The sequence below is a fragment of the Ambystoma mexicanum genome, chromosome 8 (genome assembly GCF_040938575.1).
Source record: "Ambystoma mexicanum isolate Mex_15411 chromosome 8, UKY_AmexF1_1, whole genome shotgun sequence".
Classification (NCBI taxonomy): domain Eukaryota; kingdom Metazoa; phylum Chordata; class Amphibia; order Caudata; family Ambystomatidae; genus Ambystoma; species Ambystoma mexicanum.
Window position 1 is genome coordinate 222,702,728 of NC_090929.1, and position 72,089 is coordinate 222,774,816.

Consider the following 72,089-nt stretch of genomic DNA (forward strand, 5'->3'; position numbering starts at 1 on the left):
GGATTGACTCCCTTCTATATCTTGGCTTCCTGATTACTTCTAAAAACATTAAAACCATTATTTGCACCAGGCCAACAAGTTAGCGAACCAGTTATGCAGAGTGGATTTGAGGTACGGTAAATTCTGCCTCTTGCCTGCAATTCAGTTTTATGAACTTAAAAAAGTTCCAAAGGTTCTTTACGGGATAGAGGTTTATGACCTGTCAATATTGGACTACTTGTCCTTTTTGAAACCATGATTTGGAGGAGAGTCCTTTGCCTCCTAACTTCCATTCCTCATGCGATTGTGCGTTATAAGCTGGGTCTAACATCTTTAAAAGCTAGGGCCCATGGGCGATATTTGGCATTATACAGAACATTTTGGGCCCTGCTGATAACTCACTTTACCGTGATTTTAAATTGATTTCCCAAATAGTGGGTTCTCGTGTATTTAGCGACCTTAAGGCGCTCTCAGTGGATCTCATGTCAGGGAGCGGTTGTAGCCCCCCTGATTTAATTGAGAACCCATGTAAGGTAAAGAAAGCGGTGTATGAAGCTGATTGGGTGAATACAGTGGAAGAATTTCATCAATACCCTTCAATGATTCATTTAAGGGACGACCACAAAAAGCGGGGCACATTAGCCCCTTTCCTTTCAATTTAACCTGGTAAAGCGATAAGTACTTTATTCATGGGTTTTCGTTTGAATAATGTTCATACAAAGGAGGTTCTTGCAAAATATGGTGTCGTAAAAGAAGAGTCTTTCTCTTGTAGATTTTGTTGTCATAATGGACCAAGGGAAACGTTAAAATATGTGTTGCTTCACTGCAACTCCTTGCAGGTAAGACAGAAGACTTTTGGAAAGTATGAGGTCAGATACTACATGGACTTACTATTTGTCGGGGTCTGCAACTTCTGTTGTGAATTCTGTAGTAACCTTTTTGAAAATGTTGAATATGGATGCTGAGTTAAGATGACTGTTCTTATTTTTGTCTTTTCTTTTTCTGTTTCCTTATTTTTCGTTTATTTTATTTTTTTGTCTTTTGGTATTTTTTTGCAATAATTTTAAATCGTTTTGAAGTATAATGTAAAAAGACTTCAGTACTTGATGATCTTTATCTTGTTTGATTTTCCTTTCTTTTTAGGTTATTGATATACTTTACTGTTAAAGGTTAAAATCTGTTTTATTTTAAGCAATACAAACAGGGGAATAAAATCCTGGGGTATGATTTTGAGCCATAACTGTGCAAAGTGGTCATGTATAGACAGGCTATTTTTAGGGCAATAGTGATAGCATGGTGATCATATCATTAAGGCCCTCAACATGCGACTGAAGAAGATAAATGCACTTTAGTTTGTATCTTGATAGTAGTGCATCAGAATGTGTTTGCGTTCAATCTCCCAGTATTACTTTCAATATGCAGAATACCAGATCGTTAATGCAATGGGCCAGAACTGTGTCAAGAGTAACCACTGATGGCTGTTCCACTTGACTGGTTGTTCATTGATTCATGTATGAGCTGTATATCTTTTGGCAGGGAAACTTTATAGAGGAGATGGCCCATTTGGTGTCACAATTCATGAGGCTCGGGAAGGATCATTCCTCGTCACCGTTTTTGAATACTAGATTCTTGTTGGCCAAAGTACATTGGCTGCATCTACCACATGGGTGGCTTTCCTGTGTGGATCTGAACTAAGCTTTACACAGTAACCTACAGCATGGGAAGAAGCTAAATTACATTTCCAAGTCTAGCACCATGGTCATCTTCAAAAGCAAACATTGTTTACTGAACAAAGGTGTTATTCTATATGAAAAATAACAGCCTATTGAAGCACGAAAGGGGAGTGTAGAGGAGAGGGATCTTGGTAGCACATGGTGATCTGGGATAGCGCCCAGGGGACCACGTATTCTTTTTTGCTCTTTTTCTTTTAGGTGCAGACATGTTTTTCTTTGAGCACATAATTACTTGCTTCATCCAACCCTATTTTAGCACACATCTGGTGATAGGGCAATGCCAAGTTCAGCAGAATAAGGAGAAAGAGGTCCACATATAGTGGGGAGTCACTGCCGTCCATCAGATACCCTGCCGTGGGCAAGGTCTAAATGATGTAACAAGTTGGGAAAGTTACTACAATTATTGTGAAATGTACCAATATCTCTATGCGGAGGGACGCATGGATGGGGACACAGTAGAGCATTAATTAATGTGCTAAATGAATAGTTGCTTGATCATGAATGTGTTATGTACTATATCTGTGTTCACAGTGCACAGTGACAACACATATCGCACACAGTGACTCCCCAAAGTTAGGAAGCAGAGAGTGAAGTCTTTTAGGGCATGCAACAGTTCCCACATGTCTGGATTCTAAGTAGAGAGAATGTTTAGTTCTCACTACTGTGCTGATTACTGGTGATGCATCACCTTTTCTCAGCTTTTAGCCAATATCTGAAAGTGGCCGCGAGAAGCTAGCACAGGTTAATGGGAGACACGTGTCTGGGCTAGATGCACTGTCTTGGCTAGATTCAGTGTCTGTGCTAGATTCAGTGTCTGGGCTAGATTCCGTGTCTTGGCTAGATTCAGTGCCTGTGCTAGATTCAGTGTCTTCGCTAGATTCAGTGTCTGTGCTAGATTCAGTGTCTGTGCTAGATTCAGTGTCTGGGCTAGATTCCGTGTCTTGGCTAGATTCAGTGCCTGTGCTAGATTCAGTGTCTTTGCTAGATTCAGTGTCTGTGCTGGATTCAGTGTCTGGGCTAGATTCAGTGTCTGTTCTAGATTCAGTGTCTGGGCTAGATTCAGTGTCTGGGCTAGATTCAGCGTCTGTTCTAGATTCAGTGTCTGGGCTAGATTCAGTGTCTGGGCTAGATTCAATGTCTGGGCTATATTCAGTGTCTGTGCTAGATTCAGTGTCTGGGCTAGATTCCGTGTCTTGGCTAGATTCAGTGCCTGTGCTAGATTCAGTGTCTTCGCTAGATTCAGTGTCTGTGCTGGATTCAATGTCTGGGCTAGATTCAGTGTCTGTGCTAGATTCAGTGTCTGGGCTAGATTCCGTGTCTTGGCTAGATTCAGTGCCTGTGCTAGATTCAGTGTCTGGGCTAGATTCTGTGTCTTGGCTAGATTCAGTGTCTGTGCTAGATTCAGTGTCTGGGCTAGATTCCGTGTCTTGGCTAGATTCAGTGCCTGTTCTAGATTCAGTGTCTTCGCTAGATTCAGTGTCTGTGCTGGATTCAGTGTCTGGGCTAGATTCAGTGTCTGTTCTAGATTCAGTGTCTGGGCTAGATTCCGTGTCTTGGCTAGATTCAGTGCCTGTGCTAGATTCAGTGTCTTCGCTAGATTCAGTGTCTGTGCTGGATTCAGTGTCTGGGCTAGATTCAATGTCTGGGCTAGATTCACCGCTTGTTCCACGTTGGGCCCTGTAAGTCACACAAAGTAGATGTGTAACCGTATGCCCTGCATTATATGAGAAACAATGTCGTTACTGGTATTTTTATGCTGGCAGTGATTAAATGTTGTGCATATTTTTATTAGCACTGAAAATAGCTCAGCATGTCATTATATCTTGAGTCTGCCTGTGTTTATGTGGTGGTTCCATTTTCATCTGCAATACTAGCAGCTCAGCCTTGCTCTGTGTCTTGGATCAGCTTGTGTTCATTTGTTGTGTCTATTTCAATTTGCGCAAAAACGAGACACGCATTGATTGTAACGTTGTCAATAACGTTGCATAAAAGCATTTTTGGGGACTATTGCTTTATTTTTTGTAACTTTGCCTGACTTGGACTTCATAGAGCAAAGGCAATCCCTGCTGTGCGTTGGATTCACCCTGACTCTCTGAAGTCAATGGGCCTGATTCACAGAGTGTTTTCCTATGGGATTGCCCCGTTAGAATGTGCAATAACTAAGATATGACATTGTTCGCCGTAGCTCCTCCTACTGGTTCACTAGAAGTCACTATACATATCAGTCAAACACACAAAAGGAAGGGAGAATATGGACAATCTCAGGTGTTTATTGAAATATAGAGCATCTCTCACTGGTATGAGGCCAGGCGAATATCTACTGTCATGGATCCATGAACGAAAGAAAAACAGAACATAGTGTAAATGTACATAGCTATGGAGTGTGTTATTCTGAGTTTGGAACTTATGAAATCAATTGTCCGTGTTTACACCAAAGTGTACTACTATTTCCTTTCATTGAGGGAAGTCTCTGAAATGTTTGAATAGTTGTGTCCCTTTCCCCTTCTTAGTCCCTGAAAGGACACGTTATTCCTTTAAATTGAATTCCTGTTTAGAGGCAAAACGTGGTATCTCGCATTTGGAGAGTTTAGGGGTTACCAGAGGCTAGCATTTTAGCATTGTTCTGCTGATGAATACTACACATCTAGCTTCATAAAGTGGGGAGATCTGGATGGACACCAGAGGGAGTTACATGCCGAACCCAGGTGGGAGCACAGGGCCATGGTTCGTTTTACTATGGGGTTGTCAGAGGGCCCCCTTAAATGATCTCTTTACAAGTCTAAAAGGGTGCCTTCTCTCCCACTATGTTCTCTTTAAATTACTAGCATGTACTGGAAATTCCTGTATGGAAATTCACAAGAGGAGTTGCCCACAGATGAGGTAATCCCTTAGTGCTAAAGGGTGAAAAGTGCAATAATACAGTATTGTATTCGTTCAGCATCCTTAGAAAAGCAAGGAACACAGCAGATGACCATGAGGTTTAATGGCAAAATCTAAGAACGGCGCATCTGGTGTACTAGAAGACACAGTGAAACCTAAAGCGCTACTTCCCGTGCACTGCCATTCCTGGAGCATGAGCAGAGTTTCTTTATTCCTGATGAAAATCCTCAAACCATCTGAAATGTAGTGCCAGAGTTTAACATAATTTAATTGAAGGGAATACCAACATAAAGGACACAATAAGTCTCACATTCAGCCATTATAAATATTGCTAGACTGCGAGCAAATGCTTCTTAAAAAACAAGCAAGTAATTATACATAAAAAAGTGTTATTATACGGTATTCTCGTGCATTCAATAGTGAACCATCACATCTACATTCTTTGTAGGCTGACCTATTATGCACGATTGACACAAACAGTTAACTTAAATTGAGGGATGTTTGAATATGGGGCTTCTGTGTTCATCATTATGGGTGGGCAAAAATCGAGAAATGTGCTTCTCAGAGAGATCCAAGAGGTTCGTGGGAAAGGTGCACTTTTTCCCAATGTCCTCCTAGGCCCTAACTTACTCTGCATAGTAGTGTATTAGTAATTTATCAATTTTGCAACCAAAAAGATGGCAAAATAGCAAAATTGCAAATACTTTGCATGGAAGGTGCAGATGTCACAAGCTGTGGTTTTTCCACGTGGAATCCTTTTTTTTTCCCACGGAAGAACGAAAGAGAAATATAAAACATAATTCACCAATTTATCTTCACCTCCAGAAATGTCTCCAACCCCTGCGGTCAATTTCCAACAGCTCAGTGGGAACTCACATTCTAATTGATAGACTAAGTTAAGTCTTTTCCTAGTGTCTTTGATGGAATGGCAGCTAAGAGCTGCAGGAATAGATCTGCATACTTATAGAGTGGGCGAAGAACAGAGCTAAATCCTGCCACCATCAATATTACTGCTGGATTAGACACACAAACATGATTTTTTGGAAGGGGCAAAGAAAACCAAAATTTCCATCCTTTCAGGTTAAAAAGTCAAATTCATGCTAATGATTAATTTCACTAAGCCACAATCATAAGGACCAAAAAAAGGTTATGCAATCCAGCGGTGCTGGGTATATTCTGGGGTTATATCTATTACTTTGTTGTATTTATTTTGTTATGGTGGTATTTGGTGGTATTTTATAATCCTTGGCAATATACTGTGGTAACTTGTTGGGGTATTTTCATAGTGGTGAGACTCATTTCAGAACACTGCCTAATAATTATTTTGACCCAGGTCACTAACAACAAACAAAATACTGAACTTGATACACTATGGATGGATGTCTCATGCCCCCCTGTGGTACCTTATGTACAATATCACACTATGCCCTTTTGGCTGAGTTTCAACAATTGTAAAGCATGCAATTGAAATTCTCAGATTCATTCAATCTCTCTAGATAAACAGCACACTGTGGCTACTTTACTTTGAGATATTTCTTACCACGCATCTGTCTCTTTATGCATGACAAATAAAAGGGACTGAATAGGCAATATATGTTATGAAACTAAAAGTTACTTTGGAATCTGTTTTTTTATCGTAAAATAGAAATATGCAAGTTACACAGAATGACACTTACACCCACATTGTATTTCACAGTACAAATACATTTCTTCTTGCGATAGCTTTCAGCGCTTTATCTGTGCCAAGTCTTCCCAACTGTCTTTGGCATCGTGTGACGTGGCAAGAGAGATACACTTTAAAAAACACATTAAGACAGCTCCTAAAATGAATTAAATTACTTAACTTTGACTACCTGATCTCATTCACAACAGCAGCCCCTCACTTTACTTCACATTTACCTAGATATATTGGCAGTATTTCTGATTCAGTTTGGCATGGAGATCTGCCCCAATCTTTCTGCCTGCAGTGCCCATGGTCAACCCTGATAAGGACCACTTAAGCATCAGACATCTTTCCAGCAATGAATTTAATCTCTAGCCAGCCCTCTGATCCTTCATCTACCAACGCCCGAGGAGGAATGAATGCTAGTCTGTCCCAAAACTCTTTTTGTGTAAACCTTTTGTCAATCAAGGAAAACACCTCCCATTGAGCAGATCATTCCACTGAAATGGCACGTGATTTCATTACTGGAGAGCAAAAGATACATATTTCTTGTGCTTCCTGTCCTAATGCAAAGCCCTGTTTTCAGTAGAATGGATATTCACATTTGTTTAGTTTATCACCCAGCACAGATTCGGCCTGCATGTTTAAATTCCCATTTGCAGAGCATCATGCATTTTCCCAATCTGCATTCAGCTTGTTTCATCATGGACTAATTTGCAGTAAATGTTATTAAGAGATTCAGTGACATGTTAACTGGGGTTCGGTTAAAGTAGTATGTTAATTTATGTTAGTATTATATTTAGTGCAGCTCAATTCATTGAAGTATCATCCTGAAGCAAAGTGCAATTTCAATCATGTGCTCTGTGCATTGGCATCTATTTAATTCTGCCTGAGACTCACACTCTTGAGTCCAATAATGAGTTTGACACCCTGGGCCCCAGTTGCAGTTCAAGGCCATGCTAACATGTGCATGCTGAAATGATTAACCTAACTGTCAACATTCAGAGCCCCTACTCCTGCACTCCCTCCTTGTTTTACAGCTGGCAAATAAACCAAAATCACTGCAGGAACAACAAACACAGATGTTCAAAAACACACATGCTTCTAACAATTGGATCTTCTCTTATCAATGAAAAATAAATAACACGCAAATGGCAAAATTCATACCTTAGAAATATTATGTATACATTTCTAGTCATGAGCAAACAAATTATGAGTCTTGATCAAAAGAAAGCAACACGATCTTTAAGAAATAATAACAATTGGTAAAAAAATATAAAAATCATTTGTTGTTTTTTTAGAATCTCTTTTTTCTTTTTTTAATCTCTTGATCACCTTTATCTTTCTATCTTTTTTATTTGTAATTGGTGATCTATTCTTTATTTTTTTGAATTTCTCTGTTTTTTCTTCATCACCTTTATCTTTCATCTTTTTCAATTAGCGATCCATTTTCTTTTTTCTTTTCTTTTTTTTTCTTTGTATCTTCTTTTTTTATGAAACATTAAAGGAAAGCAGTAACATTTAAATCCAAAAACTGTGCCATTGGCAGAAGTCAAATGTGAAAACCAGTTAAAAAAAAACTGTTTGTGATAAGAATCAATTTGTGATAAACACAGTTTGTGATACAAATGGTCTTTGTAAACAGTAGTCGGTAATACCATAGTTTGTGATAAAATCATTTTTGTAAACAATAATTCACGCAGGAAATCATTTTTTGTTGAATCCTTCAATTTTGAAACTCCATGGGACTTTTTTCGCGGTCATCATCTCCACATCTTTTGAGTTCATCATCTTCACCACCTTCTTCAGTCCAGGGGGCTTTCCAGGAGACTCCAATCCATTGGTATCCACCAGGGATCCGGTGCTCTGAGGATCCGGCAGAGAGGGGGAAAACTATTTTTTTTCTAGTGTAAAAAGGAAAGACTCAAATGCATTTTTCTCCACTTCCTTGATATATCGTACTCTTTTTGTTTTACCTCTTTAAATCTCCTTTTGACATCTTCACACTTATTATTTTGTCCATACTTAACTTCTACAGGAAATCCCTGAAGTACTAATGTCCAGGAAGTAATACTTGACTGGGCTAAATTCCCTGATCTTATTTTGCAAAAATTGCAAAGGCTGTTGATTTGTTTCAATAATCACCCACTCCCCTTGAATTATGGGGCGGAAATGTTGTAACGCCCAGACAGTGGTCAGAAGTGTTTTTTCGCATTCACTAAATTTGGTCTCTACCTGTGATAATGCTTTGCTAGCATATGCAATGGTTTTGTTACCCGCATCATGTTTTTGATACAACACTGCTGACATGTATTGATCTGTGAATCCGATTTCTACAAAGAAAGCCCAGTTTTCATTGGATATGCCAAACATGGTGCTTTGATTAGACACTCTTTTCACCTGGCCACTGCCTCATTTTGTTACTTTTCCCATTTCCATGGTATGTCTTCTTTCAGTAATCTCATTAAAAGTTGTATAATCTCTGCATAATTATCAATACATTTCCTGTTGTAACTTGTCATTCCTAACAAACTCTTTAATCTTTTCAAATTAGTGGGATCTTTTATTTCATGAATCGCCTCCACCTTATTCTTTTGTGGGTTTAATCCATGTTTTGTCACTTCATGACCTAAGAAGTTTACCTTTTTCCTACGTCACTGTGCTTTCTGTAAATATACTTTTGCCCCATCCTTCTCTAGCTGACTAAGCACATGTCTAATCACATTGAAGTGGCTTTTCAGATATTCATTTTTGATTAGCAAATCATCCACATACACTATTGTCCCCCTTTTAGCTGCATCTGGGAGTACCTTGCACAGGAATATTCAAACTCACTCCCACTATTGAAATGTCCAAAAGGTCTCCGGGACCATGCATATTGTGATTTGTAACAAGAAAATCCAAACACATTTTGAATATCTTCAGCTAGTGGCACAAACCAATATCCAGCGGTAAGGTCTAAGGTGGTAAACACCTCTGACCCGTGAACCTGTGCAAGACCCTGATCAATAAATGGAAGGGGACACCTTGAAACATGTACATTTTTGTTTAATTCTCATAGATCTGCACACAAGCACCATTGGCCATTAGGTTTTACCACACCTAATATAAGGGTATTTGACGTGCTATGAATAGGCCTAATGATTCCTAAACATACTTGTTCTCTACCATGTACTTCTGGTAGTGTGGTAACATGCAAATCGGTCCACCCACAATCATATGCATCTTTGGTAAAAACCTGTTGGAATTCCATAAATAGTTTTCTCAATTGGTCTTTTTCTTCTTCACTTGTGCAAGCATCTGCAGCTTGACTTTTCTATTCTACCATTTGCGAAAACTCTGAGGAGTCCTCCAAAGGAGGAGCCTCTGTACTTTCCTCTAATCTGGTGGCAATATCTCTTTGGAGGGTCACTACACTGAACTATTTTGGAACATTGACCTCCATTTCAAGAAGTTTCTTTTCTGTTTGGATTCACTTAATTCTAATAGAATACAATCATCTTGATGACAGCACACTATTTCACTTGGCTCATAAGGGTACACTGACTGAACTTTAAAGATTCCTAAGGCTTACAATCAAAGTATTCTGGTGACTCACCCTGTGTAGTCACATAGCTTTCATTAATGTCCCAATCACTAGTTTACTGAAATTGGCAATGTAATAAGATCTCTGTATTGCCATTCCTACTGCTGAATTCTCTTCCAAATGAATGTCTTGACACCCTTTATTGTCCACCAGGTTCTGAATGGGTCCATCCTCAATCTCTATCAGTGGTGTATATTTGCATTCTAATCCTTGCTGCCTTATGGATTCATTTAGGCATACAAATGCATCAGAACCTTTTATCTGTTGTCCCTTTCTGTATTTTAATGCTACTTTAACTTGTCTGGTAAATGCGGGAATAGTAACATCCATTTTCACCGGCATTCAACTGCATATGGTGTCATTTGGCCACAATAGTAAGCATGTCTTTTGTCTTCAAATTCAGGTGCAGCTCCACCCAACCTGGACCAAACCTTTCAATTTAGAAAGTCTAATACCATACATATCCTGAGCATGATGCCATTTCCCAAATAGAATTTGTTTTGTGTCCCGCTCAAGATCCACACATTGTGATGAATACTCTTAGGACCAATTGTAATTCATTCAAAACCTTCCACCCATCACTTTTGTGCTCACAGTTTGTCTCACTATGTGAGAGAGGGTATGCCCGGACGTGGGACCCTTGCTCGCTGCGCCATAGGGAACCAAGCTGCACCTCACTGAGGAGGCCCAACAAGGCCAAAACATGTCTGGGGTTGCTTGTGTTTCCGTGCAGAGGGGGACCTAGCCTAGCAGTTCGGGCTGGGCTGCTACCATTGGTGGCAGTACCAGACTGATTTGCATATGGCTGGACCCCTTTTGCAATGGCGCAGACGGGCTAAAAAACGGTGGTGTGGAAGGTTGCCCAGAGCAGCACCCGTGGTACAGATTATTTCGAAACCTTCCACCCATCACTTTTGTGGTCACAGTTTGTCTCACTATGTGAGAGAGGGTATGCCCAGACGTGGGTCCCTTGCTCGCTGCGCCATAGGGAACCAAGCTGCACCTCACTGAGGAGGCCCAAAAAGGCAGAAACATGTCTGGGGTTGCTTGTGTTTCAGTGCAGAGGGTACCTGGCCTAGCAGTTTGGGCTGGGCTGCTACTGTTGGTGGCAGTACCAGACTGATTTGCATATGGCTGGACCCCTTTTGCAATGGCGCAGACGGGCTAAAAAACGGTGGTGTGGAACGTTACCCAGAGGAACGCCAGTGGTACAGATTCAATTGAAACCTTCCAACCATCACTTTTGTGGTCACAGTTTGTCTCACTATGTGAGAGAGGGTATGCCCAGACGTGGGTCCCTTGCTCGCTGCGCCATAGGGAACCAAGCTGCATCTCACTGAGGAGGCCCAACAAGGCCAAAACATGTCTGGGTTTGCTTGTGTTTCCGTTCAGAGGGGACCTAGCCTAGCAGTTCAGGCTGGGCTGCTACCATTGGTGGCAGTACCAGACTGATTTGCATATGGCTGGACCCCGTTTGCAATGGCGCAGACGGGCTAAAAACAGTGGTGTGGAAGGTTGCCCAGAGCAACGCCAGTGTCATAGATTCACTCGAAACCTTCCACCCATCACTTTTGTGCTCACAGTTTGTCTCACTATGTGAGAGAGGGTATGCACAGACGTGGGTCCCTTGCTCGCTGCGCCATAGGGAACCAAGCTGCACCTCACTGAGGAGGCCCAAAAAGGCCAAAACAAGTCTGGGGTTGCTTGTGTTTCGGTGTAGAGGGTACCTGACCTAGCAGTTCGGGCTGGGCTGCTACCATTGGTGGTAGTACCAGACTGATTTGCATATGGCTGGACCCCTTTTGCAATGGCGCAGACAGGCTAAAAAACGGTGGTGTGGAAGGGTGCCCAGAGCAACACCAGCGGTACAGATTCATTTGAAACCTTCCACCCATCACTTTTGTGGTCACAGTTTGTATCACTATGTGAGACAGGGTATGCTCAGACGTGGGTCCCTTGCTCGCTGCGCCATAGGGAACCAAGCTTCACCTCACTGAGGAGGCCCAACAAGGCCTTGACATGTCTGGGGTTGCTTGTGTTTCTGTGCAGAGGGGACATGGCCTAGTAGTTCGGGCTGGGCTGCTTCCATTGGTGGCAGTACCAGACTGATTTGCATGTGGCTGGACCCCTTTTGCAATGGCACAGACGGGCTAAAAAACAGTGGTGTGGAAGGTTGCCCAGAGCAACGCCAGTGGTACAGATTCATTTGAAACCTTCCACCCATCACTTTTGTGGTCACAGTTTGTCTCACTATGTGAGAGAGGGTATGCCCAGATGTGGGTCCCTTGCTCGCTGCGCCATAGGGAACCAAGCTGCACCTCACTGAGGAGGCCCAACAAGGCCAAAACATGTTTGGGGTTGCTCGTGTTTCTGTGCAGAGGGGACCTGGCATAGCAGTTCGGGCTGGGCTGCTTCCATTGGTGGCTGTACCAGACTGATTTGCATATGGCTGGACCCCTTTTGCAATGGCACAGACTGGCTAAAAAACAGTGGTGTGGAAGGTTGCTCAGAGCAACGCCAGTGGTACAAATTCATACGAAATCTTCCACCCATCAGTTTTGTGGTGACGATCCTAACTCTTAGCCATGTGTTTCATTTCCACATTGGATACTCTTTTTAAATCTGTTTCTCTGTTCTTTGGGTTTTTCCTTGTTCATGTTCCCCCTTTTGTTCTTCATTTTCACACACCTTTATAGAGTTGAACCAGAATAGTCTAGTTCAACTCTAAATTGAACCACACTTCCTTTTTGTGTGTGTTGAAATACAGTGTCCCACTTTCATTCATTTGTTTTCTTTTTTTATAAATCATTAAACTATTCAGGACCTTTATTCAAAGGTGATTCATAAGCATATGTGTTTCCATCAGTGCAAAGATTATTAACTAGTCACTTAGTGTCAGAATGCACAAGATCATTCCTATGATATGATATGATATGATAGTCTATTTATATAGCGCCTTTACACAATGTGTTTCAAAGCGGTTCAGGCAAGGGAGTGAGCAAGGGAAATACAATGACATTCTTACAGGTCATGAACAGTAAGGATGTGAAATTAACTACCGTACTCAGCCTGAAAACATTTCGGATAGTGCAAGAGCTAAGACATAAATAAGGAAAGGAGGGGGAGAGTGAGAAGGAAATGAAAACACACAGGCGACTACCATACTAGGCCCGACAACACTTTTGGTAGAGCCGGAGAAAAACAATAGGTGAGGGTGAGGGGTTCAGAAAGGGAGTGGAGGATCAAAACAAGCGTCTATTGTACTAGGCCTGACAACATTTCAGATAGTGCTGGAGGGTAGGGAGGGGAAACAAGTTAGGGGAGGAGACAGACAAGGTTGCTATCATACTAGGTCCAGGGACAAATCTGATAGAGTAAGTGCATAGAAGAAAGCAAGGGGAGGAGGGGAGGAGATAGGAAAAGGGAGACAAGGAGAGGAGGAGAGAACAGAGAGTAAGCAGTCAGAAAGAGTGGAGAAGCAAGAGGGGAGAGGAAATACAATTGCAGAAGTCAGTAGTAACACATAATGTTGCAAGCCAGGATACAAGATGAAGATGGGAACTTCATGACTCAGGGCCACCATGAGTACAAGATACAAATGAAGTCCAGCATGAGAGTTGAGAAAGGGTGACACACCGTGAATCAATAAAGTCTGTAAAAGTCAAATACAGCATTGGCCACAAGATGGTGATGGTGAAACCAGAATGTATCAGGACAGACTCCTGCAGAAGTAGGCTGAATAGGGCAGGGGGAGAAAGCGGGAGCAGAGTATAAGAATCAAGCAAAACAGGCAACACCTGTGTGTGCAAAGGGGGGCACATGGAACATCACGGGGTGGACCAGAGGTGGTGGGGATGGCCTGTGGGGACAGAGGGCGTAAACACATGTTGGTGCATGCTTACCTGCTGTCTGAGCAGGGGGTTGGGCCCTGGGTCCTCCTGGTCCAAACAGATCCAAACAGGAATTGCCCTTTTCTTCATCAGGTCCAAACAGGAATTGCCCTTTTCTTCGTCAGTTCCAAACAGGAATTGCCCTTTTCTTTGTCAGCCCTTCTCTTTGGATGCCCGGGCGAGAGACACCCTTGATCTAAGAGATAAGAGTAGGAAGGAAGAGGCAGGGCTAAGAAGGTGGGTGGTGCTTAGGCTAGGTGACCTAGATCCACTTGAACTTGCTCCCCACCTGCAAAGGAAAAGAGGCTGGAGGGCTCCTTAAGTAGGGAAAAAGAGCAGCAACCAGGAAGGCACAAGGTGGCTGGTGCTTGCTAATTGGGGAAAAAGAGCGTCAACTTGGAAGGTGCCAGGTGGGCGGGGTTTAGGCTAGGTGACCTAGATACACTTGCATCTGCTCCCCATCTGCAAAAGAAAAGAGGCTGGAGGGCTCTCTAAGTAAGGAAAAAGAGCGGCAACCAGGAAGGCACCAGGTGGGTGGGGCTTGCTAAGTGGGGAAAAAGAGTGGCAACCTGGAAAGCACCAGGAGGGCATTGCTTGGCGCAGGTGACCTAGATCCACTTGCACCTGCTCCTCATCTGCAAAGGAAAAGAGGCTGGAGGGCTCCTTAAGTAAGGAAACGGAGCAGAAGCCAGTAAGGTACCAGGTGGGCTGGGCTTGCTAAGTGGGGAAACAGAGCAGCAACCTGGAAGGTGCCAGGTGGGTGGGGCCTAGATCTATATGACAGTCTGCTCCTTCACTTGGCTGTTGGTTTTAAACTGCACATAACTTTCCTATCTGTTCAGACAACATTTTGACCTGGGCCTCTAGTCAATGACACCAGTCCATGTCTCTAGATTCCTCTCTTTGTGTCCTGTAATGGTTAAACACGCCCTGGTCCAGTAATGGTTAAACACGCCCTGATTAGGCCTGTTCTGGTACCTCTCAGGAGATTGATTTCTATTTGTGTTACCTCTGAATTCAAGTGACACACGAGGTGGAGAACGCAGAGTCACCATCCTTTGACCATGATCAACTGGTGGTGGTGATTGGTTAAATTGGCGAGTGACATCATTCATATTTTGTCTTTCATTTGGTAGGAATTGTCCCCTATGCTGGTTTCCATTCCCAATGAATCTATCCACATATCTTGGCCTTTCTTGTGACCATATACCATTGTATTAGGGTCCAATCTACTCTGGGCCCCTATTGTCTGGTATGGGCCATTGTACATTTGATTTTGATTGTTATTTAGGCCTGACATGTTGTGGTGAAATCCCACTCTGGGAGAATTACCGAAGCATCAAGAGCTAATGTAAGAATCCCTATTGCTGGGATCAATGGATTGGAACATAAATGTTTGGGGTGATGTCCTCTGTGGAGGCATGCCCCTTTGGCTAGATGTCATGTTGTTTCTTGCCTGAGTTTGGGCTGATTCTAGCGCCATCTTTACAGATTTTAGCTCCAGGATCGCTGGCGTGGGTTCTGCAGACTGAGGTTTTGTCTCCTTATTCTTAGGTCTTTCCTCTCTCTAACTAAATATCACTTCATATAGTTTGGTCCCCTGTTCTATTATCCACTCCAGTGCTTTTTTCCCTGTCAGAATCACAAATTAACTGGCATACAATTTATTTTTGGAGTCCAATAAAAATATGCCGTCTTAAATTCTACAGTTAGGGTTAAAGGCCACATCAAAGCGTGAAAATGCTTTTTTCAAATATTGAAGGTATTGTCCAGGGGACATATCTGGATTTGTCGTCATAGTATAAGCTGCTATTTTGCCATCCTGTATAGATGTATAAGGTGAGAATTGATGTCTAACCTCTTTCTCAAAATCTGCCCATGACAAATGTTCATGTTCATTGAGACCACGAATGAGACTAGCAGCTGCTGAATCTAGGGTTAGGTGAAAGTACTGTCTATATTGTTACCTATGTATCTGGAGGGCTTTACATATATTGTGAATGGTTTCTAAATGGTCTTCCATGCAACAATCACCTCTCTTTGTGAATGGTTTAATCAAAGTCTTGATAGATTTCATAATTTTAATAGGATTACACGGTACATTCTGGTATGTATCATTTTGTCATTCATTCCTGTTCTCTTGTGGGCAGGAATGCATGTGAACATCTGCCAGTGATTCAGATCCCACCATTGAGTTACAACCAGGGCTAACTACAGGAACAGCAGTTGGTACATTGTTTCCTCGGCAATAGCTGGGATTGAGTTCTGTTCCATTGAATGTAGTGCCTTGTCGCCTTTCCTGAGACTTGAGGCTAATAATCTGCTGTTCTAAGTTCTTGAACTGTCCATGAAGCTGTTCAGCCTCATGACAGAAATCAGAATTCTCATCCCTGACCTTAGTGATTATTGCTTACAATTCATTGATTTGTGTCTAATACTGATTAAGCGCTTTGGCCTTTTTGTAATTTTCTTTCAGTAATTTAAATATCTCCTGTTCCATAACATGGAAGTCTCTATCTTTCTCCCTGTTACCTACTCTAAGGGTTTGTATTTCTGAAATAGCAACATCTTTGTCTTGTCCTATTTCATCTAAAATTGATTTTAAGTGGGTTAATTCTTGCTCACTCTCATTAAATTGTTTCTCTCTCTGAGCCAATTGAGTAGCCATATTGCTGCATTAAGCTTGCAATTCCATGTCTAGCTCCCTCTGTTTTAATTCTACTTTTAACTGCTGCACCTGATCACATTCATTGTCCAAACTACATTGTAATTTGCTAATAATTTCACTGTCATTCGCTTGCATCTTTATTGACCTGTGTAGCAGGAACCACAATTTTGTGCATACTCTCTTCCTTCATTAAAAATGGTTTCGAATTGTTAATGTCTCCAATCAAGCAATCCCACTAAGTCAGTGCCTTGTCTGGGATGCCCAAGGGAAACCCTTATTTATATATTTTTATGGCAAGTTATAATCTGGATGATGAACCCTTGTATAACGCCCCTCTCTTTGAATCCCCCTGACCCCACTGAGCCAAGAAGTAGGTTTGTTTTGCAATTTAAAAGGTTTGTTTGAAAAATTAAACAATATATATATATCACACTTTTTATAAATAAATTGATAATTGATATCACACTTGTGAATATGAGCAGTAATCAGCAATATATAATCCTACAATAGCACAGTTCTGGTGACTTATGACTAGGAACAGGGCAATAAGGTATCAGAGAATGCTTTATGGTTTCAAGGAGATGCAAAGATGAATAAAAGGCAGTACAGAAATAAACTTAATATGATTTCAGCAAAAGATAATTTGATCACTTTTTCTCGGACAATTTACTCCCCCCTATGCAATGTAAGGAGATGGAAGTAACACACACAGTCTTCAGGGATACAATCACAATACAATACGAAATTCAGTTCCCCGCTAGCAAGCTTAGCGTAAAACAGGTATGATTTTAAACACAGGCAAAATCCTTTTAAATGTGGTGGCAATGAAGTGAAAAATATACTCAAATTGCTTTTAATTCCCTATAGGAGGTTCAGGGTGAGTGATAGCTATTTTAAGTTAGTTCAGGATCACTTTAGCAATGCTCTAGGAATGATTGTCAGGTTGCAAACGAATTTCAGCAAGGGAAAGCAAGGAGCTGCTATTTTGACACGTGAAGAAATTTGAGCCAAATCGCAAATCGTGGCACTTTTTCTGAGTGCGTCGAGCGTGATTACCGAAAAAGTATAATGAATAGAAAGTCGGTTCACGGTTCGTTGAAAATCCCAGAATCTTAGCTTTAAAATGAAAGTTAGATCTCGCATCTATCACAAACGGTTCAAGAGATACTGACGATTTTGTGGAGGTAGATTTTCAGAAATGAAATTTTAAAGTTTCAGGATGACAGATGACAGTTTTGCAGCTTTAAAGTCACAGAAGGACACCCAATGCTATGGTGTAGTTCTAGATAGGTTAAAATAGTTTGAATTAGATTATTTTAAACTAAGAGATTGGTTTTGTACAGTTCTGGCTAAGTACTCACACTATATTTTGGACAGGAATGCGACTTCGTCACGGATCGGGTCAGGATTGGCTGCGGTTCTCTCGCCACTGGGTACTGGTTCTGCGCACAGCGATTTGGGTCAGCTCTCATTCATCTGGTCTGGGTCTGGTCTCTCTCGATCTCTGGTCTCTCTGGATAATTCTGCCTTCTGGGTCAGCTACCGGTTCTGGCAAAAGTTCTTGGCAAAAAATTCAAACAGCTCGCCCGGCTGTTGAATAGTTTGCAAATGATTTGGAGGCCTGCTGAAAAAGGATTCAGCTCGTGGATTCAGGCCTCTCTGCTACAAGTTCTAGAGTTAAGTTCTGGTCTCTGGAGATTGATGGATTTGAAGTCTGGAGTCTCCCCGCAAAGCGTCCCACAAGAAAGTGGAAAGTGAATGTCCCTGTCTGGCTTCCAGTGGCTCTTTTTATGTCTTTTGAAAGTGGGTGTGTGCGTAGCATAACTGAGCCTGCCCCTCTCAACTTATCATTGGCCCAGTTCTCCTCTCTCCCTTGATTGGGGGAACTGGGTTGTGAGTCAGAGTGATGAGGTAGGTTTATGGTCAGAGGATCCTCCCCTTGTCAAATTGCACACAAATCTATTTCTGATCCAAATACATATTTCCCAGATACACAAGTGGTTGACATTACATGTACATATTACAGATTACTTATGGTACATTCTGTTCCAACTCTGATGTTTCTAAGAGCTTGCATTCAAAAATGACAACTTATTTTTGTTTTAGGTGGTTTACCAATATCCGACGTTTACCAAAAATGGCACACATGTACACCGCCTTTCTACCCATATTCCAGTAAATTTTCATTTTTCTAGCGTGAACCCTGTGTCTGCAATCTCCATAATTCATGGGGTTTTGCCTCAGAACATGGTACAGAGTTCTAACACCTCTTAAAATGTGCACAGAAAAATCACAAGAATGATGATGTTATTTATATACTTTTTACAAGTCCGCACTATGAATTCTCCATCTTTTTAAAATTGTGCTCTGGCCCCGAGGGGTGTGGTTTTCCAAAGCACATGGTGGAATTTCTGGTTTATTCACTTCCCCCAAGCTCAGCTTGCTAACAGATGCAGTGACCCTCCCCGTTTCCTTCCAAGAGGAAGCCATTTACAACCCCCCTAATTTAACATTTGCCTGTGTCAAGGACAGTGCTTTGTTTACTTTCCTGCAGTCCCCAGGTGCCACTCCCCTAATTCAATCAGAGAGGTGTCATCTCCTTTTGGCAGGGGCAGCTTAATGCAGCTAGGCCTGGGAACACAGCTGCTGATCAAGTTTCAACTCCTGTCGGGGGTAGTTGTCAGGCAGAATTCAATCTCGTTCAGCCGGGCTTCAGCTAAATGTCACTTTGGTTCCCAGTTTTCTACATTCAAACCAAACTTGCAATTTTTACACATGTAGCTAAAATGCTGATTCTAAGTTCAAAACTAGGACATTTAACAGTTGCAAACTATGTGACACTCAACAGTAGGTCACTCATTTATTTGAAACATTTAGATTTTAGTGTCTTTCAGTCCAATTTAACTTAGGCTGCTGACATCCACAGCTCAGCCAGTTTCATTATGAACATTATTTTGGGCTCTTTCTCTTTCCAGATTTTGTATGCACACAAGTCTACCTTCTGCCAAATGTCTGCCGGTGTTCATTGAGATTTTTGAATATCTTGCAATGTTTAAAATAGGCATTTTTAGCTTGCATTTCAGAGAAACAAAGGTGATTTCAAAGCACTTTCTGAGCTAACCGGCACTGCTGTCTTTCCTTTGGCACAAATTTCACCCATGGCACTCCTGGCCCATCACGCTCGCACTGGTGGGTGGCAGGTCAGGGGAACCTTTTGGTGTGCGCCAAAACTGCGCGGTTTTCCCGGATTCTGGCGCAATGTGGGTTTTTCCGCCATCTTGGATTTCCTAAGCCCACAGCACCAAATGTTGCAGCATAATAGTCCAAACGTGGGTCAAGACACCCAACAGAATGCCTCCCGTTCTACCTCTGTGGTAATTCTATCTTTCCATATTGTCGCATTTTATGAGGACCAAACTGCATGGGCATAAAGATTTGCCTCAAGAAAGTTTGCCAAATCAGAAAACTCAGCCTGGATTTGGGGCATGGAGACACTATTGCCATTGCCAATGGCACTATGCTAAATCAAATGAGTATGCAGTACTGCACTACCTCACAGCACTTGTTTGTTTGTTTATTTATTTATAGTGCGCACCTAACCCAAAGGGAAACAAGGCGCAAAAAGTGATAAGAGGATTGTAAAAGCTTAGTTACATAGCAACAGAGGTAGGCCCAGCAGAGGTTACATTGCTGGAAGCACCTTGACATTAATGGATAATCAAGTAACACACACACAAGGTATACAATATATACAGGTAATCAAACAAGTAGCCTCTAATAGGCCAAGGTAAGCATTAGTGTACGAGATTTGTAGGATTTGTGGTAAGGCACGGCCTAGTAGTGTATTAAAAATCATGTTCCTTGAGCCAGTGGATAGTCATGGACCTAAATTGTAGGTACGGCAGGTCATCTCTGAGTGATGGAGGTAGTGAGTTCCAACATTGAGCTGCTTTGACGGGGAAACTATTCCCCCCGACATCATCCGTTTGAATCTGGGCACAAGGAGGAGGTTGGAATTGGCCTTTCTGGATGGTCGGGAGGAGATAGGTCTGGTAAATCTAGTTATTAGTTATTGAGGGGCTGCCTGGTGGAGGCACTTATGCGTCAAGAACACAGATTTGAGGAAGATTTTGTCTTTGGTAGATAGCCAGTTGACAGATCTTCTAATATCCGAGATATGTGCTTTTTTCGGGATGCTGAAGTCGGCTCTTAGAGCATTAGTTTGGAGGATTTGAATTTTATTGGTGATATATTTATTGCAACCTACATATAAGGCATTGCAATAATCCAATTTGGACAATATTAATGCTCTGGCTAGTGTAATGCAGTTGGACAATGAGAGGAAGGGTTTGGCTGCTCTAATAAGTTTGCATGTATATGCTGTGGCGGATGCCATAGCATTTACTTGTTTTGAGAAGGTGAGTGTCGAGTCTAGGTAAAAGCCAAGAGTTTTGACCTCTTTGGCTACTGTAATCTTGTTGTTGTTGATTACAAGGGAGGAGTAGTTTGGGCCTAGTTTGGTAAGGTTAGAGGAGGTGCCGAGAATGAGGAGTTCTGTTTTGTCATCATTCAGGCATAGACCGTGTGTGGCCATCTATGTCTGAATGATGAGGTACACTCTATTTACAAAGGCCAAATCCTTGTCGTAGTCCCCCGTTAGTGGGATGAGGATCTGGGTATCATCGGCATAATTAGTGTAGGTGATACCCAGACCATCTAGATCGTCGAAAAGGGTTTTGTAAAGATGTTGTACAAGGTGGGGGAGACGCAGGAGCCTTGGGGTATGCCACAGGTAATAGGTGTGGGGTCGGCAGCTGCTAAAGGAGAGAATACTCTCATAGTGCTGTTTTTGAGAAAGGATTGGATCCAGTCGGTTGCCTCTCGAGAGAAGTGGGCTGCACTATTTCAATTAATGAGTGCACAATATGGTTATGCTTTAGAATGCAAGGAAATGCCCAGTAACTGTTCTAAAGTTTCCCAATGGCCAAAACCCCAAATATGTTGGATGTATTTTGGAGTTATGTCAATTGCTTCATCATATTTCTTTTTATTATGGTGGTATTTGGTGGCATTTTATAATCCTTGGCAATATATTGCAGTAACCACTTGGGGTATATTCATAGTGGTGAGACTAAGTTCAGAACACTGCCTAATAATTATTTTTACCTGGGTCACTAACAACAAACAGATTCCTGGACTTGATACACTCTGGATGGATGGTTCATGCCCTCCTGTGGTACCTTATGTACAATACCACACTATGCCCTTTTGGCCGTGTTTCAACAATTGTAAACCATGCAATTGAAATACTGCACATTCGTTCAATCTCTCTAGATAAAAGCACATAGTGGCTACTTTACTTTGAGATATTTCCTACCGTGCATCAGTCTCTTTATGCATGTCAAATAAAAGGGACTGAATACGGAACAAATGTAATAAAAACTAAAAGTTACTTTGGAATCTGTTTTTTTTAAATCTTAAATAGAAATATGCAAGTTACACAGAATGACACTTATGCCCACAATGTATTTCAAAGTGCAAATACATTTCTTCTTGTGATAGCTTTCAGCGCTTTATCTGTGCCAAGTCTTGCCAACTGTCCTTGGCATCATGGAACTTGGCAAGGGAAATATACTTTAAAAAACACAGTAAAAATGTGAAAAATATAAACACAGGGTTACATGTATGTCAAAAATAGACAGCACCTAAAATTAAGTGAATTACTTAACCTTAACTACCTGCTCTCATTCGCCACAGCAGCCCCTCACTTAACTTCAGTTTGGCATGGAGATCTGTCCCAATCTTTGCGCCTGCCTCGCCCATGGTCAACCCAGATAAGGACTGCTTCAGCATCATACCATCATGCCAGCAGTATATTCCGTCTCTAGCCAGTCCTCTAATCCTTCAGCTCCCAGCACCAGAAGAGGAATGAATGCTAGTCTGTCCCAAAACCCTTTTTGTAAAAACCCTTTCCCAATCAAGGAAAAAACCTCCCCTTGAGCATATCATTCCACTGAAACGGCACATGATGTCATTGCTGGAGAGCAAAAGATACATCTTTCTTGTCCTTCCTGACCTAATACAATACCCTGTTTTCAGTGGAACGGATCTTCACATGTTTGTTAGTTTATCACCCAGATCAGATTCAGCCTGCATGTTTAAATTGCCATTTACCGACCATCATGCATTTTCCCAATGTGCATTCAACTTGTTTCATTATGGACTAATTTGCACTGAATGTTATTAAAGGATTCAGTTACATGTTAACTGGGGTTGGGTTAAATTAGTATGCTAATTCATGTTAGTATTATATTTCGTGCAGCTCAATTCATTGAAATATCATCCTGAAGCAAAGTACAATTTCAATCATGTTCTCTGTGCATTGACATCTATTTATTTCTGCCTGAGACTCACACTCTTGAGTCCAGTAATGAGTTTCACACTCTGCGCCCAGTTGCAGTTCAAACCTACGCTAACATGTACATGCTGAAATGATGAACCTAACTGTAAAAATGCAGAGCCCCTACTCCTACACAGTCACTCTGACATATGTTGTAGTGGCTTCCAAGGTTTAGAACAGGTCATACTGTGCTGTCATATTTCAGAGCATTCATAACTGTGACTTCCAACCCCTTATCAGCAGGTTGGATAATCAGATCTTGATTGTGTTTCAGTTAATGCACAGCCTCATACTTTTAATTGGATAGAAAAAACATCTTGACCCCTCCGTTTTATGGTATGACTCAATACCGCTTTACAAGTAACAGTAATTCTGCTTACTTTATTCCATCTGGTGTTCTAAATGTGAAAGGCAGCCTTTATTACAAATCATGTGGCTGGTTTTATGCACATGACCCGAATAATAGATCTGTAGGCCGTGTTTCTGAAAATTCAATGTAAGTTGATCTTCCTTTGTAGTGATTCAGCTCCCTCTACTCATCAGTGTTCCATATTATCTCCAGGGAAACATTTGCTCTGGTGCTAATACGGTGTAGGATTTGCTTGCACTGCTGCAAACATTCTATGATATGAACAAAGGTGACCAGTTTTATGAAAAAGCACAGGTTATAACAGGCAGTATTTGAAAATATTTTCTGTTTTACGACATTTCTAATAATGAAGTAGTCAGAGGAATATTGCCTGCAGTAAAAACTACTTGCTTATGAAGTGAACTATCAAGTGAAAAATCCTCCAATCAGTACATCTACCAAGAGGTGTAGGTAAACATTTTAAGCCCCATCGCAAAGTTTGAACTTCTTTCTTTTTCTAGTAGTGAAGGATTTTGCTTGCATATCTCTTCACTATAGAAAGATATCATAGTGTACCCCAAATGAGGTCTACTTTCTTACCCTACCAAGTGTAAATGGGGCAGAAATTGCAGAAATTGCCCATAGGAATGCTTGTTTTCCATACTGAAAATCCAAAAAGGTGCTTACAGACACCCTACATCAGCGCATGGGGATTAACAACCTGGTCCTACGCTGGTTCAAGTCCTGCCTTGCCAACCGCAAGAAGTTTGTTCAGATGTACTGTTCTAGATTGCCAATGCTACCCATCACCGGTGGAGTACCACAGGGTTCCACCCTCTCCCCATGGAGCTGCTGGTAGCCCTCCTAGTCGCACACAACATTCATACCCACCAATATCCCAATGACAGACAGCCATACTTCAAGCTCGACTCCATAGTCTCAAAACCTGCCTCTTGCTGATCCAGTCTTGGATGTCCAGTCCATACTTGAAGCTTAACTCCTCCATGACCAAATTCCTACTCCTCAACAACACCGAACACCCAGACATACAGACCTGACTATCATCCATAAACTCAAGGGGGTTTACACCCGAGCTACAACCTGCACCAAGTCCCTCTGGTTCCACATCGACAAACACCTCTCCTTCAAGACACACATAGCTATGAAAACTCAGACAGCTTGGTATCAGCTCTCAGAAAAGTCAAACCCTGACTGCTTTAGATCCCCCGCTCAAGCACTGGTCCTATCCCACCTGGATGGGGCCAATGCACTCCTTGAAGGTCTCCTGTCCTTCTCCCTTGTGCCCCTGAGAAGTGGCCTACAGGCAGCCCACACAGTTCATCAAGGTTGCAGGCAGACAAGACCACTTCATTGCAGCCCTCATCGACCTTCACTGGCCTCCACTGCATGCATGAATCACTTTCAAGTCTTGCTGGATCATCTATAAGGCAGTCGCCCTCAAGTCACCCAGCAATCTCGCAGAGAAGCACTGCATCTGTGGCAGAAAGAGCACCACCAGGAGCCAGGACACGTGCAGACTTGAAATCCGGCACAACAAAAAGGAAAGGACCAGAGAACAAGCCTTGTCCGCCTACGCCGCAAGACTGTGGAACTTCCTCCCTTTCGGCATCAGCCTTGTCCCCAAGCTCCTACAATTCAGAAAATAACTCAAGACCCACCTCATCAAGGAGTCTCTCCTCCTCAACACCTAGGCCATCAGGTTGCCCCTTGCGCCACCTGACTTGCTAGACATCGCCCAACCTCTCTCCCGCCACCCGGTACAGCTGTACCCCTCCTCTGTCCCCCTTTCTTTCTTTCTTTCAAATTATCGAATGCGTGGGCAGACCCACGCAGGCGCTTCCCCATCCAAAAGGATGATGTGCACCTACCCCACCAATCTTACATACAGCCCTCACATTCTCATAACTCCTCCTACCGCCCCGTCTGCCCCACAAAATCTAGCAGCACACTGCTCCCACTGTATATCTGTTCTGTTGTTACCACTGAAATGCGCTCCATTCTACATCTGTAATGTTGTACACCTCTGTAAAGCACTCCGTTATGTATCTGTATTGGTCTATACCTCTGTAAAGAGCTCTCTTGCTTCTCGAAGCTAGATCCACGCTCAATAAATACTATAATAATAATAATAATTTAAAAAATAATAAATAAAAAGCATTAAACTGAAATAGCCACAAAAATTGCCCCAATTTTGTTTAAGAGCAGATATGAGTAACTGGGATATTCTTATTTCAGAACTATGCACTAAATAAAAGGTTTTCAATGGCAATCTATGAGGACCTCATCATTTTTGGCATTTGTGATCTGCATGATTAATATTAATGGGATCATTTATATGTAGTGGAACCAGTCATAGCTGGTCAAGTGGCACAGCGAGTAGAGCGCTCGCTTTGACATGGTGCAGAGCCTGCTACCACAGGTTCGAATCCTGCCAGGGCCAAACTCAGCCTTTCATCCTTCCGAGGTCGATAAATGAGCACCACACACAGTGGGTAATAATAAGCAGCGCTCAGATACCTGAGGGTTTGTAGTGCTATATAAATGCCTAATTATTATTCTTATTAAATGGTGCATCATGTGCATGTTTGTTGGATATAATGAGAACATAAATCCGTCCAGTCCTGAAGGTTTTTCAGTGAATATCCATGTGTATGGAATCATCCTATGGAAGTCTATCGATTACTCATTTGGGAATACAATGGGATAGGATGATTGTATGCTATTTGCCTATTGAACATGAGTATATAATTATGACATCACCTGTTCTTTTAGATAACACTTACTACAACCATTGTTGACTTTTGCAGCGCTGTGAATAAATATATATACTATTACCCAGTTACCCGGTTAAATGGTGCTCTCTCTCTCTCTCGAGATCTCTAATGTGTAAAAACGTTAGTTTAGACAGAGTCCTGCGTAGATGTCTCCAATAATGTTATGTTTTATTCTGATTTTTGATCCCTACTGTGAACTCATGTATGAGCTGAGCAATGGGGCAGGGGGGAAGCTATTGTTGTCATTTCCCACACTCGCTGAAGTTCTTGTTTTTTTGCAATGAATCGGATCATCTTAATTCTGGGTTTTGTTATGCCATATCTTGTTCATGGCCCATGTTGCACCAATTAATAAAAAAGACTGTGGCCACTAGCCCAAATCCCCTTCCTTATGAATAACCAGATCCCACAGTTGATGTCCTTTTACCTTGGCCAGTGGCCACTGCCTTCTTCTATGTCCACTCTTCACGTTGCAATAGATAGGCATAAAGACCATGGGACATTGGCTATGGACTTCTACTACAGTCATTGCCAATGTTCCTCTTTGCAACGAAACGAGCATGTGCCACTGTCCATGGTCAATGTCCCTTCTTCTTTTCAAAAACGTTTGCAGAAACATACTGTCAGTACCTGCCTTCTATTACCACAGTAATCATTCCTGTGGTTACGGCGTGTTCACCAATTACTGCAGAAATCGTAAAACTGCTTAAACATGTGAAAGTGTTCCCCATTGACCCGCTGCTATTATCCCTTTCCAGCCACTACTTCCCCTAATGCTTTTTGCTTTCTGAAGGCTTCTTGCGACGTTCCTGCGGCAATTCAGAGGGTATCTGATGGAATTACTGTGGTATGGTGAACATGATATGCGGCAAAAATGAGCTATCCACCCCTCGCCAAACTCTCCAACTACCCACAATGTCCTGCTTCACTCTCACACCTCTAACCTAGTATGAAACGACCACTTATCTTCCGTCAAACATTGTTTTATGTCTTTCCTTTGGATTACCCTGGGAATCGTTCACATTGAGCAAGAAAATAAAAGAGACAGCTTTTAATTTCTGGAAAGCACCACTCATGCAAAGTACCATTGGCGAAATATAACATATGTTTGGGAGCACGCTTACCTCCGCCTCTGTTGAATTGTATAAAAACTACTCGATAGATTTACACCAGACGAAAAAATGAATGTCTACAATGCTTTGTGCCCAAGTACTTTCTTATTTAGCGCAAATCCATCCTGTTTTTTGCACTATGAGTGTTCAAGGTAAGTAGTGCCTTTTACTCTTGGGAAAATGAACGGAGTAGGCCAAAAACAGGTTTCTTTTTCTTTGCTTAGTAACTTTTGAACAGTTTGACACATTCCCCCCAAACTTTCAATTTTGTAAGGGCTCCATATGCCTTATATTAGTTTAGATATTTTTCAGTCAAACACGTCCATGGAGTTAAAAGTATTTAGCAATAGAATTTTGGGAAATGTCAATGCACATTGGTTTTATCTCAACTATAGGGTGATGACCGCTACCCCATAATATATATGTATTGATTATGGAAGTGTAAGGCTGAGTCAACCCAGCACATATTCAAACTTGTTACCTGCAGGCGTAACAAAGACTTCATGAAGGCTGCGCCCAACTCACTGAGCTATCAGGCGAGCTTCATTTTGGAAGACACAAATGCGACTTCTTGGACAGCCCTATTGGTTTCATGTAGGAGTACATTGGGCAGGTACTACGAATCCCAGAGGAATCCTTTGTGAATCTTTGTGAAAAGCAAAGCATATGAGGCTATGTTGTAGTAATTCTTACAGGATGTCCCAGGCTTCCTGCAAGACAGCCCAAAGAATCCATTAGAATTCTATAAGAGTTGCTGGGAAGAAACAAATATATACGTGCATGCCACATGATGTCATAACTACAATTTAAAACAGTTAAAAACGGCCAATTTTCAGTATTTTATAAATACTTTGTAGTTTTAGGTCGACCCTCCGATGCCTCCCCACACCCTCAACCAAAGAGATACATTGGAGAAAAAGAAATGAAAAACATAAAAAAAGACATTTTGGGGATGATTCATGGAATTTTGTGCAGAAATCGCGCAAGGGCCATGCACCGAGAAGGACACTGTGCTAGCCTGCGTGCAGAATGAAAAATGCGTGTAAAGCGTATTCATGGAATTGTTCGCACAAAGTAACCGTATTTGCAGTTGCGGCTGGAACGCCCCTGACATGCCCACACGCAAAGCAGGAAACTGCCAGATCAGCTACCTTTGCACGCTCCCCAGGCGTGAATACATGCACCCTTCAAACAGTATGCGGGGTCGCCTGTAACTGTATCGGGCACTCCGACAACAGGCATATGAAAATTCATAACTCGGTAAATGTGCGTGCAAATCCACATAAAACATTCCTGTACCCTGCTACACAGCTCACGTGCACCCCTACATTACATCAGAACCCTGATTGAGTAAAAGCACCCCGAAATCTGACATGTGATCCCACCTGCGCACTGAGAATCCTATGCGCACGTGTACTTACGCCAGCCTTCGGGTGGCAATTCCTAAAATGGACTTGCGTGGGCATTTCCCAGCCGAGACGTTGCGAGATCGATTCCATGAATACATCTCTTTCCGCCCCATAGTGGGCGTGCGAGAGACTGCCTGCAGGCCATCCCCCGGAATGCCCTTGAGGACTCGCACAGGTGTGCCAGGACAGCGCGAAATCCACACAAGTCCCGGAAAAGGGCCACACATTCGATTCCATCAATCGATAGAGTTGCACACGCAGATTGGGCACAGCTTGGGCAAATATAGGCTATTTTCTGCGCAATAAATTCTATTAGTCAGCCCATATGGCTTTCATTTTTTTAAATGTTATTTTGTTTACTATATGCTATTTAATCAGGAATGCATGTGCTGTGGGAGGTCTATACAGTTGTAAATGTGTATGAGCAATCATTGCATTTTGGGGATTTTCTTACATGCGCCTTTAGTACTGTATTTATTTTGGGTGGTAGACCACTTTGTGAACCATGCTAGGATTACAATAGCGCGGGGTAAGCATTTAAAGGGTGAGCAAACCTTCCAAAAGACTGTTGCCAAGGGATCCGCCTCCAGACATCACAAGTTAAGATGCTCCACACATGACAACTATAACCTATTTCAAGAGACAGGGATTAATCTGCACTGCTGTGCTTCAAATAGGTCTCCCTAGCAATGAAGCAATTTGTGCCATGTTTCACTGGGGCATTTTACAACATGTCTCCGAAATGACTGCCATCTCTCTCACTGACTGCAGATGAAGCACAGTCAGTCCAGCTCGACTTCATTCAGCAGCCGTGTCTTCAATCGCCTCAGCTTGTCGCATGTATGGCTTATGCATGGCAAACATTGGATAGTGATGACTGCGAACATAGGCGTTTCCAATACAAGTACGATGTTCGCACCTTTCAAGTAACTGTGAGTTTCTATGAAGAACATTAACGTTGTCAAAATGCACAAATGTACCTTAATTTAACATGGACTGTAAAATACTTAGCTGCAATTATCAGTTGAGCATAATATTTCATATGTATTTGTAGAAATGTTAAAAAAAAAGTCTAAAGCATCTTTCCAGCACAAAAAATATGATTAGTTTGTTGTAATATGAAGTATTAATGTAAATTACATAAATGTATATCATTATTTTCAAATCTTCGTTTTTGAAAAATACTTTTGAAAGGTTATAGCTCCTTCTATAGGTTACGGATCAAGTAGTATATTTAGGCAATATAACCCGAGGAGGGGCGCATTACCAGTAGGCTAATACCCCCGGGGCCAGGGCTTTTATGAAGCCCTTGGGGCATTACCCAAGTGATAATGCCCCTTCTGAGGTTTATATTGCCATTAGTACCCTGGCATGTCGCGCTGCGACCGTTTCTCGACTTGAGAGAAAAAGAAAATAATGGCTGCCAGGGATAGGAGCATCCATTAAAACAAATGAAAACAAGTAAACAAACAAAATTGCCACCATTGAAAGGGAAAAGTGACTACGTAGTCCCAACTTTCTTCAATGGTGGACATTCGCAGAAAGAACTACGGGACACAGAGGTGCACGGATCCTTCTCAGGCAGGTAAGGCCCGGCGAGGGCCAATGCGCTTGCTTTTTACAAGCTCATTGACCCTCGCCAGGTACTAATATACAGACTAGACGAGGTTTCTGCAACCTGTGGCACTCCAGGTGTGTGAAACTAATACTGTCATGATCACTTACCATTGACTAAACTGGCTAAGGATGATAGGCATTGTCCAAAACATCTGGCAAGCCAAAGGTTGCAGACCCCTAGAAGAACTGTGGACCGTTGTTGCTACTCACCTAAATATAGCAGCAATTTAGGATGACATGTTACTCCAATTAATGCAATTATTCTAATGTATTTGCATTTGAAAGGTCTGCATTCATTTGTTGGCATTACACTGTTGGGATCTGTGCCTTCAATCCCCATTGCATGCTATTTAGAAACACATTCTGGCTGTTAGGCCTGAAAGCTTCTGAACCGGAAGGCATAGTTCCCAACCCACCATGCACTTTATAACTATTTAATCCATCCCTTACCTTTCCTCGCTACTGCATTCCTTTTATTCAGTACTCACATTACGTTCTCTCAGAATCTAAAACTGCCACCCATTTCTCAATATCCACCAGACACCAGAAATTAAGTTAGAAAATGCCTGATCATGTTCAGAGGGAACTTTGAGAAGACCTTGTATTTGGGCACCTGAAGACCCTTGTACAGGTAGCACGTCCTAGAGAATATAGATGCCCACTTCATTGTGGTTCTTTATAAAAAAAGAAACTATTTTACTAATTTTTGAAGTACTTCAATTTACCCATTGGCAAGGCAAGAGTCAGATATAATGGTTGTATACTAATTGACCTTTTCACAATTGACCTCGAGAGAATTGACCTCGGGAGAATTGACCTAATTTAGAAGGTCAATTAGGACATATATGCGGGGGAAACCCCCACAAAACCCCACCCAATCCAAAACCCCCTGCAACCCCCCTAACCCCCTTATATTATTTATAATCCAAAACCAACCCAATACATATATAAAATAAATAAAATAATATAAAGGTCAATTGTGCAAAAGGTCAATTAGGACCAGTATAATTAGGTCAATTGTGCAAAAGGTCAACTGTAAAAGGTCAATTTGGGTTGGGTTGGTAAATCAATACCGATTTAATTGCTCTTATTAACCCAGAATACTCACAGCAACTCAACGACCACCAGTCCAACCACAACACTATCAGATTGACACACTGTATCAAGATAGTTGCACTTTCTGTATGCTGCTATAATATATGTAACTGTGGTTTACATGGTGATGGTCAGAAAACACCACGCCAGTAGGTTCAATCCCCTGTAGAAAGATTTCAAAATAGAGGTGGAACCTGCTCCTTATTAATTCTTGCCTTGTAGGATTTGGAGACCCAGACAGAACCTCACTGCCTTTGCAACTGCCACAGAGGAATCCTAATTTGGAACTGTTGGCATCTTGCGTCCGTCTGGGCAGCCTGCATTCCCTGTAATGATACCATATGCCATCATCTCACTGGTTATATTACCGTATAGAATTGCGGCTCCCGAGTGATGCTAGCTGTCAGTGGCCACAGAGCACTCATGAGAAAGGATGTGTCCTGCACCATAGTTTGATAAATGTGGTTACCTACATTCACAACAGTATCATCAGTGGAGGAGTGTCCACATGACACTGGCGAGGAGTGTCCTATCTTCTCAGCTTCCCATCACCTGTGGTGGAGGCAGAACCCTTGAAGATTGCGATTTCATCAGCATCAGCAGTCAAGGTGAGGGACCATGACCGATCCACCACCTCCCTGCCCGTCTACTTCATATCCAGAATTGTTCACCTGCCTTCTCAATGCAACAAAGTAGCTGTTGGACTCACAGTGCTATCTAGGGTGACCAGTTGGGATTGGGTACCAGAACTGAAAGAATACGTTGTCCACTTCTGAGAGAAACGCTGGAGAGCAGAAGGTTTCCCTAGAGCTTAGGTCCCCATCACTACAGACACCACATCATGGCCACCATACGCCTGCTAGCCCTGTACACGATGTTAGCTTGCAGCCCACCACCAGCATTGCCCCTTCAATTGTGTACTGTGTGGCCATGGCAACAACCCTGTGATGTGCAATAACACCAGGAGCATCGCACCTGGCAACAGGATGGCATGCAGTGCTAATTTGAGTTCCCAGGGCAACAGGACACTGTATTGCTACTCAGTCTCTACAAGTGTGCTGTTGCTCTATGCAGCAGGCACAGCACACTTGCTAAGTGCCACAAAGAAAAATGAAGGCAAACACGAAAAGGATGAACTGAAGTGAGAGGAAAGTATGAGAAGCACAACAAGACATTAACCCTTTTGATTACTGTTTATGTATCGGATTTCACTGTCGATATCAAAAAGGGGGGGGCACAGAAAGAGACAGACAGGAAGGGCATACACCCCTTTTATTGTTTGAATTTTGGATTGGCAATCATAGAACACCAAGAAGCACCTAGAACCACCTGTCAAACATCTCCAGCAACCAGGATAGCCCTTAATTTGAACTTGAGAACAAACTGTAGTAGGCACCCTGCATGTAAAGTAGGAGGCCGTTAAAAGTGACTGCATTACGTCCATGTTTGTGTCCGTTTTCGCATTTTGTTCTGCCCAGTGGGACTTGGGGGTGAACTGTGGTGTTGGCATAGGTGCACCTCTTGCTTTGCCAGTGGGCGTCCACACTGGGCTGTTAGAAGAGGCGCAGGTTGTTTCACGTGAATGTCAGTTGCTTACTTTAGACAGCAAGCAGAGTTAGGCTTGCATGGGCATGCATTACTTTTGGAATATTTATCTGTGTTTTGATACGTGGATATATTATTCTTTTGACGGAATTCTTCGCTACCAGAAATTGCTTTCCCCAGCCCTGATGAAGGAAGAGGTTTTTGTGAACAAATCTACCTCACGTTGAAACTAGAGTTGGTCTGCATGATTGGATTCATTTATTTACTCACATTGTATTATTTATTAGCAAAAAGTACCTATTCTCATAACGGGTTCTGTGGACAGACATGATAACACTCTCACCAATTGTTGAAAATCAATGATCCAGTTGGTTGTTCCAATTTGCTTCTTGCTTGATCTGCCTTGCACTCTGAAGGGGTGTGTCTGGCTGACATTCCCCAGAGAAGATGCTGGGGGGAGCGAGAGTTTGTGCACTGCTGCATCCTGGGACCTACGTTGCTCTCTCCCCACCTGTTTCCTTACCCCGGTGTGGTGGAGTTCTTTGCTGCGCATAGCAGCGCAAATGTCCCAGAAACCGCGCATTTTAGGGTTGAGGGCCGGTCATTCTAAGGCCACGTTGATGTTTTGCCGATTTCAGGCAACTGTCTCATATGTGAAGCTGCTGAAATCCAGGGAAAGGGGTGGGGTGTCCAAGTACTAGTCATGTCCGGAGGATCCTAACAGGTAAATATGCAAGATTTGGTGCAGATTGTTGAAAGGGTGTGGAATTGTATAAGGAACAACACTTCGCCAAGCAATAAATCGACACAAAATTTAGAGTTTTGCTGAAATCCAGGGAACAGGGTGGAGTGTCCAAATGTCATGTAGCCAGTATTGTCCGGAGGCTTCTAACAGGTAACTATGCAAAATGTGGTGCCAATTGGTGAAACAGTGTGGGATATTATAAGGAACAACGCTTTGCCACGAACCCACACATTTTCAGTTTGATAAATATAGATGAACAGTTGATCCCGACAGTGAAAATCTGCACCACAGGCTTGGACAATTCTATTTCTTTTAAGTGGCTTCTAGCCATAAGCAGACAGGATGAGATACTGTCTTCCATTGTTGTTTTCAGTGATGTTTTCGTATTGTCGTGTTTTCATGTGATATATGCTGTTGTTTACGCATGATTAACGTGTGGGTTATGCATGGGTAGGGTATGCATTTTGCATGAACTTTTATGGATCTTTTGATACGTTTTTTACTTGTTACATGTTGTTTGCATTATTATTCTTTTGTATGAATGTATGACAACCGTTGCCATAAATATTTGCTTTTGATTAATTAAATTGGTATGCACAGGCCCCCTTTCTTGTTTCCCGCTAACCTTAATGCAATGGTAGCAGGAGTTTTCAATGTGTCTAGGTTTGGAGCATTACATTGACTCATGCACTAGGTTCATAATCGGTCACACTTTGGTCTTCAAAGGACAGCATATGTTCCATTCCCTCCCCCTCGTGCTCACTGGGCCTGGGATGAACTGGGGCATTTTAACAAGCTATGGCCCATATGGAGGATCACTACAGGCCAAAGATAAATGTACATGAGTGACATGCATTCCTTTGCAGACATCAGGTAAAGGGCGAGACCATTGAGTGGTTTGCCCCTGTGCTGCGAGCAATCACAATGACGTGAATTTGGGGCATTCAAACAAGGTCATGAGAGACCAGCTCATGGTCCGGCTTAGAGACGACCAGCTAACATAGATGCTAAGGATGTCACACAACTAGAATCCTACCTGTAGTAGTCTGTATCCATGGCAAAATTCATGAAAGAGTACAACGCTTAGGCTGAAGATGCTGACGACAAGGTGCAATGCATGGCAGACAATGATAGGAATAGGAGTGTTTCAGATATGCGTTTAGTTTAAAGCACGGGTAAGTACTCCACTGAGCTACCTCTTACCAAATTGCAATCATCTATTATTTCCAAGTACACGAGGGGCAAGCACTGGTCTCGAAAAGTGACCCTTAACCCTACGTCACCAGAATTGTGCAACTCGAAGCAAGCTCTAGACCAGTGGCACCACACCCTAAATTTGATATCTCTGTTCCATATATACATTTTACAAATGTCTGAAAAGTTCCAATTTTGACTTATATCCTTTACTGGTTTGTTGCCAAGACATGTTTGGCCCTCACACCGATGTCCTCCTCATGGCTACAATACCAGTAACATATTCACATAATGACACAATATTAAACCATACACACATTCAGTACAGAGAAATGTCAATAGTGTCATATATATATACATTTATATATCAATGATTGCATAAAGGCAAGGCAGAACAAACATGTAAAACAATATGAACCAGCAGCCGGTCCGGAAAAAAGTTTGGAGTATCAAAGTGAGAGAGAAAACATACATTGTAATGGGTTACTCATCGTCCTAGTTGACATATAACATATTAGTCTAACCCTATTGTCTCAATGTCACACCAATATAGCCCTATACCTCATTGCCCATCTATAGGCAAGTTCAGGTATCCACCACCATCAACAAGGACACACTCAGATATAGGTGTGCCATGCTCCTTTGACCAATACAAACTGTGGAAACCCAATACCCAGACCATAGTGTGCCAGATTATTATACCACATGCCACCCTGTGATAAGTGAGACTGCCCTGGACTCCATCATTACCGTTTTAATTGGTACAGACAAGTCCAAATCCTCACTCCCTTCTACTGGTGACTCTTCACCCGATTTCCTATGATTCGCCGACAGTTTCCAGTCTTGCTACTCATTCCTATTAAATAGGTAACAATCTCCATGAGCCTCCTATTCACAATAGCCCCTTAGTGCCTGGCGGCCCCTTTATTACGCCATATTACCTGATTGGCTTTTGTACAACTCATAACTTCCTGGTATCACTGTGTTAGATTAAATATCAATCTATCAGTCTCAGGGTTTGGTTCCTGCATCCCACTGTCTTTGTAATCTCATGGTTACCTACAAAAAAGGACAAGAAGAACCAATATACAATCATACCAGCTAACACTTATTAATATATCTTCTTCTGCAAGGTGTCTCCTCTTATGTTAATTGTAATGTTTTCCTAACATATTCCAATACGTCATACTTCAATTCAAAATCCACTGTGCTTGTCATTTTAAAGTTCTGTTCCACATAAGTCCTTTTAATTCCTCTATCTGAAACATGTACCTTAGTGAGCCACACTTCACTACAGTGCACTCAAAGTTCAATTCAACCATACAACACAAATTAGCCTTTCACTTCTAATACTGATATCTAGATCTCATTAGATCTTAACGCGGCGCTCCGCTAATCACATGGGCGCCGCAGTAGCGGCTGTATTTATGGTTAAGTTGCTCAACCCATAGGAAAAGCACTTTTTGGCGGCTTATAACTTTGCCCCCCCCGGACCAATCCGCACGTAACTTTGCAAAGAAAAGTATATGGCCCCATTAGATCGATCTTGCAAAGTCTGGTGGTTTTTCGTCAAGGGGGGGGTAAAAGTTATAGGGGGTCCCAAAATGTGTGATTTTTCCCATAGACGCAATGGAAAAAACATTTGCTCACGCCTACAGCCCAAACCACTGGACAGATTTTCACCACATTTGTGGCAGGAGCGATGGCTTGGTCCCGAAAGCATGCTTTTGGAAATTTGGTGTAAATCCGGCCGGTATTTTTTTTTTTTTAAAAGTAGATTTAAAAAAGTGTGATATCTGGGTTTGGTACACAGACTTACTTCCCTGTTTGGTTCGCGGATGGGCAGCCGATTGGCCCAGAGAATGCCCTGATGTCCGGGAACATAGGATGCACCCGCTGATTGGTCAATAAAAAAACGTGAGGTGTGTCAGATTTTTGGAAACGCCTGCCATGTTGGATTCGCGGACAGGTGCTGGTGTCCGCGAACATCACAGTAAAAACATATTAAAAAAAAACAACATTTGCACCTGTCAAACTTATCAAACAATCTCTACGGAGGTGAGGCGTGATGAGGATGGAATGGGATATGGCCTTAATACGACAAAAAAACAGCTGTGTTTCTTCTCTTATGTCTGTGAATAGTCCAGGACAGACCTGTAATGTCCACAAACATCAGAGATGTTCAGATGCATCTATGCTTATTTGTGCATTACAAGGTTGGTGGAAAGCAGTTTGTGGATGGCTTATAACTTTGGTGCCACTCAATGAAATTGCATGGCATTTTGGAATTTCATTCTAGACCTGATTCTGAATGTGGTGCTGTTTTATCAAGAGGGGAAAAAAAATTAGAGCGGTTCCCAAAATATTGTAAAGGCTTCTAAATGTAGTGCCAATTGGTGAACTTGCACAACAATTTGGAAAAAGATTTTAGATCTAGATATAAATGTTTTTGCAAAGTTTGGTGGAGTTTTGTCAAAAGGGGGCTAAATTAGAGGGAGGGTCTCAACATTTTTAGATGGCTTATAACTTTGTTGTCATTTGACGAATACAGACAGTAGTTTTCAGGAAGATTAGAGACCCAACCTTGAATGTTTGTGCAAAGTGGGTGCTAAATTATATGACTATTGTATATACGTATATTTTGACACTATTGAAAAAATAAAACATGGGCGGATTCCCAGCAAACTTGTGTAATGTGCATTGGCAAGGACCTGAAAGCATGGTTTTGTAAATGTGCCTGTGTTTTATTTTTTGACAAGTGTCATGACGTAGGTACAAATAATGGTGATATACTTTTGGTGACTGAGGTGTTCCTTAATACCATGCTGAACCTGCCTTTCTATTACAAAGTTCTGATATAACTTCCTTCCTGACTAACTCTGGTAAATAATGGCAGTACCCTGTCTGGAAGTAATTGTGCAAGGGCCATAATGGTTTGGGATGCTTCCTAGCCATCTAGTATCAACCACAGAAAAGTTTAAAAAGGCGCTAACATCTTGAAAGTGGGACAATGTTCGAAATTAGATCCAAGTCGCTAAAGTGATTTCAGTCAGAGCAAGCACACATGCCTCAAAATGTCAACTTGTGAAACTGACGACAGTGATGTATTTGGAGCCAAGGGGATAGGCTATGTAAACATACAGAACACGCCAAGGCAACATTTAGTCATGATATGATAGGATATGGCATTCGTAATGTGCCTATACACAAGTGTTTCAAGGCACGACGAGGCAAGGAAGGGGGAACGGAGGGAGGACAGAGACAACGGTTTTACTAGGCCAAGTGTTATTGAGATTGCACAAGTGCAGGGGAGGGGGAGGGGAAAAGTACCAGGGGAGATGGGAGTGGGCAGTGTTGTACATGGGATAAAAACAATAACAAGAAGTGTGGCCAGCATGTGGCAGGTGCAAAGGTAAGTGCAGACAGCAGGTGTCCAAAAGTGCAGGTAGGGGGACTGTAGGGATACAGATACAGACTCAAGTGCAAGGGTTGCAGGAGGCAGTGCAGGTGTGCAACTGGGTGGGCTGGGCCTGAAATCAGAGGGTAGCCAGGTGACCAGTGCAGTATCAGACAGGAAATCAGCAGGGGAGAGGAAGAGAGAAGGCAGAAGCAAAGAGGAAGGTCTTGAGGTGCTTCCGGAACCGGAGACGGTTCTCCTCAAGTTTCAGAGAGGCAGGGAGGCTGTTGCAGAGGGAGGCCCCAGCCAAAGAAAGAGATCTACCACCAACTTGTGGCTTGGAGAAGCAACAGACCCTGAGCGAGTTGGAGGTGGAGGTGCAAAGTGCATGAGTAGGAAGGCATTTACAAAGAGAGAGTTGGAGGTATTGAGGACCCACTAACACAGAGAAAAGGGGGGAATTGTCCCATAAGCAGTAAGGAGAGGGACTAAGAACTATACTTAAACAATAGGGTCCAAACTGCTATACATTCAATTAACGATTAGTTCAAGTAAAGGAACACAATGAAAGTGTGTCCTCAGGACTCCTAATTTAAAAGTGCTGTAACTGGAATTCCCCAAGCAAACCGGTTGCTGGCATATACTAACACACAGAAAAGGGGGGAATTGTCCCGTAAGCAGTAAGGAGAGGGACTAAGAATTTAATCTTAAACTTAGGGTCCATACTGCTATAGATTCAATTAACGATTTGTTCAAGTAAAGGAACACAATGAAAGTGTGTCCTCAGGACTCCTAATTTAAAAGAGCTGTAACTGGAATTCCCCAAGCAAACCGGTTGCTGGCATATACTAACACAGAGAAAAGAGGGGAATTGTCCCATAAGCAGTAAGGAGAGGGACTAAGAACTATACTTAAACAATAGGTTCCATACTTTTCAAACTGTTTCTCTATCGACACACCACTCCTAGATAGCAGACAGACAGTCAGAGATGAGAAAAGGAGAAGATATGGCAGAGGGGAGCCTGAAAATGAGCTGAGTGTCATCCACATAGTACTGAAAGTTGGAGTAGAGAGCGGCAATGTGGTGGGCGAGAGGTGCCAGGTATTGGTTGAACAGCCAGGGAGAGAGGTTAGACCTATGGGGAACACCACAGGTAGAGAGTGAGATAGAGGAAAGGAAGGACCCAAGTTGGAGCGGGGAGGGTCGATCAGAGAGGAATGAGGTCAGCCAGGCCAGGGCCTGATCGGTGATACCCAGGTTATCACAGAGACAATTGAGCAGGATGGCACGTGGTTTTGGGCTTCAAGCAGATCCTCATGACAGGTGTAAGAACTTCAAGAGTATTAGAGATAGAAGAGTGGAGCATCGAAAGGTCTGTGTCAGGATGTGAGTCAATCAGAGGGGGAAAGAAAGTGGCAGTGAAAGCCTCAACTGACACACGCTTCATGGGTCGGATGACCGAGAAGGTAGGTGGCTGTGCTGGAGTTGGCTTGGCCTGAGAGGTAGAGAGGGAGAGATGGGAGGAAAGTAGAAAGTGATCACTCGAGGATAGAGGAGTGGTGAGGGCTAGAGAGAGGGGGAGGTGTGAGTAGATCAGAACATCCAGAGTATGCCATGCAGAGTGAGTCGGGCCAGAGGGGAGAATAGAAAGAGAGAGAGAGTTGCAGAGCTTGCAAGAGAGTCCAGAAGAGGGACAGGAAGCCTCCAGGTGGATGTTAAAGTCTCCAAGAAGGCGGAGTTGAGTGGTCGAGGCCAGGAGGGAGGAGAGGTCCGCCTACATTTAGAGAAGGAGGTGATCTGACCAGTTGGCCAAAAAATTGTACCCATGGTAAGAGAGTGGCCAGGAGAGAGAGAGAGCCTGCAGACACGGCATTATAAAGAAGAGTGGGCCTGCATACGAATGACAGAGGGAGGAATCCACTCTGGGAAGAACAAGCTAAACCCCCACCAGAACGGTTGGATCCGGACGCAGAGATGGTCTTGTACCCATCGGGAATGAGAGTGTCAAAGCTCGTGACTGAGCTGCGCGTGAACCATGCCTTGGTGAGACCAAGCACATCGAGATCAAGTTCTTACACAAAGCGGCAGATGTCAGAAGAGTATTTGACAGCTGAGCAAGAGTTGAGAGTGGCAACATGGAGAAGGTTGCCAACCTTGAAAGACTTCCGGCGAGAGGTCCAAATTAGAGATTTGCCCTGTGGAGGTGTACAAGGAACCCGAGGGGGGGGGGGGGCAGAAGAGGAAGGAGAAGAAGGCAAGGTAGCCAAGGAGGAGGCAGAGGGGAGAGGCAAGGAAGCCAAAGAAGGGAAAGAAGGGACAGCAGGAGAAGAAATGAAATTGATGAGGCTCCGGAAGAATCTATCGAAGAGGAGAAGGTTGGCCTGAGGGCCTTGGACCAAGACGATGCCATTCAGGTAAATATTAAGGATGACCTTAGAGGAGGGGAAGGGGGCCAGGAGGACCCCCACCGGGTGCCACCATTAATATGAGAAGAAGAGAAAGGAGAGAGCACCAAGACCATATGAAGAGTCCATAGGTCTGCCGGGGGAACGACAAAGAGGATTTCGATGACGGTTTGTCTGGAGGAAGCACTGGTATAGGTGTCAGCGATAGGGAGGCCTGGGTTGGAGACCAGGATATACTTTTTGAACTTCTTCCTACCAGACGTAGTGAGGAGAGCAGAATAGTCGATAGAGAAACAGTTTGAAAAGAAAGGAGAAACAGAAAGCACCATAGAGTAGGTGGGGGAAGAGGAGAGAGGACGAGGTGTGGAGGGGAAAGGTGGGGTGAGACACTAGGGGAGGACAAAAAGATGGGTGCAAGCATACGAGACAGAAAGGGACAAGACAATAGTGGACGATTGACTAAGTAGACAAGAGCTCAGATGAAAGAGCTGGCCGAAAACTAGGCAGTCCAGTAAGCAAATCAGGTTACCAGGGTATCATGAACAAAGCAGTCCTTAAAAAGAGAACCTAAAGGAGGATGAAGAAGCAGAACACAGAACAATATACAAAAGAAAAAAGAAGGAAGAATGCAGGAGAACGCAAAGCAATACAATTCAAAACAGGGCAGTCAATGAGGAAGAGCAAAGGGGGTGCGTAGGTGCAGGAGGTTGCAGAAGGGGGCCAAGAGACACACGTAATAGGGAGTTGGAGGGACCACATGGTCAGGGACACGTGATGTGCTCGAAACCACACACAAATTCTGCAGCGCGAGAATAAAAGTTTAACAAATACACAACTTACTGTGCCACGGAGCACCTGTTCTCACCCTAGCACTGGAACAGTTGACGTTGGCATTGCCTGATGATGGTGGGTATGGGCTGTGGAGACAGAGGGAGCAAACACATGTTGGTGCATGCTTACCTGCTGTCTGAGCAGGGGTTCTGGCCTTGGGTACTCCTGGTCCAAAAAGGAATTGCCCTTTTCTTCATCTGTCCTTTGCTTTGGACGCCCGGCCGAGAGACACTCTTGATCTAAGAGTTAAGAGCAGAAAGGAAGAGGCAGGGCTAAGAAAGTGGGTGGTGCTTAGGCCAGGTGACCTAGATCCACTTGCACCTGCTCCCCAGCTGCAATGGAAAAGACGCTGGAGGGCTCCTTAAATAGGGAAAAAGAGCTGCAACCAGGAAGGCACCAGGTGGGCGGGGCTGTGCATTACACCAAGCATGGAATCTCGCAACAGCTTAATAGAGCTATAAAATGTTGTTGGACAAAAACAAGTAGACTTATCATTTAACACCACAGCAGGGAAATGGTTAACAGGCGCAATCAAAGGAGGGTCATAAATGACTAATAAAGTGTCCCTAGGAAGGTTGCTGTGAAAACAAAGGACCATGCCGACCACGAAAAGGTTTAGCAAGTTAATTAAATGTGGTTACCATATACTTAAATATTGTCAGTGCACTTCAAGCCCAAAGAAGTAACCTTTACCCGTCCGTGGCGCCTGGGGATATTTTACATCATTTTATTTTCTCCTCCTTTGAAAAAAGGAGGGTCATAAAAGGCCAATGGAGCAGCCCAGGCGGGTTCCTTTGATAACAAAGGACCCAGGTTGTCAGGCAGAAATAAGTTTAATATTGTATCACAGAGAGCCTCATTGCAATGTTGATGGTAATTCGGCTGCAAATCTGCTGAATTACCATCAGACTGAAATATTAAATAAACTGCCATCCATACTTTATCTCTAGTGTTTGCAATTTTTTTGTTAAGGAACTCACTGTTGAATGTCAGCAATTCATTCAATTTGGCTCCAAAATTGACCAGTATTTTCAACCTTTTTGCTCTCCACCTCTTTATGTTCGCCCTCTTTTGCATTCATTACTCGGCTATTGCTCCTAATTAAATCCTGACATTTGCATTGAAATCTTTCACATGATAACTATGTCAGCAGGTCATGAATTTCACCTTTAATTTCTGAGTGGAAAGATGTACAGGGCATTTTTTCAATGGTAAAATCTCTTTATAAAAACACTTTGTGAATCAGGTTGGACAGAATCGATAGGCATCATTTGCATGAATTTCCAGATGCAAAATCCAGCTATATCAAGTCCTTTTTTGCAGAAGCAGAAACACATAGTGCGGCTTTGAAGACATCAACATCAACACATCGACAGAAAATATCAGAACAACTAGAACTAAAAGAGGTAGACTCCTTGACCTGCATGCCAAACACGTCTGTGTTGGATATGTCCATACTGTTAAACTTAACAACATATGACACGGATTGTGAAGATACAACATCTCAAGTTCAAATCGATACACTTGAAATAATATCTGATGATCCTTTAGTAAAAGAAGAAGGCCAAGAGAATACGTCCAGAATAGATGTTCCTCCTCATAAAAGTACTTCAAAATCAAAACAATATGATGAAACAAATCGTCAGGTGGAGTTTGAAAACTACAGCAAAGAGCAAGTCATGTCAGACTGTCTTACTCTACAAGAAAAGAGGGAGAAAATAGAAGCAATGAATCGCAGAAAATGGCCACTGGATAAAAACTTGATTCAGGATCCAAAGTTCGGGGTACTCAGTCTGGAAAAGGGCTTCTAGGTGACCCAGAGTGCTTAATGCAAGGCCAAAAATGTATTCCTGATCCTCATTTACTGAGTCATAATAACACCAAATGTGATTGGGTGCTGGGAAATCAAGGAAGCCGAAGAATCAACTTTGATAAAACAGGGACAAGCTCTAAACCTCTTGCCAATTACCATCTAACATTGGAACACATATTATCAGTAATCGATGGCTTGATATTAAACCAAACAAATGTATTACAGTTGTTGCATCATGTGCAAGCTCTAAGAGCTATTGACTCGGATGATATTGCTATAGCTGAATTTACAGAAGATCCTCAACATGGTCGAGTGAAAATGCACATCCATTCTAGAATGATCTGGGACCTATTGATGAGTACAGCTTCATCTCTAGTTCCCGTGAGATTCAATATTATAGAAGCTAAAAGAGATACCAGCCTGGGTAAAATAGCAGAAAACCCAAACAAAAGAAATGAAGAGCAGACAAGGGAAGATGCAACCAGAAGATCTTCAAAGTGGAATGAGTGGCAAATATCGAGCACAACAAAAAAGGGTGTAATCTATGGATACACAGTGGAATCGAGAAACCAACGTGATAAAACGGAATAGTAGTGTTCCACTGGAAGCACCCCTAAAAATAACTGTAAAGTGGAATAATAATGACAACATGAGAAATAGAGCTGAAGTGAACTCCATGACAACAAATGCAAAGGAAGAAAATTGGAGCTGGCTAGCTGGAGCTTTGAGTCGCAACAATAACAACTAATACCATGAATTGTGACAAGATGTATGGCATTTAACTGGCTCATTGAACACCCGTAGATCTTCTCATTTGTTTGAAAACAATATCTGGATTTTAATCGTTTTGATATCCTCTGTTTGCAGTAAACATGATTATCCACATTACCAATTGCGGAAGGCTATGAAATAGATTGAGCCTAAATGCCACCAAAGTGAACAACATCACAAGAGAATACCGAAACGGATTAAGCAATGGAAATATCAGCAAGGTTGAATATAGTTCGCTATTAGATCAATATGTGGAAAGACAGCAGGGATGGCGAAACAGTGGCTTCCAGAAAAAACATGCACTTGATTTAGAAATATCAGCAAGGAAAGAGAATTACAAAAAGAAATGTGTCAATTGCTAAGCTTCGCAACACAGAACAGATTGTGATGAAGAAGAAGATCATACATAATTACTCACAAACACATAATGGAACAACGAGACACGGAAGACATGATGTGAACCCTGTCAAACTGGAAGTCGAGAGACTTTTGGAAACTCATTAATAACATAAGTGCCCCACAACAAGCCATTCTGAATAATATGCTATCTGAAAACCAGTGGGTGAATCACTACTGCGAGTTATATAAAAAGAAAGGTCTCTCTCAAAATCCTGTCTTACCTCACATAGATAAGTGGGACATCCCTTTCGATAAAGCTGACATCCTTACAAAAATTAAACAGATCAGTTTGTCTAGAGCACCTGGCCCTGATGGCATCACCAACCAAATGCTGAAAGAAAATCTTGATGAATGGGCTGAGTTTTGCATGTCCCTCTTTTCAAGCATAACCGACAAGTGCAAAATCCTGTCGTCCTGGAGGAGTGCAATCGTGGTTCTGATCTTTAAGAAGGGCATTAGATCTGACTCAAAAAACTATTGCCGGATTGTACTACTCGACATTGTGGGTAAAATATTTGCCTCGCAAATTCAATCAAAAATGACAACTTGTATTAGATTGTCACAAACTGACGACCCTAGACAAACAGGATTCATAAAAGGTGTGGGATGTGGGGTTAATTTGCTCCTAATTAATGAAAGCAATTTGACAAGGAGCGGAAATCCATCTTGCTTTCATACATCTGGCTCACACCTTTGACAGCATTGACGGGGAGCTGTTATGTACAAAATTAAAAATCTGGAAATGTCCAACAAGCCTTATCATGGCGATCAAAGAACTACATTCCAACATTGAAATAAGAATACACCTTGATCAATCAGACTCCTTACCTGCTCCGATAAAAACCTATATAGAAGTCAAACAGGGATGCCCCTTTGAGGTCTCTTCTCTTTAACCTTTTTATATCTGACATTGGTGGGACCCCAAGAAGTGTTACTGCATTTCCACCAAAAATGTATGGAGAATATCTGGGTTGGATGATGTACGCGGATGACCTTGTGCTGTTAGATGTAACACCAATTGGCTTCCAATGAAAACTTCACTTACTTGAAAAATATGTAGAAGTTAATGACTTAAACATCAATGCCTTGAAATCAGAAATTCTAACATTACAAAACATAAAAGGAAGGAAAAGTAACAACAAAAAGAAATTCCAATAGCGCCTCGAAAAAGAAATACTGAGTTGTGTAAACTGTATAAAATACCTAGGGATGTGGTAAATACAAGCATCAATGATGCTCCCTGGGTAGAAAGAATAAAGGCAAAAAGGAAGCACCTAACAACTCAAGGCCGTATCATCAACACAAAATGTTGTAAATTTTCACTGCATGCACTCTACAAACAAAAGGTGGTAACTGTGTTAATCCATGGAGCAGATTGGGCATTAGTATGCCCTTGGTCATTGTGGTCAGCCCTGGAAAACAACATCTGGCGAGCAGTTCTGCATCTACCAAAAGGCGTGCTGTCACTTTATAAGAAAACTGTGATAGATGACAGGCCCACACAATATAAACATCCTGTACAAACACTGCAGTTACGTGAACAAACCCATACTTAAAGAATGGGCTGAACAATGTGAGGAGGATAGCTCAGCAGCAACGTGTTCGACAAGAAGCAACACAGGTTCGATCCCCGGGTCCGTGTTTTGAAACCTCTGGGTATTTAAGCGTGCTATAACTACGCAACTAAGAAAAAGAAAAAAAAAAGAAAAATTACGCAACTAAAAAACAAACAATTCCTGTAACAGCGCCTCGATGCCCGCAGGCTGTGTGAGTGCTTTAGAAATGCAAAAATATAAAAAATAAAATATACCTGTGGCGCTCAACACAACTACGGCTATGTTACAGTCAAATCCTGAGGCCGTAAAAAAGAAACTCTGCCACCAAGATTGGACCGATAGTGCAGACCATAGACTCAAATACAAAACATTTGTAGCGAGTCAAAACCTATGAACAAAATACCATTATTTGCATTAACTACTTTCTAGGTGGGAAGTACCAGATAGTCTCTGAACCAAACCAAGGACAAGACAGCTGCCTGCAACACTTTCCTCAGCTTTTAGCTGCCACCTTAAAGGACGAGACAAGCCCAGTGAAGAAGCTACGAGGAGTGCATGGACACCTTTTCAAGCCAGTCGAGCCCCTTGAGCTGCAACCGACTGAACCGCTGACTGCTGTTAGACTGCAGTCACTAAAGCCATCTGGGATTCCCCGATCAGTGCTTAAGAACCACAGACCAGCACTGAGACGATTCCTGACTTTGAACCGTCATATAGTCCAGCATGCAGTCATCCGTCCAGCATCGTTCGTCCAACTGCCTCCCACCTGACATCCACAGCTGTCTCCCATCTTGAACTTTGTTGCAGAAGCTGAAAAGCCCCCTTAAACTGACTGGACCTTGTCGAGCAGCAAGAACTCCTACAGCAGAAGGTACAAAGGGCCCTAATAACATTTTATGACCCATTGCTCCCTTTGTGTTGAAACCAAATATCTTTGAACTGTTGCAATTATTTACTATACCAACTACACTCCTGTTAGTATTAAGAGTGCATCCCTTTTCCTTCTTTGAAACTGTCTGTCCTCTGCATTCCTTTAAAGGGTGGGTTGTATTTTGTGGTGTTACTGGAAATGTCTGTTGCGATAATAATAAAGTTGATATTTGTATACAACCTTGCCTGGACAGTCCCTTTTATCATTGGGTAATAATTGTATTTTCTCTGTGTTGCAACTAATCAACAATCCACGACCTTTCAGAGAGAAGCCTGCCATTCCATCCACATTGCCAAAATTGGACAAGGAGGTTTATAATTTGCTTGTGTTTCCAATCCGTTTAGATCCCTTCTGGTGTACTAGAGGTGCGGTGCTGATTGATGGTTTAGGATCCAATATTCATCCCTGGACCACTGGTGCCTCGGAAGTTGAATTTTCAATGGCGCCCATTACAAGTTGGAAGAAACCCGGCTTTGGTTGCAGGATTTTTGAAACAGTGGATTCACAGGTGCATGCATTGGGTGGCCCTCTCCTTCACACCATTTTATTTGAAACTGAGGCTACGAATAACAACTTATTAATGATGATAGTGCACCAAGAACAGTGCAATGGTTGACAGCAGTATGTTATTAGAATGTCTAATGTTAATAAATTATATATTGTTTTTTCTTTGCCTTCGAGGGCTGTAAGTCCCAGAATAAAAAATAATTATGTAAATCTGGAATGGATGAGTATCGCCTGAATTGCATTGCGCATGTTGTCATGATGTCTGTCTCTTGATGCAAATCGAGAATAGGAACAAACACCAAACGTTGTGTCTCATTACAAGTTTGGCTGTACTTTGGCAGTAAATCTGCTGAATTACTGCCAAAATCAATTACCTTTACCGCCATTTGGTCCAGTGGATTTACCAATCGATTACAAGTAGTTAAACGGCAGTGTAAATATCAATTTTGGCGTCCATAGGGCTCCACAGGGATTTTGCCAAGATTAACGTGAGCAGTAATTCTGATGCATTAATTCTGGCAATTTTTTGCCCTTTAACGGAAATAATTTCTTCATGCAGTCATAGTGACTTCAAAAAGAAACCATTTCTTTTTGAAGTAATAGGTCTCCCCTTTACCCCATGACATGCAGGTCTCCAGATCTTCTGGACCAATGGATTAAAGGTAAGAAAATGTATTTTCTTTAAATGTGTGTGTGCATGTAAGTGTTTGTGTATATATATTACACAGCCACGGTAGTGGTTGTGTAGTTATAGTTAAATTGCTAACCCCATAGGAAGAACACTTTTTGGGTGGCTTATAACTTCACTCTCCCTGGACGAATCCTCCCCAAACTTTGCAAAGAAAGTATATGGCTCACTCTGAATTATTTTCCAAAGTTTGGTGAGGTTTGGTCCAGGGGGGGCAAAGTTATAGTGGGGGTTCCAAAATTAATTTTTTCCCATAGACTGAATAGGGGAAAAATTTTGGGCACGCCTACAGCCCAAACCGCTGGACGCATTTTCACCAAATTTGCGGCAGGAGCAGCGGTTTGGCCCCAAAAGCATACTTTTGTAAATTTGGAGAAAATCCGTCCATAAGTTTCCCTGTTCGCAGACAGGACACCGATTTGCTAATCGGCTCGCGTCATGTCCGCGGACATGTGACGTGTTCTCTGATTGGATGGTGAAGAGCGTGAAGTGCGCCAGATTGTTCTGATGCGCCCGCCATCTTGGATCCATGTTTGGCTTCCGTGGATATCGCGGTAAAAACATATTAAAAAACACAACATTGCACTTGTTAAACTTTTCAAATAATCTCTGGGGAGGTGAGGGGTGATGAGGATGGGATGGGATATGGCTGTAAGAAGCAAAAAACAGGTGTTTTCTTGTCACGAAAGTCACACGGTACATTTGGAGGTGTTCCACAATATGTGCCTAAAGTACAGGTGAAAGAGATTGCACTTTGCCATTCAAGGGATGAAGATGTATATTCATGGAATTGTGGACTTGTAAATATAGATTGTTGCTTCTGCAGTCTGCAACCCCACCTTACCTTGTGGTATTACAGAGTAATACTACATTCTAAATGCCCGTTTCTCTATATTATTTATATTGGTTGCCCAATATTTATTAATATTAAATAGAAGCAATTTCGGGTTATTTTACACTCTTAATTAAAACGCTTGATGTTTATAAATTGATGTGCTGGTGGTACACCCAGAGCGTGGCAAATAAAGGGCCAATGTGTCTGTGTTAAAATGTAATTAAAATAATAATGGAGTCAGACTGGCGTCCCCTAGAGCCTGGCACCTCAGGCAGCCACCTGCAGTGCCTGATGGACATGGATGAGAATAACAATTTTCATGGATGCTGTGAGGCAAGTTGTTGCAAAGTAAGAATGTATTTTGATTCTGAGTGAAGGTCACCAGCTTTGAATTTTTGGTTGTGAGCTAAGGAAGCCCACGCATCGGACACACAGTATAAGGTTAAATTGTTTTTTGACCTTGAGTGAAAGGGACCATTCCGAAAGGAATTCAATGAAAGGAGGTTTGTAATAATGACGATATGATAAGGCTATGCATTCCAAAAGTGGGTAAGGAACATGTAAATTCAGTTTATGAAGAATTGTTAGTGCGAACGCAGTGAGCGTTACGGTCTGAGTTACGCCAAGAGAATGGAAATGGTGAATATAATGTAAGTTTGATTTTCGACGATTGTATACCGGAACAAGCATTAACTTATTATTATCTGAAGATTATTTTTGGGTTACATTCTAACTGTCTGTTCTGTGTGGCTTATTGCAATGAAACGCAAGTACAATCTTTGTGTATAGTTGTCTTTTTAACGTGGTTATGGGGAGTCCAGCATTGAGGTGCATGTAGACCACCACTCGGTTCCCCCAGGTTAAACGCTAATATTTCATTAAAATGCCATGTATGACCATCTCGAATTGTGTATCACATTCCACGTTGTTTTCTCTCTGTTGAGATTGTTTCATGTCTGTGCTAATCGTTAGTTTAAACTCTATGCCGAATTAATAAGTCAATAGATAAATTGTAGTAAAGATCGGCTAGTGAGACAAATTTCTGTTATGTTTTCGAAACAGGTAAATGCTGCCATTCTGTGATTGTCATAGATTCCAGATGACAAGTGACGTTTTTTTTAACCGGCAGATGAACATAGTTGTGAACACCTGGATCACAGTGACTCTGTTTTTGGACGATCGCTCAGGGCCCATATGCCCTTACGCTGTACTAGCGATTAGGAGTAACATAACATCCTTTACGGTGGTCTAGCCCCAAGTTGATACAGAAGCACTGGAATTCACTGTGCGACAGTACCGAAAACGAACACCTTGTGTACGCAAAAACAACAACGTGTGCCTCACGATAAACATTTTGGATCGCGATCGAAGAAACAAATTTGCAATTTGATAGAATATGGCAATAGTCGGATGTTCTCGGAGCATTTATTGTGAAATTAAAGTACTTTACAAATTGTACAAATTGTACAGTGTTGTTGTTTTCTTTTAAAGTACGGTTTAATATTCTGAATTGTGTCATGCTGTATTGTGAGTCGATGTGTTTTGATTTTCGGGTTCTGCGTCACGTAGGTGATTATGGGCACGATTGGCTACGCTGACGAGGAACGTCACAGAGAAAGGTGGAGAATATCACTAGGTTTGGTGATGTGAGGCTCAGGGGCGGGGCATATGATTTAGTAACGTCAGGGCAGTTTACCTTAGGCCGATGCAGCAATGGATAAGATTAACACAAGCTGGACGTGCCCTGCTGCCAGATTTCGTATGTTTATAAAAGAGGAAAAGTAAGGTAAGGTGAATTGGAAATGTTTGCGAAAGATCAACATATGTATGAAAATACATGGCCGAACCCTTGGGACAATAATATTTTGTGAGCATTGCACTTGTGAAACTTATGAAATAATCTCTGGGGAGGTGAGGGGTGATGAGGATGGGATGGGATATTTCTGACCTGATTTCGAATGAGTTTACAAAGTTTGGTGGGATTTTGTGCAGAGCTTATATGACGATTGTATGTGCATTCATTTGACAGTTTTGAAAAAATAAAACGTGGGTGGATTTCCAGCAAACTTGCATAAGGCGCATTGGCAAGGATCTACAAGCATGGTTTTGCAAATGTGGCACTGTTTTCTTATTTGACAAGTGTCATAATGTAGTTAAAAAAAATAGCGGTATAGCTTTAGTGCCTGAGGGGTAGCCTCATGGGCAGTGGCCAGAATGTCCAGGTCATGGAATAAGGTCATGATCCGGACAATCTGGCTACTGGACATGACCAGAAGGGACAAAACATAGGATTAAAGTGGCCATGTCCACCTGGGATTGGCTTTGTGGTAAAGTTATTCTAAATTAGGATAGATTTGAAAGGGAAGAAAAATGTGCTCGTGGTAATATGGTCATAGGGTGTTCTTTTTGCCTTCTGTAGGCTGCCATGGAAAGCGAAGAGGGGTCCTGTATGGTGGCCATCTTGGAAAAGGATTTTCCTTCCTAAACCAGGACGCCACAGGCATGTAGGACGAAAAATCCTCTTTTTTATACCACGGGTTCCAGCTTTGGGAATCTAGGCTGCTAATGGCCTTCACCCCCCATTTCAGGGGCTGGAATGGGGGGATAATGGTCCAGAGACCTCGTTATCCACCCTCGCTTTGCTTGGGCTGATAACTTGGGCTCCTGGGCCGTTATTCACCGTTCCAGTCCCTGGAACAGAGAATGAACGCCCCAATATTGCCATTAGTTTAACACAAAATGAAAATGGGAATGTTGGAAAATCTTATTGTGTCTATGTACTTTACTGAGAAATATAAAGTAGATGGAGTGTATATGTTTTTTTTTGTTCTATTTTATAACTGTGAAAGGTGGTTCCTAAAGGAACATTTCTTTTGTTGTTTTTGGATGTATTTTTTTTTTTTTGGCAAGAGAGCTAAGAACCAAAGGTGGGGAGGGAAATGAGGGCGGAGGCACCAAACACTAATATGGAGGGGCAGGTGGACAGGGGAAAATGTTGTGCGTGTGTTATTTCTAAGGTAGGGGGCAGTGTTTCTCATGCTCCTTGATTACAGCAGTGGTGGTGTGTCTTGGGGAGGAGGGATGGCTTTAGCTGATGCCATTTTAAGATAAATAGCAGTTTTGCTAAAAGTATGTACTGTGTACTAGATTGTTAATGGATGAGTATGAATAGGTGTTGGAGCTGTGCAAGGGAAATTTTGAAGTTGAAAGCATAGATCTTATCGTGAAGTGCGTACGTGTTCTCGGACACGTTATCATGCCGCGCGCCAACATATGGTCATGTGGCACTGTCCGAAAGGACTGCAATGAAGTCAGATGTTCGCAGACTTTATGGTTAAGTTGCACTAATAAAAACCTATGAAATTCAGTAAAAAAAACTTTGTTAAAGGGACGTTATGGTTACGTTGCGCTACTAAAAACCTATGAAATTCAGTAAAAATAAACTTTGTTAAAGGGACATTATGGTTTGAAGTAAAACCGAAAACCCCCTGAAATTCGCCAGTTATGGTAAAATAAGCAACCATACCTCGAAGCCACCACCGTGCACTGCTAAGACTAACACCCAGGACATCAAAGATGACATCACAAATGTCATTGATGACATCACTGATGACATCACATGTGCATTTACCTTTCATGAAAAGTCTGTACAAGGGATTCTTATTGTAATGTTAATAAAAAAGTGTCAAGGATCATTGGAATAAATATCATGAGGTACGTAGTGCATTAAGTAATGCATGAATCCAAATAGCATTGTATTATGAAGATTTTTCCAATATACTAAGGTACACATAAAGTGACATAGGCATAGTGTGCAGCAGACATAATGAAGATGCAATATCAATAATCTTGCCATGTTAAATACTAAAATTATAAATGCTTTCTTATTAGAGTCTTGCATCCTGTGAAACATTTAATAAGTACCTAATCAAACCCACTTACTACATTATTGCATTACTGCACACAAAACACAAACAGACAACAACACATACAAATAGAGAATATACAGGGAAAGTGAAGTAAACAAAAAAACAGCAGTATTACCCGACAATCTTCATAACCTAACTGATTATCTTCATGCACAGAAATGATTGCTCTGCTTCAAAGCTACTCCTTCACTATGTATAAATATCACATATTGTGACTAGACCCTAAGGAAAGTAGTGTAAGTGCAATGTGTACAAATATGAGCATATCCAGGGAAGGTACAGTAATAAAAAAACAACAGAACTATAAGACTGTGTTGATAACCTTACTAATCATCTTTATAAATAGAAAGCATTGCTGTCTTCCAAGTCTGTGTTTTTCCCTTTGTATATGTTTCATATGCTTTGAGTAGACCCTAAGTGAATTACTGTAAGAACATATTTGAAGTATAAGCCTACAAATATAGTACTTTGTACTATAGTATAGTGAATTTTTAGTTTTGGACTGTTACAGGCCTAGATATATCAGTAAAGGAAAAAAGAGGGAGCAAGACATGTGATGTCATCAATGACATTTTATGATGTCATCTTTAATGTCCTGAGTGTTAGTCTTAGCAGTGCACGGTGGTGGCGCGAGTTATGGTTGCTTAGCTTACCATAACTGGCGAATTTCAGGTTTTTTTTGGTTTTATTTCGAACAATAACGTCCCTTTAACAAAGTGTTCTTTTACTGAATTTCATAGGTTTTTAGTAGTGCAACTTAACCATAACGTCCCTTTAACAATGTTTTCTTTTACTGATATACATATATATATATTGTGGCAGTGTAGTTATGGTTAAATTGGTGTTTCCATAGGAAGAGCACTTTTGGGCGGCTTATAACTTTGCCCCCTCTGGACGAATCCTCACCAAACTTTGCAAAAAAAGTATATGGCCCACTCTGAATTTTCTTGCAAAGTTTGGTGAGGATTCGTCCAGGGGGGGAAAAGTTATAGGGGGGTCCCAATATTTCTGTATTTTCCATTGACTGAATGTGATTTTTTTTTTGCTCAGGCCTACAGCCCAAACCGCTGGACGGATTTTCACCAAATTTGGACCAGGAGCAGCAGCTTGGTCCCAAAAGCGTGCTTTTGCAAATTTGGTGAAAATCCTTCCAGTAGTTTATTTTTAAATGACCAAAAAGTAGGTCAAAAAAATGAGTGATATCTGTGTTCGCTTCGCGGACTCACTTCCCTGTTCGCTCCGCGGACAGGACGGTGATTGGGCAAGCAGCTTGCGTGATGTCCACGGACATCTGACGTGCTCTCTCATTGGATGCGGTGAAAGCTGCAGTGTGTCTGGCTTCAGAGACGCCCGCCATCTTTCTTTCCCGCATGAGAGGCTTTGTCAGGTCAGCAGGAGCGTGTCTGTCTCCTGTTCCTCCCACCCCCGCTCATGCCCCGTGTGTACTTTCTGTCCCCCCCTGCCCCCGCTCATGCCCCGTATGTCCTTCCTGTCCCCCCCACCCCCGCTCATGCTCCGTGTCTCCCCTGTTACTCCAGCCCCCTGTTCAAGCCATCGCACACGGTGACCAGCTGAGGGCCGAGGAGCGGGATCTGCCGCACAAACTCATGTCCGTGTTTTTGTTCGTCTCCTGACATACAAACCCCCCCACCCCCTGCGTCTCTTCCCTTCCCCCCACCCCCCTGCTCATGCCCCGTGTGTCTCTCTCCCTCCCTCCACCCCCGCTCATGCCCCGTGTGTCTCTCTCCCCCCCCCACCCCTCACTCATGTCCCGTGTGTCTCTTCCCTCCCCCCACCCCCCGCTCATGCCCCGTGTGTTTCTTCCCTCCCCCCACCCCCCCGCTCATGCCCCGTGTGTCTCTCTCCCTCCCCCCCACCCCCCGCTCATGCCCTGTGTGTCTCTCCAACTCCCCCCACCCCCCGCTCATGCCCCGTGTGTCTCTCTCGCTCCCCCCCACCCCCCGTTAATGCCCTGTGTGTCTCTCTCCCTCCCCCCACCCCCTGCTCATGCCCCATGTGTCTCTCTCCTTCCCCCCACCCCCCGCTCATGCCCCGTGTGTCTCTTCCCTCCCCCCACCCCCCGCTCATGCCCCGTGTGTCTCTTCCCTCCCCCCCACCCCCCGCTCATGCCCCGTGTGTCTCTTCCCGCCCCCACCCCGCTCATGCCCCGCCCCCTGCTCATGCCCCGTGTGTCTCTCGACCATCCCCCCCACCCCCGCTCATGCCCCGTGTGTCTCTCTCCCTTCCCCCCACCCCCCGCTCATGCCCCGTGTGTCTCTCTCCTCCCCCTCACCCCCCGCTCATGCCCCGTGTGTCTCTCTCCCTCCCCCCACCCCCCGCTCATGCCCCATGTGTCTCTTCCCTCCCCCCCCTCATGCCCCGTGTGTCTCTTCCCTCCCCCCGCTCATGCCCCGTGTGTCTCTTCCCTCCCCCCACCCCCCGCTCATGCCCCGTGTGTCTCTTGTGTCTCTTCCCGCCCCCACCCCCGCTCATGCCCCGCCCCCTGCTCATGCCCCGTGTGTCTCTCGACCATCCCCCCCACCCCCGCTCATGCCCCGTGTGTCTCTCTCCCTTCCCCCCGCTCATGCCCCGTGTGTCTCTCTCCTCCCCCTCACCCCCCGCTCATGCCCCGTGTGTCTCTCTCCCTCCCCCCACACCCCGCTCATGCCCCGTGTGTCTCTTCCCTCACCCCCAACCCCCGCTCACACCCCGTGTGTCTCTTCCCTCCCCCCCAACCCCCGCTCATGCCCTGTGTGTCTCTTCCCTCCCCCCACCCCCGCTCATGCCCCATGTGTCTCTTCCCTCCCCCCACCCCCCGCTCATGCCCCGTGTGTCTCTTCCCTTCCCTCACTCCCCGCTCATGGCCCGTGTGTCTCTCTCCCTTCCCCCCACCCCCTGCTCATGCCCCGTGTGTCTCTCTCCCTTCCCCCCACCCCCCGCTCATGCACCGTGTGTCTCTTCCCTCCCCCCACCCCCGCTCCTGCCCCGCGTGCCTCTTCCCTCCCCCACCCCTGCTCATGCGCCGTGTGTCTCTTACCTCCCACCCACCCCCCGCTCATGCCCCGTGTGTCTCTTCCCGACCCCCACCCCCCGCTCATGCCCCGTGTGTCTCTTCCCTCCCCCCACCCCCGCTCATGCCCCGTGTCTGTCTCCTGTTCTCCCCACCCCCCGCTCATGCCCCATGTCTGTTGTTCCCCCCACCCCCCGCTCATGCCCCGTGTCTGTCTCCTGTTCCCCCCACCCCCCGGTCATGCCCCGTGTCTGTCTCCTGTTCCCCCCACCCCCCGCACATGCCCCGTGTTTCTCCTGTTGCCCCCACCCCCTGCTCATGCCCCGTGTCTGTCTCCTGTTGCCCCTCGCTCATGCCCAGTGTCTGTCTCCTGTTCTCCCAACCCCCCGCTCATGCCCCGTGTCTGTCTCCTGTACCCCCCACCGCCCGCTCATGCCCCGTGTCTGTCTCCTGTTGCCCCCCACCCCCAGCTCATGCCCCGTGTCTCTCTCCTGTTGCCCCCACCCCCTGCTCATACCCCGTGTCTGACTCCTGTACCCCCACCACCCGTTCATGCCCTGTGTCTCTCTCCTGTTGCCCCCCACCCCCTGCTCATGCCCCGTGTCTGTCTCCTGTCACCCCACCCCCTGCTCATGCCCCGTGTCTCTCTCCTGTTGTCCCCCACCCCCTCGCTCATGCCCTGTGTCTGTCTTCTGTTCCCCCACCCCCCGCTCATGCCCTGTGTCTGTCTCCTGTTCCCCCCACCCCCGCTCATGCCCCGTGTCTGTCTCCTGTTGCCCCCCACCCATGCCCCGGGTCTGTCTCCTGTACACCCCCACCCCCCGCTCATGCCCCGTGTCTGTCTCCTTGTCATGATGCCTACCTCCAAGGAGCCAGGTCCGACCCAGCAACCCCAGAGGCAGGCATCATTTCCCCCAGGGAAGTGCCAGCGGGCCCAAGCTGGGGCCCTTTGGACACAGTCCTGGCGCCTTAGGCGCCAGGCTCATGTTGGACCCCTGTCCTGGCGCCTTAGGCGCCAGGCTCATAAAGCTAGACATGTGTTCAAGTGTTTTAAGGTGCACTTACCTGATGCAGACCATGCTGCTACATCCAGGCCCTCTTGAGGCCTGAATGGAACTACTTTACCTGTGGAACTACTTTCCCCTGGGTGTGGTCGGGGAAGGATACATACCTGATCGGTGGAAGGATACATACCTGGAACTTCTTCCAAAGCTATTTAAACCACGCCCGATCAGCAACTCACGCTTCGCGTTGTTCTGCTCCTCGCAGCTGGACGCTCACCGTGTCAGCTCCTGCATCTGGACTTCAGCCACGCCTGTCAGCATCCTGGGTCACCTGCTAAGAGAGAATTGGGAAGAAAGAAGACCTTACCTGCTAAAGCTGCATCACGGAGACTTCACACCGACGATCCTGAAAGGGAAGACATCATTTTAAAAGCATTTCATTTCGATCGCTGCAGCGCTGCATTTCACTCACCTTTCCTGGGCACCTCCATCTTCAGCAGCGATCATTCGGATCCGCAGCCACTTCCCAGAGCCTAGAGAGAAAAAGACAAGAACACAAGGTGAGAGAAGGAAGGGAATAGGAAAAGCTCAGTTTCCTTCTAAGACTTACCTGTTGGGTCATTCCCATTTCATTTCGGGTCCTGCCGCTTCCTGGCATTCCGGACCCCGGCCCCTATGGGGAAAAAAGACAAAGACATTGAATGAGCAAATGCAAAGACATTACCCGAACGCTCATCCAGAACTTACCTGTTATTTACTGGAACTGCACGTTTCACTTCGGGTCGGCGCCATATCTCCGGCATTCCGAACCCCGGCCCCTAAGGGGAAAAAGACATAAGCGTTAGCGCTTGCTGCAAAAAGACACTGAACATTATTATTAAGCTTGAACTTTTGAACTTGCTACAGAACTCTTACAGCGCCTTACCTGAATAGTCAAGCTTATGTGAACTCCCATCAAACCTCAATCCAGTGAAGTAACTGGGTTTCAACACGCCCCTGCATCAGAAGCAGGATGGAGAACTCATCCTTCCAGACCCTAAGGTGAGACTTCACGGGGAATCGAGGAAGGGTATCGTGGAGGGTTGGAAGGGAGTGGGAGGCTTGAGCTTTATTCCGTCAGTAGGTAATACTCCCTTTTCACGCACAGGGGAATATTCCTGCGAGCCAGTGAGTCCATCTTCAGAGTCCTGCGCTTCACCATAGAAGAAGCATCAGCACTCGAAGCCAGACCTGCGCCTCCGTGGGAATCAGGTGAGCGGGACACTCCTGTACCCCCCCGCTCATGCCCCGTGTCTCTCTCCTGTTGCCCCCCCAGCCCCTCTCTCATGCCCCGTGTCTGTCTTCTGTTCCCCCACCCCCTGCTCATGCCCTGTGTCTGTCTCCTGTTCCCCCCACCCCCGTTCATGCCCCATGTCTGTCTCCTGTTGCCCCCCACCCATGCCCCGTGTCTGTCTCCTGTACCCCCACCCCCGCTCATGCCCCGTGTCTGTCTCCTGTTCTCCCCACCCCCTGCTCATGCCCCGTGTCTCTGTCCTGTTCCCCCCACCCCCGCCCATGCCCCGTGTCTGTCTCCTGTTCTCCCCACCCCCCACTCATGCCCTGTATCTGTCTCCTGTTCTCCCCACCCCCCGCTCATGCCCCGTGTCTCTCTCCTGTTGGCCCCACCCCCTGCTCATGCCCCATGTCTGTCTCCTGTTGCCCCCCAACCCTCGCTCATGCCCCATGTCTCTTTGTTGTTCTCCCCACCCCCTGCTCATGCCCCGTGTCTGTCTCATGTTCCCCCCACCCCCGCTCATGCCCCGTGTCTGTCTCCTGTTCCCCCAGCCCCCGCTCATGCCTCGTGTCTCTCTCCTGTTGCCCCCCACCCCCGCTCATGCATAGTGTCTGTATCCTGTACCCCCGCTCATGCCCCGTGTCTCTCTCCTGTTGCCCCCCACCACCGCTCATGCCCTGTGTCTTCCTCTTGTCCCCCCCATGATGCCTCTTGTTGACCTCTTGTTCCCCCCACCCCCGCTCATGCCCTGTGTCTTCCTCCTGTCCCCCCCACTCCTCGCTGATGCCCTGTGTCTTCCTCTTGACCCCCACTCCTATGATGCCCCTTGTTGACCTCTTGTTCCACCCACCCCCCGCTCATGCCCCGTGTCTCCCTTCTTTCCCCCCCACCCCCGTCTCATGCCCCGTTTCTGCACTGTTGGAGCAGGGCAGACACGGGCATGAGTGGGGGTGGGGGCCCCACCTTGCCCTACCCCCGCTCATGCCCCGTGTCTCTCCTGTTCACCCCCACCCCCGCTTATGCTCAGTGTCTGTCTCCCTCCTTTTCCCCCCCTCATGGCCCGTGTCTCCCCTGTTCACCCCCACCCCCGCTCATGCCAAGTGTGTCTCTCTCCCTCCCCCCCACCCCCGCTCATGCCCTGTGTCTCTCCCCTCCCCCACCCCCCACTCATGCCCCGTGTGTCTCTCCCCCACCCCCACTCATGCCGTGTGTCTCTCTCCCTCCCCCCCACCCCCGCTCATGACCCGTGTGTCTCTCTCCCTCCCCCTACCCCTGCTCATGCCCTGTGTGTCTCTCCCCCACCCCCCCGCCCCCCGCTCATGCCCCGTGTGTCTCTCTCCCTCCCCCTACCCCCCGCTCATGCCCCGTGTGTCTCTCTCCCTCCCCCCAGCCCCCGCTCATGCCCCGTGTGTCTGTCTCCCTCCCCCCCACCCCCGGCTCATGCCCCGTATCTGTCTCCTGTTGCCCCCCACCCCCCGCTCATGCCCCTGTCTGTCTCCCCCATCCCCCGCTCATGCCCCATGTCTGTCTTCTGTTCCCCCGCTCATGCCCCGTGTCTGTCTTCTGTTCCCCCGCTCATACCCCGTGTGTCTGTCTTTTGTTCTCCCGCTCATGCCCCGTGCCTGTCTCCTGTTCTCCCCACCCCCCACTCATGCCCCGTATCTGTCTCCTCTTCCCCCCACCCCCCGCTCATGCCCTGTGTCTGTCTCCTGTTGCCCCCCACCCTCCTGCTCATGCCCCGTGTCTGTCTCCTGTTCTCCCCACCCCCCGCTCATGCCCCGTGTCTGTCTCCTGTTGCCCCCCACCCCCCGCTCATGCCCCGTGTCTGTCTCCTGTTCCCCCCACACGCTCATGCCCTGTGTCTGTCTCCTGTTCCCCCACCCACTCATGCCCCGTGTCTGTCTCCTGTTCCCCCCACCCGCTCATGCCTCGTATCTGTCTTCTGTTCCCCCCACCCGCTCATGCCCCGTGTCTCTCTCTTGTTGCCCCCGCTCATGCCCCGTGTCTGTCTCCTGTTCTCCCCACCCCCGCTCATGCCCCCTGTCTTTCTCTTGTTCCTCCCACCCCCCACTCATGCCCCGTGTCTGTCTCCTGTTGTCCCCCACCCCCTGCTCATGCCCTGTGTCTGTCTCCTGTTCTCCCCACCCCCGCTCATGCCCCGTGTCTGTTGTTCCCCCCACGCCCTGCTCATGCCCCGTGTCTGTCTCCTGTTCCCCCACCCCCGCTCATGCCCCGTGTCTGTCTCCTGTTCCCCCACCCCCTGCTCATGCCCCGTGTCTGTCTCCTGTTGCCCCCACCCCCGCTCATGCCCTGTGTCTGTCTCCTGTTGCCCCCCCACCCCCCGCTCATGCCCCGTGTCTGTCTCTGTTGTTCCCCCCACCCCCCGCTCATGCCCCGTGTCTGTCTCCTGTTCCCCCCACCCTCAGCGTCTCTCTCCTGTTGCCCCCCATCCCCCGCTCATGCCCCGTGTCTGTCTCCTGTACCCCCCGACCCCCCACTCATGCCCCGTGTCTGTCTCCTGTTCCCCCCACCCGTTCATGCCCCGTGTCTCTCTCCTGTTGCCCCCCGCTCATGCCCCGTGTCTGTCTCCTGTTCCCCCACCCGCTCATGCCCCGTGTCTCTCTCCTGTTGCCCCCCACCCCCTGCTCCTGCCCCGTGTCTGTCTCCTGTAACCCCCACCCCCCGCTCATGCCCTGTGTCTCTCCTGTACCCCCCACCCCCCACTCATGCCCTGTGTCTGTCTCCTGTTCCCCCACCCGCTCATGCCCCCTGTCTCTCTCCTGTTGCCCCCCCGCTCATGCCCCGTGTCTGTCTCCTGTACCCCCCAACCCCTGCTCATGCCCCGTGTCTCTCTCCTATTGCCCCCACCCCCTGCTCATGCCCTGTGTCTGTCTCCTGTACCCCCTACCGCCCGCTCATGCCCTGTGTCTCTCTCCTGTTGCCCCCACCCCCACTCATGCCCCGTGTCTGTCTCCTATTGCCCCACACCCCCCTGCTCATGCCCCATGTCTGTCTCCTGTTCTCCCCACCCCCCGCTCATGCCCAGTATCTGTCTCCTGTTCCCCCCACCCCCTACACCCCGCTCATGCCCCGTATCTGTCTCCTGTTCCCCCCACATCCCACCCCCCGCTCATGTACCGTGTCTGTCTCCTGTTCTCCCCACCCCCTCGCTCATGCCCCGTGTCTCTCTCCTGTTGGCCCCACCCCCCGCTCATGCCCCGTGTCTGTCTCCTGTTGCCCCCACTCCCCGCTCATGCCCCGTGTCTCTCTCCTGTTGCCCCCCCACCCCCCGCTCATGCCCCGTGTCTGTCTCCTGTTGCCCCCCACTCATGCCCCATGTCTGTCTCCTGTTGCCACCCACCCCCGCTCATGCCCTGTGTCTGTCTCCTGTTGTTCCCCCCACCCCCCGCCCCGCTCATGCCCCATGTCTGTCTCCTGTTCCCCCCACCTCCAGCATCTCTCTCCTGTTGCCCACCACCCCCCACGTCTCTCTCCTGTTGCCCCCACCTCCCGCTCATGCCCCGTGTCTGTCACCTGTACCCCCCACCCCCCGCTCATGCCCTGTGTCTGTCTCCTGTTCCCCCCACCCGCTCATGCCCCGTGTCTATCTCCTGTTGCCCCCCGCTCATGCCCCGTGACTGTCTCCTGTTCCCCCCACCCGCGCATGCCCCGTGTCTCTCTCCTGTTGCCCCCCACCCCCTGCTCATGCCCCGTGTCTGTCTCCTGTACCCCCCACCCCCCGCTCATGCCCCGTGTCTCTCCTGTTGCCCCCCATCTCCCCGCTCATGCCCCGTGTCTGTCTTCTTTTCCCCCCACCCCCCGCTCATGCCCCGTGTCTGTCTCCTGTTCCCCCCACCCCCCCGCTCATGCCCCGTGTCTGTCTCCTGTTGCCCCCAACCCATGCCCCATGTCTGTCTCCTGTACCCCCCGCTCATGCCCCGTGTCTCTCTTCTGTTGCCCCCCACCCCCTGCTCATGCCCCGTGTCTGTCTCCTGTTGCCCCCCACCCCCCCGCTCATGCCCCGTGTCTGTCTCCTGTTCTCCCCACCCCCCGCTCATGCCCCGTATCTGTCTCCAGTTCCTCCCACCCCCCGCTCATGCCCCGTGTCTGTCTCCTGTTCTCCCCACCCCCCGCTCATGCCACGTGTCTGTCTCCTGTTCTCCCCATCCCCCGCTCATGCCCCGTGTCTCTCTCCTGTTGGCCCCCCCTGCTCATGCCCCGTGTCTCTCTCTTGTTGCCCCCACCCCCCTCTCATGCCCGTGTCTGTCTCCTGTACCCCCCACCCCCCGCTCATGCCCCGTGTCTCTCTCCTGTTGCCCCCCACCACCGCTCATGCCCTGTGTCTTCCTCTTGTCTCCCCCTCCTATGATGCCCCTTGTTGACCTCTTGTTCCCCCCACCCCCCGCTCATGCCCCGTGTCTTCCTCCTGTCCCCCCCACTCCTCGCTGATGCCCTGTGTCTTCCTCCTGTTCCCTCCCACCCCCTGCTCATGCCCCGTGTCTTCCTCTTGTCCCCCCTCCTATGATGCCCCTTGTTGACCTCTTGTTCCACCCACCCCCCGCTCATGCCCCGTGTCTCCCTTCTTCCCCCCTACCCCCCCTCATGCCCCGTGTCTTCCTTTCCCCCCCCACTCCCCACTCATGCCCCGTGTCTCCCTTCTTTCCCCCCATCCCCTGCTCATGCCCCGTGTCTGCACTGTTGGAACAGGGCAGACACGGGGCATGAGCGGGGGTGGGGGCCCCACCTTGCCCTACCCCCGCTCATGCCCCGTGTCTCTCCGTTTCACCCCCACCCCCGCTCATGCTCTGTGTCTTTCTCCCTCCTTTTCCCCTGCTCATGACCCGTGTCTCCCCTGTTCACCCCCACCCCCCGCTCATGCCCCGTGTCTCCCTTCTTCCCCCTCCACCCCCCCACTCATGCCCCGTGTCTCCATTCTTTCCCGCTCATGCCCCGTGTCTCCCTTCTTCCCCCCCTCACCCCCTGCTCATGCCCCGTGTCTCCCTTCTTTCCCGCTCATGCCCCGTGTCTCCCTTCTTTCCACCCCCTGCTCATGCCCCGTCTCTCTCTCCTGGTCTTCCCGAACCCCCGCCGATGCCCTGCTGTGTTCTCTTTATACACCCTGCCTTCCCTTTCCCTGGTGTCCATCGTGGTAAAAGATTTTCCTTCCTACACCGGGACGCCTGCCTGCGGAGTCCCGGTTTGGGAAGAAAAATCTTTTTTTTTTACCACCCCGGGTTCCCACTTTGAGAACCTAGGATGCCAGTGGTCTTCCTCCATTGAAAAGGACGTTATGGTTAAGTTTTGCTACTAAAAACCTATGAAATTCAGTAAAAAAACTTTGTTAAAGGGACGTTATGGTTAAGTTGCGCTACTAAAAACCTATGAAATTCAGTAAAAAAACGTTGTTAAAGGGACGTTATCGTTAAGTTGCGCTACTAGAAACTTATGAAATTCAGTGAAAAAACTTTGCAGCAATGCAGTGGGCAAGAAGTGCCAGGTATTGGTTGAACAGCCAGGGTGAGTGGTTAGACCCCTGTGGAACACCACAAGTAGAGATAGAGGAGAGGAAGGACCCAAGTTGGACCAGGGAGGGTGGATCAGAGAGGAAAGAGGTCAACCAAGCCAGGGCCAGAGACGATTGAGCAGGATTGCATGGTTGACCGTGTCAAAGGCTGAAGAGAGATCAGGTAAAACAAGGACACAAGGGGTATTGGAGTCAATGTTGGAGAGCAGGTCTTCACGGATTTTCAAGAGAGTAGTTTCCTTGCTTCTGGCAGCTCTGAAGCTAGACTGATGAACATGGAGACAACCAACCAATTCAGTGTGAAGATTAAGCTGGGTGATGGCCAGCTTTTCTAGGAGTCTGCCCAGGAAAGGAGTGATGGAGATTGGGTGGTAGTTAGCAGGGCAGGAGGGGTCGGCTGAGGGTTTTTTAAGAAGAGTCTGCACAAGAGAGTGCTTCAGGATGGAAAGGAAGCCTACAGTGGCAAAGGAGTGGTTGCAGAAGTCAGCCAAAGTAGGATCTAGCGTGTCAATGTGGTGTGGTCCTTGATGGTTTTAGAGGAACAGGGGTGAACTTCTTTCGATGAGACTTTCATAGATCGGACTTGTCTAGAAACCCCGTCTGAGGAGAACAGGGGAAAGGCAGAGAAGCAGGGTGGAGAAGTAGCCACAGAATGGCCAGAGGAACAGAGGGGAGTAGAGATAGGAGGAGGAGGGGAAGAGAGAGAGGACAGGATATCCTGAGTTTTAGAGATGAACTGAGAAGCCAGGGCAATGCAGAGGGCCTGGGAGGGGACAGGAGAGGTAGAAACTGCAGCAGGATTGGCTAGCTCCTTGCAAATTTTAAAGAGTTTGGCCGAGTTTTTGGATGCCGCAGAAAAGCGGGCTTGGATAAGGGCTCTCTTCTTGGTGCGGACAGAGAACCAGTATTTTCTTTGGAGCAGGAGGCAGGCCAGTTTGTCAGAGGATGTACCGGAAGCACGCCATTTCCTCTCAGCCACCCTGCATTTGTGTTTAAGGGTGACCAGGTCGGAGTCGTACCAGGAATTGCACCTGGCTTTGGGCTTCAAGCAGATCCTCATGACAGGGGCAAGAACATCAAGAGTATCAGATATAGAAGAGTGGAGTATGGAAAGGGCTGTGTCAGGGTGTGAGTCAGCTGAAGGGGGCAGAGGGGTGAGAAAGTGGCGTGGAAATCCTCAACTGACACACGCTTCATGGTTCAGAAATCTGAGAAGGTAAGTGGCAGTGCTGGCAAAAGCCTCAACTGACACACGTTTCATGGGTCGAATAACCGAGAAGGTAGGTGGCAGTGCTGGAGTTGGCTTGGCCTGAGGGGTGGAGAGAGTGAGCTGGGAGGAAAGGAAAAAGTGATCACTCCAGGAGAGAGGAGTGGAGAGAGGGATAGAAAGTGGAAGGTCTTTAGAGATCAGAACATCCAGAGTGTGCCCTGCAGAGTGAGTCGGGCCAGAGGGGAGGATAGAGAGTGAGAGAGAGTTGCAGAGGTTGCGAAAGAGTCCAAAGAAAGGGCATGAAGCATCCAGGTGGATGTTAAAGTCTCTGAGAAGGAGGAGTTGAGTGGTTGAGAGCATGATGAAAGGGTGGCTGCCTGGGTTTGCATGTGTTAGTGTATGGTGAAAGGGTGCACACTTAAATATATCGGTGGCTGCCTGGGTGTGCTGTATGTTATATTATGTTATGTTATTTTGCATTTGTATAGCTCCTTATATACCATCGGTATGATCTCAAAGCGATGTGGGTTGAACACCCTCAGGGACCATAGTCCAGGTCAGTGGAGAAAGGAGGGTAGTATAGGTGCTTGGGTACACTCAGTATGTGTGCAGCTAGTGCATTGTGTAGCTGCATTCTAATGGTAGATGTGGTGCGATGGCTGTGTGAGGTCAGTAGAATGTGTGCAGCAAGGCCGTTGACCTTGGGTCTGCATTCTAGCAGTGGTGGTACTTGTGGATGATATGTGTGCAGCTAGGCCGATTTGTTCATGGGGTCTAGCTGCGCTCTATTGTTGGTCGGTGGTCTATGAGACAAGGTGTCTCATATGTAAGCACTGGAGCAAGGAAGAGAATTAGGGAGGTCATTCTGGGCAGAGGTGCTGATTTTGGGGGTTGGTGCAGGGGTTCGGAGGGAGAGGGGATGTGTGGGGCGTGGGGTGGGGTGGGAATTTTGTGATAAATCATAATGGTTACCCATGACCAGGCTAAGCAGGAAAGATATATGGTATTAGCAGCTAGAGAGGCATTTTGATGCAGCCAGTCTCGTCATTTCTTAGTTTGACATGACTTTTTTTTAACTGGGCATCTCTAATAAAGCAGTCCTGCTAAGTGTATTCACTTGGCTAGACTGGCATTTGGGTTCTGCCAGTGCTGCCAGTCTAGCCATTTCTTACTGTGGCATTGTATATTTTTCTAAACATCTGTGATAAAATAACCATGATAAGTGTTATTGCTTCTACTGGCATTTTGGTGAAACCAGTCTAGATATGTCTAAATATGGCCTGTTTTACTGTGATATGTTATTAGGCGTCTAGACTGGTCTACATTGTGCAGCCAGTTGGACATGTTTTGATTGTGGCATGGCATTTTTAATAGCAAAGCATTACATTAATTAAATCATTAAGGTTCCTGTTCACTGCTTGCATATATTGGATTTTTGGATTGGTGTTACCCTACAAAACAATTGCAAACACTCTGACATTTTAGCAATTTTTTCTCAGGGAGTGTGCTTGTATAATGCATCAAAACACATATTTATATCTTTCTCCTAGTGCAGTGTGCAGCGTACCCATGCAGCAGCACGTTCGTGTGTATTGCTCAAGCATAGTAATCTAGGCAGGCCCAGAATGTGGCGCCACCCGTGATTTGTTGCTAAGCTGGGGGAGGAGGCCCTCAGCATGGCTCAAAGGGGGGGCTCAAATGTTGTACTATTTCACTGTGGTAAATCCATTGCCACCAAAAAGAGTGGTGGTAATGGAATGACTGACACTTTTTTACCAACCTGCCAAATTCCTAATGAGTCCATTTGTGCTTTATTGGGCCTTCTATTGTTATTTCTGGGCAGTTGGTTGAGTGGTAAGTCTTCTGGCTTAATTTTGCTATTAGTATAATAACAATATCTTAACCAAGTGTGCCTTCAGTCACCTTATTTATTAAAGAAGTATGTGTTCCATCACATCTGTTTCTTGTGCTAAAGTCCTGTTAAAAATAAGTATTGACAAAGCCAACAATGTCCGCTTGTCTATAGGAATTAGATAGGCATTTGAGGCCCTGCTATCATTTCGCTAGGTATATTCCCTAGCTGTTTGTTGCCTTTTTAAGCCACTTATTTTTGCCAATGCCTCTTTTAACTGAAGATAAACCGAACCAAATAGCTCAGCATGCTTTGATTATTACATGAAAGTCTACAACTGGTCCAACAATGGAATTGAATTGGGGTCTTATATCATGCTTCATGCCAGAGTTCAGCTTCTAAGTGCAGGGCCGGGTTTCAAACCTGTGCTGCTGGACCGGTTGGCCCTGAGTTATTCACCCAGCAACTGCAGGTTATTTGATGTTGCCATCCCACACTCTACAATAAACTAGTATTTCACATGTCCACGTTTCTTAGCTGTTAGCTACTACTAGCATGCCATTACATCCTCCCCACCCCCCTCCCAAGTCACAAACATAATCCATTCTGGTCTGTTCTGTCAGAAACACCCTTGTTCAACAATGAATGGGGTTTCACTAGTCAAACAGTACTCAAGTAGGCAGCCTGGCCAGATAACTCCCTATAGTCATCAGTTCTCCTTTTTATAAATCATGATTACGGGTGCCTATTTCAAATGAGTTAGAAACGAAATTAAACAAAAAACTACAGAATTAACTTAATTGTTTATTTAAATAAGAATTCGGGTTTGAAAAATGTCTGTGACATACAATTAATGGGGTCATCCTCCAGGGCCATGACATTATAAAAGGACAGTTGTGTTTTTGTTATCCTTCAAGTTCACTATATTTATTACCTTTGAAGAGTCAAACAAACAAAAAAGTTGAATGTTCAGCGAAATTAAGCAGCAACCTTATCAGCACTAGTTACTTTAAATGTGAGTCTCCACTATTGTACTTGACTCCCCAGATCAATAACACGTCCTGATGAGGCCTACACATGTTACTAACAGCTGGGAAGAGCAATGCTGGCTACAGCACTTTTCTTAGTATCCGCGAAGATGGTTTTTGCAAGCAAAATAAATACAGTTTGCAGAAACATGCAGGTGATGCATTGTGTGGAGATAGAATCCAATATAAATACACGCAATCAATCACAGGCATGAACAAATGCAAATCAACCAAGTGGTTGGGTCCACTTGAATGTTATTCTCTATTTCACAATTTGAAAACATCTTGTGCTGATTTGAAATCACTACAGTGATTTTCAAAGTATTTTATTCAATGTTTACCATCATTTTGAAGGTGGTAAATAACGTTGTGCAGACAAATGTGAAATCTCAGAGAATGCACTTTCGCTTTGGCAGTGCTATCTTCACAACACATACACACTGCCCTGCAAGGCCAAGCATGAAAGCAATCAGCAAGTATTGAGCTAGAATTCATAACTGCCACCTATTAGTCTCATATCAGAGTCCACTTCTGCACGCTCATTTCAGCCACACCACTTTGAATTCTGGGACTTAAAGTGTTGTTTTTTTGTATTAATGTTCAGCATGTAGGGATGGATGAAGATTACACGTATGGCACGGGTCCAGCTTGCAGATGGAAGTCTCATGCTTACAACAGACAAGAAATAAAGACTGCATGTTTTAATTCTAGACGCAGAACTGAGTGAGGGGGTGGAGGAGTGTGGAGTGTGGGGGTGGTGGGTGAACCATAAACCTGGCACAAAAAGAACCCTTTTTCCCCTCACATGTGGCCTCCAATGGTTACCAAAACATGGCTGCCTGTCGTCTCTTCTCTTCCATCATTGGGGCCACTTCAATCAATCCTGGTTCACCAATCAACAGCACTTAACATCCTTGCACTTGCAGTTCAGCATGACCTTTCCTGAAGATGGCCTACATTTCACAGACAAAATACAAGTGGTGTAGATTGCAAAGAGAAGTTCAAAACTGGACAACGTACTCCCAGTTGAACCTGTGACTACTAGAAATCTCTGTATAACAGAAGACATTTGGAGATCTTTTACATATTACGCATGTTTTCGAGTGCACATGTATTCATTTTCAAATTATTACCTTTCTATGTGATGTATTTACTTTTTAACAGAAAGCACAGACAGGATTTGACTATACTGAAAATTATCAGTTTGCTCCAAAAAAAGTATTAAAAATCTTGGCCTAGATGACAACTGATATGATATTTTGTTGTGCGCTTAGTACCCAGCGGTTTCTTAGCGTGGACCTGGGGATCGAACCTGTGTTGCTTCATGTCATCTTGTTTCCCAGGCGAGCAGGTTGCCCCTGAGCTATCCTGCCGAGACAAAACTTATATGTTCATTTGATTTGTATTGTATCATTTACAGTGCGAACCTAGAACAAGAACAGTGGGGCACTTTACTACGTGTGGAAGCCAGCATTGTGCATGTTTAATTTGGACAGTAGTGCAGTACTCTTGGTGGAAGAATAGAAAACACGGGAATGTTATCGTGCAACGGCATTGATGGAGGAATCGCATTTTTCGTGTTTTGCAGAACTGGAGGATGGTGAGGCACTTCGAACCTGCAGCGCTATAGAGTACCAGTGGGTCATGGCATGGCAAGAAAAGGACGATTTGCAGATCTTCTCTTTGCAAAATAGCTTTGACGCCAATCTAAGAGATGTGCAAAGACTTCCAGAGGGGTGGAGTTTAGCCACCATGTATGTGTGTGTGCCATTCACGACTGCCTTGTAGAGGATGTAAGCAGTTTGGAATAGGATCGTGGTGGGTAGAGGGAGCTGATGAAGCTCACTCAGTGAAGGAGAGATATGTTCGAATTTGCAGGTGGCTATAATGAGGCAGGCTGCAGCGTGGTGGACAGCATTGAAGGTGCCTGATGTGTGGCTGGTGGTCAGGATAAGAGGTTGTTTCCATCATAAATGTGGGAGCTTACAAGAGGTTGTAGGGATGGGTGAAGTGTTTACTTTTCTGGAGTGTGTTGATCTGTAGCTAGAACATTTGGGCTTTCTTGGCTATTCACATTTGGGGTGGGAGTCTGCTGTCATAAATGAAGCCTATGGATTTGGCTGAGTCTGACAGCTGTGGAATTAATCCTTTGTTCAGCCACTTTTGGACATGCTTTTGTTTGACAGGCGGGCAGATGGGGACACATTTGGTTGTGGTGGGCTTTAGCATAAGGTAGGCATTTGACATCCAGGTCTGATGGTTGCTAGGCCCTCACAGTGGCAGGTGATGTCTTGGGGCCTTTAACCTTAAGGTGCAGTGGCTGTCGTTGGAGTATTGATGAATGGCTATGTTGGTGGAAAATTCCCAGATGTTCTAGTTAGAGGTTAAAGATGATTGGGCAGTGGATGGAATCTTGGGGGACCCCACATGTGGCTGGGAGACATGTGGATCTGAACAGACCCATCAGTGTGACTTGGTGTCTGCCAGGTAGGTAGGAGGCAAACCATCTTAGGTACTGGAGAAGCCCATCCAATCAGTTAGAAAGGCAAGGAGTGTCTGATGGCTGAGGATGTTGAGTGCAAATGAGAGGTCTAAGTGGACTAGGAGCCACATGTCACCCTTGTTCATGATTTGCAATGCATCAACCAATACGTAGATGGTGACAGTTTCAGTGCTGTATTTGGTGTGGAAACCAGACTTATAGTCACGGAGAAAGCAAAGTTGTTCTATTTTAGCCAATAGTTGGGATGCAACATTTTTTTCTATGAGTTTCCCAATGAATGGGATGCTTGTGATGGGTGTGTAGTTAGCAAGGTCCTTCGGTCTAGTGTGGGATTCTTTGAGAGGGGTCCTATGAGATCTTTCCTGACTGTATGTGGGAATGAGCGCTCATTGAGGGATGCATTCAGGATGGCCGAGGGGGGCATTGAGCTCTTGGCCAGTAAACTGTTTGATAAAGGAGTCTGGGATGACATGGTCCATGGAAGTGGTTTGTTTGTGGGATGTGATTGTTTCTGAGAGATCACTCGGGGAGAAGGGTGTGAAGTTAGACGAGGGGGGGAGGGGATGTAAAACAGACCTTTGTCCAACTTGGTGGTGTGGATGAGAGTTCTGATTTTTTTAATGTTGCTTATGAAGAAGGTATTGATTTGTTCACATTTTACTTGTGAAGCTGGTACCATAGGATGAAATGTGGGCTTGGAACAGTGCTTGACTACCTCAAATAAGGCTTTGCTCCTGTTATAGGCTACCTCGATGGTGGGGGTGTAGTAAGCAGTCTTAGTCCTGGAAATCATAAGTCATCATAGGGCACCAATGGATTATAGGAACGTGAGATGATCCAAGCTGCGATTCTTGCAGCACAGATTTTCTAAGGCTATAATTAAGTGTGTGTACTGAAGGTGAACTCGGTTGCTTTCAATGGCATGGGTGAGTTGGTTTTGGCACAGTTAATCTTGAGGGGCACACAGGGACTGACAATCATCTTGATGGAGTGTGTGAATGATCCAGAACGGCTGTAGTATCCCCTGTGATGGGGATATAGTAAGCGTGCAAGCGCTGTATCATCATTTGTAACTTTATATCTCTGTCCAACAATATCTTATGATAAACGAACATCTTAGCCCAGTGATAAGGCTAGATGCCAGAGCATCACTTGAAAGGTGAGTTAGTGAGGGCATTACCTAAGAAACAAGTAACCTGGCATGGGCTGTTATCCCTCTGGCTACAGGACCTGAAGGGGGAACCCCCTAATCCCCAGAGGGCACACACAGCATTTTATTCTTAAATGTGCTCATAGTCCTGTAACTGAGCATACCTTGAATCCATGGACTGCTCTCTCCACCTGAAGGCATGCTGTGAACCAAATACAGCACTTAACTGGCCACATTACACTGTGATTGAATAACTGAGTGAGCAAGTGAGTGAGTGATGAGGGAGCGAGTGAGATCATTTATCTGGCTCACATTATGAGATGAACCATTGCAGGGCTCTGCATCTCTTTCATTATCTGTAAGTAACGAGGGATCTAGCATACTAATTCCCACAGCTTCTCAATCACTCACTTCATAATATGCTGTCTAGGAATTTTGGTCAATTTGCTCTATCAGCCATCATCTTTCTATGCCGTTTTCTCTTCTCTCCTCACATTGCTCTTATCTTTATTGATGTGGACTGACAGACAATGGCTTCCTTCATTATGTACATCGTAGACTCTTTTTTCTCATCATTATTACCCGGCTCACCGATGCCACGGGATACAATGAATGTGGATTGGCTGAATTCAGAGCCATACCACAGTATAATCCCGAGTCTAAAAGCTTTTTCACTTACCTCCGTATGCCACAATTTCCATTGATACCATCACCCCTTGCAGGGGAATCATGTGAGTCTTCCCCCCAGTGCTTCTCCCCAGAATTCCCATCCCGCCCTCCAACTCCCACTTACCTTCTTTTTCTTTCCATTT